Source organism: Rhineura floridana, chromosome 14 (genome assembly GCF_030035675.1).
Source record: "Rhineura floridana isolate rRhiFlo1 chromosome 14, rRhiFlo1.hap2, whole genome shotgun sequence".
Lineage (NCBI taxonomy): Eukaryota > Metazoa > Chordata > Lepidosauria > Squamata > Rhineuridae > Rhineura > Rhineura floridana.
The window spans coordinates 23699379-23771467 of record NC_084493.1 but is presented as its reverse complement, the minus strand read 5'-3'; the positions used below and the strand labels follow the sequence as shown (position 1 = coordinate 23771467).

The window sequence follows — 72089 nt, the reverse complement described above, 5'->3', positions numbered from 1 at the left end:
ATCTACATATTCAATGGATGTTGAAAGAAGGTCTGTACTTGTACAGATGTACATAGGTAGCATTCTTCCACGTCAGAAGAACCTTGACTGGGATGCTCAAGCTCTGAATTGCAGTCATCGTCATATCTGCGTCAAGCAGAGGGTTGAACTAAATGATCTACAAGACACCTGCCCCAAGTCTTACGATTCTATTTTTTCTTTTGCTCCGTAATGGGGGTGGGTGTAGAATTAGGTTCTAAATTATTACTTCTCTAAGGGTGGCCTGCCCAGAAGAATATCCCCGACATCTGCTGTATGTGAAAGACATGTTGTTGCCATGCGCCTGCTCTTTCTTCACACTTCTGTGATTTCTATGAACTTTCTGCTGATGCGCCTTTAGCAGGAAACAGACCTGCGGCACGTAATGTGGCAACAGTGTTGTACCCACAGTTTCCTTCCTGATCGCTTAGTGTGGCCTTTTGCTTAAACCCTTCTAACTTAAGCACAGAAGGCAGGAAGAGCAATGGAACCCAAGGCCTTCATGGTGTATGCAGCCCAATTGAGATGGCTCATGGGCAGCTTTCATGTAGTTCCATAACATGTGTATATGGTTTTTTTAAAAAATGCTGGTAGTTTTGGCATGAGAGTGGCTGCTTTGTTGACCCTAAAAAATATGCGTCTTGGGTATGAAGGCTGTTTTAGAGTCCGTCTGGTATAAGTTGGTCATGTGGACATGCCTTTGTCACTTACACTTAGTAGCAGCTGGTGCTGATGAGATATGTGCAAATGTGTCCATTTTTGTGTCTCTCTATTTCTCACTTTAAGGTTGAAAAAGTTCTCTTCTCCACATTTCCACATCAGTTTGCATTTTTAAAAAAAAGAAAAGTCCTCATACTAATTCATCAGCATTTGAGTGTAAATCTCTCCTAATATACACGTTTTTGTATGCAGTGTTGCCTAATAGATATAAATATAATTAAATAAATAATAGACACGTTTTTGCAAATCCTATTTTGCCCTGATACTTCTATTTTCTGTAGCCTTTTTGCCTAATTTGTCATATGCATTTTATTTACACATTGGATAGCTGTGTTTCAGTTCATATAGCGTTTTGGAAAGTGCAAATCAGATTCACCTTTAAACACAAACTGAATCAAGTTTCTCCTCCAGCCCTAGTGCTGATCCCAACACATTGACTATGAATGCTGGGGCTGGTGGGTTTAGCTTTCAAATTTCCTCCACCTGTTTCTTCTCTTCCTGTACTATAATTAGGTTTCCTGATTGATTGCTATAGTCCTTCAGCTAAAGGCAGCCTTTAATATAGAAATGAATCTCTCTCTCTCTCACGCACTCACATATGTGTATATATATATCTGCTGTTGAAGCCTTTCACTGTTGACATACCTGAGCCTTCTATCCATATAAGCCGCAGACCCCGGAGAGAGGGTGTGGATGAATATTCCTGAAGTACACTGGAAATAAGGGATGTTGCATAATCCAATGCCCAAACCCACACCAGCTTCTGGGGGAAAATACAACAATAAGATACAAATAAAAAAGAAACCATTCCCTAACCTAAATTATATAAACTGCCCATCAGTCATTAGTTTCAAGATTCAAAAATTAGATTTGTTTCTTCCCTGTCCTTCTAAATCAGGAGTGGGAGACATCAGGCCCGAGGGGCAAAGTGGCCCACTGGGTCTATCTATTTGGCCTTGGGACTATCTCCCAGCAATGCCCCCTCCTGAGGCCACATCCCATCACCCCCCCTTTTCGCCCACTCTGCTCCATGCCCTCCTGGAGTGCTTTTGCCTGGCTGGAACTGTCCTTGAACTGTGATATTGCCTCTTGCCTGGCTGGAGAGAGGTGTGTGTAGGAACCACTGACAATTGCACAGCTGGAATGTTGTCTACTGTACATCTGTTGCTTAACCTACTTTTGAAAACCAACATTTGGAAATTAAGATTTACAGTTTCCCCCTTCCCCTTATAAATGCTCGAAATTCTTCCTCCATCCAGCCACTCTCTTGTTTTAAAGGCCCTGTAGCAGACTAGGATTTTGTTTTTGGACAAACAATTGGCACACACCCCAAAAAAGGATGTATGTGTAGCCAATTAAATCATACTCACTGAAATCAACAGAATTAAGTTAGCCAAGCCCATTCATTTTGATGGGCCATTCTGAGTATAATTTAGTTCAGGAGTAGCCAATGTGGTGCCCTCCAGATATTTTGGACTACAACTCCCATAATTCCTGATCATCTGCCATGCTGGCTGGGGCTGATGACAATTGTAGTCCACAATTGTAGTCTGGGCAAAACCTTCCAAAGAACAATGGAGCTGCTTTTTCTGATCCTTGGTGTTTGGTTACTGTTTGACACTCACCTTTATATAAAGAAAATTTCACAATGATCCTGTCATTGGGGTTGGCAGCATTCAAGGGAAAAGTGGTGTTTTCTGAGCCAAAGGAGCTGTTCTCCTTGGTGATGCACATGCTGGTACTTAGGGAACAGCAGAGATGGAATGATGAGTAGCTAGCTGCAGAATGTGGCGTAATGAGGCTTGTCCGGACTGTGAGTGTGAGAAGACCTTTCTTGGCCTGCTAGAAACAAAGAAGCATCATGAGTCATGTTTGCTTAGACCTGATAGTCATGTGTCTGCTATGTTTATAAAGAGAGGAAACAAGCATCAGTTCTTCACATTTCCACATTAGTTTTTGAATTTTTTTAAGTCCTCATAAACATTCCTTTGCATTTTAGTGTGAATTTCTCCCAAAAGACATTTTTGTATGCAATTTCGCCTAATATACACATCTTTGCAATGCTTTTCCCTAACACAATGCATTTTTGTATGCTATGTTCACTAATATATTGTTTGCGTGCCACCCCAATCTCTGAGTGGTGTGAGACTTCTAGGGGTACCTGCGCTTACCAAGGGTTTGGTTTCCTTGGAAAGAAGGTCAGCAGAGACTGTGGTGTCTTATAGGATATATGGTTTTTATTTACACACATTCCAACCTGTGGTTAGGTTGGAGAGGTAACAGCATTAACAGTCCACAAGATCAGGCCTGTAGGGTGGCACCCCCAAAGCCATGGTGCAGAGAGCAGGCTTCTCTGTGTATCTCCCAGTTCCCAGCTTCTCCAGACTAGACTGAAAACACAAGCCTCTCCCTGGCTTCAGGATGGGGGGATGAGGGCCCCTCTCCTGAAAAGAGCTCCAATAGCCACATAATCTCTCTTGGCCACATCCCTTTGGACATGCAGATTTCATTTAATAAGTCCATTAACTCACAAGCTAGCTTAACAAAGGAAACTAGTCTGACCAGTAGAGCAGGTTCTTGCTTGCATATCCCAACTTCAGATATATGATCACAGGCTGGAAGGGGATCCATAGAAATCATCTATCTCAACCCTCAATCCCATAACACTATGCATTTCTATGCACACTTTACCCAAATATGTGCACACATTACTTGGCTGGAGAACTGCAGGGCAAAACTTTGGAGAAATGTGATGACTGTGGTTTTCGATTGTGTACTTTCTTGGAAAGTGCAAATTAGGCAGGTTTGCATTTAAATGTGGCTGAATCACATTTCACCCCCATCCCTAGTGCCAAAATAACTTGGCTGACCTTCTGTACTATGCACCTTGACCTGTGGAGGAGGGATTTGCTGTTCTACCTCATGCAACAAAATATATTTGGCCAGCCCTGAGAAGAGACATTGTGTATGTAGAGGGGCATAACCTTGAATTTCTACAGAGCTTCATAGTGTGTAAGTCCATGCACTGATTCTCCATTCAGTTCCAGGATTTCATCTCCTGTTAATAAAAAAATATTATCCTGTTTGCTATTCCTATTTTGGGTTAATCTCTTTCTCTCTGTCTTTCTCCCTCTCTCACACACACACCAAACAGGATGCAATACACACGAGAAGTTATTTATTTTTATTTCACAGCCACCCACTTGCTAGTTAAAAAAAAATTAAATGTCACAGAATTTAAACCCAGCAGATGGTAACTGATTGAGTCTGCACAAAGCACACTGAAATAAAGAGCATGACTCTCTCTTCCTTCATTGAGGCTGAATGCCAGTGGATTGTGTCAGTTTATGTATACATGCATAACAGACAGTTTTGGGGGGCTTTTTTGTAATAGTGCTCACCAGTATGGAGTACCTACACCTCTTTTTTTGATGCCACTGGCAGCCCTTTTGTGCTGACACCCACAGCACTTTTATCAAGGTATGAGTGCTGGCATTTCATTGTTGACCAAAAACAGCACTGATGTCCTAATATGACACATGTATAGGTGTCCTTTATTATAGTTCTTTATTAGGCCAACCAAAATATCACTAAAAAGTGTGCAATCTCTCCAAAACTTAGTGTTTTTTCTACTCAGTGTTGGTCCTTTGTTCTTTTAGGATTTTATAGTTTTATGACTTTATTGCACATCACCTTGATATGTTTTATGAGTTGGTGGTTTATAAATATATGTGCGTACATGTATAAACACATACACCTGCCTTATACTGAGTTGCACCACTGGTCTATCTAGCCCAGTATTGTCTACACTGACTGGCAGTGGCTCTCCAGGATTTCAAAATACAGTTCCCTGCCAGCCCTATCTGGAGATGCCAGGGGTTGAACCTGGCACCTCCAGCATGCAACGCATGTGCTCTACCACTGAGCTATAGCTCTCCCCCAGATCCAGTCTACACATATAGGGGCAAAGTTCTCCCACCTTCTTGCAGCCTTCCATCTGCAGCAGCAGCTCCGCCAGGAAAGATTGTCTTCACATATATGCCAATGGGGCCATAAATGCTATCTTTACTGCCTACGATGGTGAAACTGAGGCCCTGATGGGAGGAAGCACAGAGCACATTTTTACTTGAATAATCAAGTGCATTTTTTTTAGAGTTTCCCCAACTAAATGAACATAATGCATATTATAAAAGTCTGTGTAATGTGCGCTTTCTGCTCTATGAATGCAAATGGGAGAGAACTTCTAATGTGATCAAACAGACCTACAATTCTGAAGACATACAGCCTGATCCTATACAAGTTTACTCAGAACGAAGCCAGTGCCACTGAGTTCAATGGGATTTACAACCAGGTAAGTGTGTATAGAATTCCAGCCTTACCAAGCCATATTTATAAGGAGAAAAGATGAGGATACTGAAATGGGTTCTTCTTGGGGCTGTTTTGGGGGTCTGTTAAAATCAGAATTATGCTTCTAGTAGTTGATTGCCATAGGCACATAACTAAAAAGATGGCTTTTTATGTTTTTCTAGCATATCAAAAGTGTTTTTTTAGGCGGGGGTATCCGATTCTAGTCCTAATCAGAGTAGACCCACTGAAATGAACATAACTAACTTGAGTCTACTAATTGCAGTGGGTATACTCTAAACAAAACTTAGTTTGATACTACTCTTGCTTTTTAATCATTGTCATAGGTAATTTATACCCCACCTTTCAACCCCACCTTTCCTGGTTAAAATTGGTTCCTACCACTTAATCAACTCAAGCTCTGCTTGATTCATCTATCAATCAAAGCTTGTAGTCCTAACCACTTATTTGCTCCTGTCTTTCCCTGGCAATAAGACTGCCTGAAATAGAGATGACAGAACTGCCTGGGAAAAAGTGTGTGTTTGTTTTTATTTCTATCCTGTGCTTCCACAACAAGATCATAAAGGTGGCTAGTAAACAGTAAACAAACAAACAAAACCTTTTACAGTTTCAACCACAAACTCATAAAAATAGAAGTTGAGAAATTCATTTTAATTCCAGCCCCCTCCTGTAAACATACATATATATATATATACATACACATTTGAATACATGTCGCATGGAATGCAATGCAGTAAGGAAATATGTACTTTCCAATGGGCATTTGACTGCAAATTCTGATGCATTTTCCAATGAGCATTTGACGAGGCATCCAGTTTAAACCCACAGTTCCTGATTTAGTAAGCGCTACCCATAGAGAAATCTGCTTGTGTATGTAGAAAAATGACCTAACTGCACTTGTGAACTTGGCCTTGGATTCAATCAGGGCTGGCAACAGTGGGTGGCTAGGTTGGGCCCAGGCCAAGGGCCCCTGCAGCCCAGAGGGACCCCTGAAGCGACCCTCCTTAGTGTGGGAGGGTAGCACTCCCATTCCATGATCTGCGGCAGTATCAGCTCCTGACCCTGCTGCAGATCACGGAGAGGGAGCTCCCAGGCACCTCCCCCCAATACAGTCAGTGCAAGCTTCAATAAGCATGCACGCATGCCCCACCTACCTCTCCCGTCCCTATGAATGACATGCGCACTGTGCACATCAACCAAGGAGGCAGTGGGGGCTTCCCTAAGGGACTGATGCCCCTGCCGCCATCTTGGTTTATGGCAAGCATGTGCGTGCAGTGCACATGTCATTCACAGGGACAGGAGAGGTAGGTGAGACATGTGGGTGGGCTTATTAGCCCTGCGCCGCCTGTATGGGGGGATTGGGCTACGGTGACATGGGCCCAGTCATGCCTGGCTCCAGCCCTGGATGTTCCTTCTAAGCACACAGTAGTATTGCTTAGCACTGCAGTCTCTTGGAAATCTTTCCTGATCAAGCTATTGTCCTTATTAAACAAGGGAAGACACATGATAAAGATTAGTACCTCACCTTCCCTTGGCCTTTCATTAAAACAATACTGGAGATTACAGAGGCTTGCAAACTACACGATACATGCATCGGTTGGGCAGTATTCTGCGATTGTGAAGACCTGGAAAGGGGCTGCATGTTAAACACAAAGCAATTAGTTAATGCCACTTGAATGGGTAGCAGACCACTGATGCTATGACTATGGATGGGGGAGAAATGGGGTTTGATTCAAATGTTAACGCAAAATGTATATTATTATACATATATAATTCCTATAAAAGAGTCAAGCTCCATGCTATGCTATATTTCTGCACCATAATTTTGTATATACATTAATATATAAGTATTTTTATACAGTTATATGCATTGGAACAGCTGGTATAGCACAGTGGAGAGGAGAGCATGGCTGGGAGTCCAGAGTCTGTGAGTTCAAATCCCCGCTTGTGTCTCCTGGGTGTCAAGGGCCAGCTAAAGATCACCCCCAGAGGGAGTGGTTCAGGGATTAAGTGCCCTACCACCCAGAGCTTGGAAAAGTTACTTTTTTGAACTACAACTCCCATCAGCCCCAGCCATCATGGCCACGTGCACATTGCTGCCATCAACCAAGATGGCAGCAGAGGCTTCAGCCCCTTAGGGAAACCTCGGCCGCCATCTTGTTTGATGGCAAACCTGTGCGCGCAGTGCGCGCAGCCGCAAAATAAGCAGAAAGGTAGGTGAAGCAGGGGGATGGGATGGGACGGGACAGCAGGTGGCTCAGAATCAGCCTAGGGGCCCTCCTCAGCTTAATCCGGCCCTGACCTGCCCACTAGCCATGCTGGCTGAGGCTGATGGAATCGAGAGTCCAACAATATATGGAGAGCCACATGTTCCTCAATGCTGCTTTAGCTCTTTGGAGTTGCCTGGAAGACCTGCGTCACTCTGTGACTGGAAAGCTGTTCAAGCAGTGGCTGGCATTTTACACTCCTCTAGAGACCACTTCTAGAGCACACAATGGAAGAAAACAATGTACTTGGCTCACTGCAATCTTAGTTAATATTCAGCATCCTTTCCTTCTTCCTCTTCTGGCCAACCCTGTGGAAAACTGGCATGTGTGCTCTCTAAAGCACTTTAAGGGAGCAACACACACACACATACACACACAGAGAGGGAGATGAAGTGTATTGCGGCATGGAGCATGCAGCAGCATTGGAATGAGTGAAGGGTTAGAGCACAAGGTCAGTGTCCTGCAATTCTGATACATACCGGGATTGAACTGCGGGTTATGCTCATAAATCTAATGGCAATTAGTACGGGTTTCTGGATTAGAGAGGACAGGAAAAGGAAAGGAGTAGGTTAGAGTGCACGTGCCATCACCCTTCTCTCAAAGAAGTACTGGGCTTGCTCTTGGCTGCAAGTGTGAGAAGCACAAGTAGATTACAAGCCATTGTGTGCTGCATAAAAGAAGTGGATTAGCACTGGTTATGTACTCCCAATACAGCATGCTGAGAAGACCCGAAGCACCCATGCTTGCTTCTGGCAGTATGTAAGTCACCTGCCACATGACCAGCCAAGCCCCTATTGTATAAGCAGGTAAAATGACACGTTACAAAGCCTGCCACGTATTCAGCTCAAAACAGAGGAGAAAACAGGCCATTTCAGTGCTGGCGACTGCTTTTCAACTCAGCAGCCCAGCTAAGAGTGCACAAGCTTTTTGTATCTCAGAAAGGCAGCGAGGTAAGAGGAAGCAACCTGCTAGCAGGAGTTTAGCGCAGGCTGGACTGAAATACGTATGGTAGCGTGAGCCCAGACTCTCCACTGGCACGTGCCATGTGGTAGGGAGGCAAATGAAAGCCTGTCCTGTGTCCGATGAGAGCACTGTGGGATTAAGGAGAACCAGACACCAAGAAGGCTTGCTCACAGAGGAAGGCCAATTACACACAAGCTAAAGTGGCCCAAATCCACTAATGTCACTGTGGGAGAAAAAAATATCAGACTCCCGACCCCAAAAGAAACAAACTAGTTGCCCTTGTGGGAAAAGGCCAGAGACACATCCATCTTCTCTGTGTTTTGCTTTGCATATGTTCGCAGCTCTGTAGACTCAACCTGTGATAAACAAATCTTTAGCTTCTGTGTTGGACCCAGTTACGTGTAAAAGGGTTTGAGGACGTGTAAGGATTGGAAAGATGTGAAGAAGAGGAGATATGGGGAAGGAGGAAGAAGAGAAAGAGGGAACAGATGGCTTTCTACCCAATTCCAAATAAATTAACTGACATGCATGTGTTCTCAGTTCCAAGAGATTGTATTAAACAAATATGCTATTAAACATGTATCGCTTTGACACAAACACACAATCATCTCCAAATTCTCTCTCAAAGAAGAAAGTTACATCAACAAATGTGGGCTGGCTGGGGGTGGGGAGACCATGGATCCCTGTATAAATTTCTGCCTAGTTTGATGATCACCCTGGCATTCTCTCAGTCCTGCCCCTTACCATAGATCTGCGAATCGACAGCCGATTCATGCGCTCCAAAACAAGCAACTCTACACAGCTGAAAAAGAAAAAAATGTCAAGAGGGAAAGTGGAGGTGTGAGGCCAGTTAGCTGAGGTAGATCTGACTGCAGGATGTACACACAAGAACTTGGAGAACCTTTTCGTTTTGAATGCGATGACTGAGAAACTAGAAGACCTCGTCTATCCAAACAGCCACCTTTTCAGGTATCTCAATTTTGTTGCGGTAGTCCCTGCCCCCCACCATCCATATGATTGACAGAGACAGTCGCACTATATGTCATCCTGAGGGTTTATCTTGCAAGAGTCTCCACAATTCCACTGTGCATTATATGCAGGTACTAAGGCTGCCCTCAAGATTACCAAAACAGGAATTTCTGCAATTGTGTGTGTGTGTATATATAATTATTAGAAGTGCTTCAGCAGAAGGGTGTGGATGCTGATTGCAGTTGGGAGGTTAAACACCACTTTTCTCCCCCCTGCCCATTTCTGACCATTGGAGGGGAGGGTGTAATTTTTCACCATGCACAAAGAAGTTTCTTTGAGACAGTTGGCTGAATGCAGTAAACTGAGCTAAGGATAGAAGGCGCAATCCTGCTCCTCACTATACACAATCAATCTATGCAGGAGAAAGTCTGAGAAGGGCTTTCACAGACTTCAAGGCTCACGAATAATTTACCACTAACAAGATGCCCAGACAGGGAGAATGCGTGCTGAAATGTGGCCATAAAGAAGGTGGGAAAGTGACGTATCTAGTTTTCCTTCCTAGTTGGTTTTGTTTCACCTTTCTTTCTCTTGACCTCTGCACCTTCTTCCTCTACTTCCATCCCTTGGGATCTGAGTCTTGGTCCCTGCACATATGAGTTCTGTACTGTCCCTCAGTTGCCTTTTCAGACAACAGCTGTGTCAACTGTTGGTCACCTCTATGTGCCCGCATTTAATCTTGAACCTTTGTTTTCAGGCCTAGTATAGATGGCAGCCTTTCCTTGGTGTGATGTATGATGGTTGCTAATCATGCACATCAGCCTACGATGAGAGTGTGGTCAGTGGAATGGCCGCTAGTATCTCAGGTAGTCATGACTACTTAAAGCTGCAAAAAGCAGCTATATCCCTATGCAATTCTTAGCGGAAAGAGGCACTTGGGGGGTGCCGCCTATATGAAAGGTTTCCCAATTGGTCTATTCTTCCCCACCCTCTCAGCTTTCAGAAGGTACCTCCCTTTCCCATGCAGGCAAAGAAGTTCAAGAGAAATAGGCTGACAGGCTCCCCCTCTTACCTTATGGTTTTACTGACGTCCTGAGCACTCTGCAGAGGGTCAGTGGTGTCTGGACAACGAAGGATACAAGGAGCAAATACAATGGCCAGGGCATTGGGTGACATTCGATTGCTCTCCTCTTGCAGGGCAATCCTGAACAGCATCAAAATTTTACTCTGGTTATAGGTAGCTCCAATTCCCTTTTTTGGGGAAAATGCACAAAGTCATAGATTGGAAATTAAGAAGTTTGGACACAGGCTAAAGAGAAAGACAACTGTATATGCCGGGAAAGTCCTCTAAAAGTCTGCAGAAAAAGTTCTTCCTTAAAACCTGAGGCCAATTAATGTGCTACATCTTCCACTTGTATGCACAGAATTGATGGTATACAGAGATGTCAATGTCTATGATCTGTTGGGCACATCATAAGAGGAACTCCACAGCTGCACTAACTGTAATATGCTAGTTTGCAGTGCTGCTGTAACACTTTCCCGCTAATATGAAGACCAGGAGTAAGTAAGGACTCAGATTTCAATGTTTTCCTTGAGAAGGAAAGTGGTTCATTACTCAAAACAATCCGATTGGTTGCTGCTATGTGTGCCTGGACTGTAGTGCTCCTTGGGAGATCATAATCATTGTGATTTTAAGCAAGGCAATGACATATAGAACTTGATCTCCAAAGCTGCTCTCTTGCCACACGGCATGCCTACAATATACACGCACAAATCTCTGAGCAGGCAGTGGTCCTTTAAAGATAGCAGCTGTCATCACAAGGATGTTGAATGGATGGTAGGATACATATTTGTGTCATATGGTGGGCTCTTTTTGTGTCCATATCAGGTGTTTAGGAGGAGTCTTAGTAAGGAGGGACATAGGTGATGCCATCCCAATTTCAGTGATCATGGGTAGAGGGAGGTTTGGGGAGATGGTGAGCTGCCATAGAAGATGAAGGCAAGGCTATCTACGCCTTGTTTCTCTCTCTCACTCCTCCCATGGACAGGTTCCTCATTGCTCATCTGCTGTGCCTACTGGCCTGTGTGGAATCCACTGGATTCCTCAATGTCCTGGGGGAGTTCCCAGTAGATAAAGCAGGTAACTTTGTTGAAGCCCTTGTCACGCTGTGGAACAGCAAGGCGTGTTGGGCTCTTAACATGGTTGCCCTGAGTGTCCTCTCCTCTCTTGATCAACATTATCTAACAGCTCTTCAATCCACAGCAGTGCTGCCCTAGCGAAAACCGATGCAGCCACCAAAGCCCGAATTGAGAGGGCATTAGCATCATGTGAACGTTTAAGGGCAGTATCTGACCTGCGTTCATTGGGGTCCTTCAGCTGCGCATCTCCATCCCGTGGCAAGAGGTCGCGGGGAAGCAGAGCAGAGATTGGACCATGCACTGCTGGTGTCCGAAGCTGCTCCATGACATCTGCATCCAGAACATAAAACTTATTGGCAATGTTAATACCCTTTCTACACTGTAGCGGGGAATCCCACTCTGCTTTCATTACAGCCTTGAATGGTGCAGGTAATGGAATGCATCTAGCTGATGTCTTAGGGACTGGTAATACCAGAGCACTTTTAGAGAGCGATTCCTGTTGTTGTTGCTGCTGTGTGGGAGACAAATCCAAAGCAGCCAGCACTTTAGCAAACAGGGTGGAAAAATACACTTCCAAGAACAGTCTAGTTGACACTAGGTCATCCATGCCTGAATCATCGCTCCAGTCACCCCCATCCAACATCGCCTCTCCCTCAGCCTTGGGCATTGAATCAACATCATGTGGTGTTTGTAGTCTAGAACTCAATTCTGAAGTTTGTCCCCTGGAAAATGCAAAATAACTGGGGGAGGGCAAATTATCCTGCTGTTGCCCAGTTGAGCCTCTTCAAGAGAGGGGGATCCAGACTTGTTGAGGCGTGTGTGGGAGACCGCACACGCTTTGGGGCACCCCCTGCGGATATTTCTTTAACCAAGTCTCCCATCATAGCCTCCCTTATCTGTTGGAGAACTCCAGGTGAAAAAAGATCAGCCCATAAAACTTGTGGCTGATGCTGTCGCAGCGGGAGCCCTGACATACGCTGGGACTGTGAGACTGGGAGGAGGGGCTAAAGGTACGCAACCCAACTGCCCCTGCCACATGCCATTGCTCCATTTGGCTGCACCGCTCCTGTAGGGAAGCCCCTGTGCTCTCTTCGTCAGAAGATAAAAGCTCAAGTCGCGTAGTGTCATTATGTGTTAGAAAGGGCGGCTCAGAAAAATGCATTTGCCATGTTGCTGACAGGGTGGACATGCATGAGGTTACAGGTGGCAGGGAAGATTGCATTTGCCATGCTGGTGGCAGGGCATGAATGCAGTGTTTCGGGCATTTTGTGAAAAATCAGGCGATGGCGGTCCGCTATTCTGTGAACTGGCGGGGACTGTGTCGCCCCTTTGTGCCGAAATTGCAGGCCTCGCCACCTTGCCCTTATCCAAAATGGCAGGCGCTCCGCTTTCGGCCCCCCAAATGGCAGGCGCTCTCATTCCATCAGCCAAAACCTCAGGGGTTGCAGGAACCACCTCTGTGGCCTCCCTACCTGGGTATACTTCCATACCGGGGCCACATCTACCGCCATAGCTTGGAGAAGTGCCCTCCTCAGGGTCACAAACAATCGAAGGCTTATTTCTGCTCAAAATGGCAGGATGTTGCGAGGACCGGGGTCTGAGCATGGCTGCGGCCGAGTACTGCCCCAATTTCCCCCCCTGCTTTTTCTTGGAAAGCTGAGCCTTAGAGCTGTGCTTCTCCATGACAGATTGACGGATTTGGTACGAGATAATAGAGAAAGAATAAAAAACAGGTGGCAGGGAGACAACTCTGAGGGCTCTGAAGAAGACTGGTAAAACAGCGTTCAGAAAAAGAAAAAGGACAGCAGTAAATGATAAATAGATGGATAGATAGATAAGAGAGATAAGATAGATATATGATAGATAGATGACAGATAGGTAGAGGATAGATACATGATAGATAGATATAGATAATGATAGATAGATATAGATAATGATAGATAGATAGATAGATAGATAGATAGATAGATAGATAGATAGATAGATAGATGATAGATAGATAGATGATAGATAGATAGATAGATAGATAGATAGATAGATAGATAGATATAGATAATGATAGATGATAATGCTAGATGCTAGATGATGCTAGATGGATAGTTAGATGGATGCGCTAGATGGTTGCGCTAGATGGATGCTACATGAGATGGGAGATAGATAGGGGATAGAGGGATAGAAAGAAGACAACGAGAGGTCAGCAGATTGCTGAGAGGAAGGAATGGACTAACTGACAGGTAAGACACAGTGTGAGGTAAATTACTGGAGAAAAACAGTCATAAACATGAAGGGAGGGTAGAAAAGGTTAAAAAATGCTAAAGAGTAGCTCAGAAGAGATATAAAATTCAGTAAGGAGAATAGAGAAAACCATACAAGATGTTCTCCGAGCTGACAGGAAACTAAAACTGAGCCTCAGCAGGAGGGGAGGAGCTTAAGCGTCGGTTGAACAGTTTCCTGTCTCTGAGCTACAGGAGGAGCTACAGTACCTGCTTGGAGACCTCTTGTCATCCATGAGAGAATAGCATTGTATAAATACAGATCAGCTGGCTGCTGATTTTTCTGGCTATAATTTCAAAGAGGGACCACAGTGAACATTTTCATATGCAAGGAGCCACTTTTATATTCAGTATATCATTCGGCCCCAGCCAAACAGAGCAGACAAAGGTCCCTCGAGAAAAAAACCCCACACCCTCTTTTTTAAAAAAGAAAGAAAACAGTGCAGGTGAGAAAAGAATATAGCAGAGCAATAAGAGTAACACTTCATGCTTACATTTACAAACAGAGGCCATGTCCATGATCCATATCAGGGAGGAACAGAATTCACAGTAGGTGGGAATGCTGTACTGAGTGGCCTTAAAAATGTGACCGTTATGTTCTTCTACCTACAAGAAAAATGCAGTTTGACATTCAGCAACAGCGGAAAACAGTTTCCAGTGTTTATTCTTCTGCTAAAAAGCTAAACTAAGCTACATCGAAACATTTCAGGCAGCTGCTATTTCATTGTTTGGGTGGAATGCCAAAAGCGCATTCTTGGCCACACTGACTCCCTGACACTCAGAATGCCCAAGAGCGGTATCTTAATATGTTGAACAATTTAACAACATGTAAAAATATCCTTCTTGATCAGACCCATAAGTCCATCCAGCCGTGTGGGTGTCCCAGAAAGTGGCAACCCCTCAGGAAGTTCACAACTTCAGCCCAAGAATACTGGCAAAGCATTCTAGTCCCTTCTGCTCACACCTGGACTCTCACACTGTATGGCAGAGGTGGAGAACTTCAGGCCTGGGGGCCAAATGCAACCCTCCAAGCCTCTTTATTTGTGGTGAGTGAGTGGTGGCTGGCCAGTTGGCAGCACACTTGGATGAAATGGATTATTTGGATCCATACCAATCGGGTTTCAGGACTGGACATAGTACTGAAACAGCCTTGGTTGCTCTGGTGGATGATATGAGGAGGGCATTAGACGGGGGAGAATCCACCTTTCTTGTCCTCCTGGATCTCTCGGCGGCTTTTGATACCGTCGACCACGGTATCTTGTTGGATCGCCTGGAAGGATTGGGAATAGGAGGCACTGTTTTGCAGTGGTTCCGTTCCTTTCTCTCTGACAGGCATCAACAGGTAGCATTGGGAGATGAGGTTTCAGACCCTTGGCCCCTCACATGCGGAGTGCCACAGGGTTCTATCCTCTCTCCCATGCTATTTAACATCTATGTAAAGCCGCTGGGAGCTATCATCAGGAGTTTTGGGCTGTGATGTCATCAATATGCAGATGACACGCAGCTCTATCTCTCCTTTAAATCTTCACCAGAGATGGCTGTGGAGACCTTGTCCAAGTGCCTGGAATCCGTGAGTGGATGGATGGGAAGGAACAGACTGAAGCTCAATCCTGATAAGACCGAGGTGCTACTTGTGGGTGACAGGGGGAGGTTGGGTGCTGTTGACCTACAGTTTAATGGGGTGAGTTTACCCCTGAAAGATCAGGTCCGCAGCCTCGGGGTGGTTCTTGATTCCAAGCTGTCCATGGAGGCTCAGATTTCGGCAGTGAGCCGGGCAGCTTGGTACCAATTACATCTCATACGGAGGCTGCAACCCTACCTCCCTATTCATCAGCTCCCACTGGTGGTATACGCCCTGGTCACCTCTCGATTAGACTACTGCAATGCGCTCTACATGGGGTTACCCTTGAAAATGGTCCGGAAACTACAACTGGTGCAGAATGCGGCGGCTCGGTTGCTTACAAACAGCCGCCGCCGTGATCACATCACGCCAGTATTATTTCACCTACATTGGCTGCCAGTTGTTTTCCGGGCCCAATTCAAGCTGTTGGTATTAACCTTTAAATCCCTATACGGTCTCGGCCCAGTTTATCTGAAGGAGCGCCTCCAGTACCACAAATTAAGCCGCCCAACCAGATCAGCCACACAGGGCCTTCTCTCAGTCCCACCAACAAAAACAGCTAGGTTGGTAGGGACTAGAGAGAGGGCATTTTCAGTGGCGGCCCCCACTCTCTGGAACTCCCTCCCATTCAATCTTTGCCATGCCCCTTCCCTGGATATATTTTGCCGGGCATTAAAAACTTGGCTTTTTGGACAGGCCTTCAGGAATTCCGGGGAGGGCTAACTTTTTTGGGATATTTTATTATCTATTGATCACCCTAACTGATTTCATGCTGCTGTGATTAATGATCGTACTGATTTTATTGTATTTTATCTGTATTGTATTGTAATTTACTGAATTTTAGTTTGTACGTCGCCTAGAGTGGCTTCGGCCAGATAGGCGACACAAAAATTAAATTTATTATTATTATTATTATTATTATTTGGCCTCAGGGCTCTTCCCAGGCCACACAGCCTCCCACAGTCCATATCCTGGAGTGCTGGAAAGTGTCCATGAACTGTCATGCCTCTTGTTTTGCCTGGATGGATAAGGGTGTATCTCTGTGTTTAGAAACCTCTGACTTTCCAATGGCTGGAATGTAACCTATTCTACAAAGGTAAGTCAAATCCGTTGCTCTGCCTACTTGTGCATCTGGCCTCGCCCACCACTGGTATGCAGCCCCCTGGAAGATTGCCTATGAGGAAATACAGCCACTGGGCTAAAAAAAAAAAAAGGTTCCCCACCTCTGATGTATGGTATGACTTTGACACACACTTCAGAAAGCATAAGGACTTATGCCCTCAGCCTACATTTGCAGATACGTAACTATATGCTTTCTACAGAAAGCGCTAACATTCATGAAAATGCATTAAAGTGAAATTTGTAAGGTAACAAGTGATTTATTTGCCTTACGAGTGAAATTCTTGTGGCTCATTCTATTTTTATTTATTTACAAAATTTATTAATTGTTTTATATTTCAAAAATGTCAAGGAGATGTACAACCGGAGTTTTACAATACAGAAACATGCAAGAACACACAATAAACTGTTATGCTGCTCTTTCATATGGTAAAGCTAGGGTCACCCCTCTGGAAAGGCATACCTGGCATCCTGAAAGTATCTCCAAGATATGCTTGATGCAGATGGCAGCATGCGCATGGTTATTTCATTTCTATACTACTGTTCAATTAAAAAATTCCAAGGTAGTTTACAATAGCTCATAGAGCAGAACAAGCTAGCAATAATCATGTCGGATAAGGTACAGTACTTGAGATAGAGGCCTCCCCTCTAAGCACAACCTTAAAAAATATTGGAAACATGGATTAAGGGGGGGGTTTACACAGGCCTCTGGAGTCCCTACTTTACATGTTCCTTTAAGTGTATGAGGAAGTGAAGGATATGTTCCTACAACACACAAAGCTTGTTACTTTCCAAGGAGGTTGGCCTATGGACAGGGCAGACCGGATCTGAGGGAAGGAACAGAGGACAAAGGATGCAAAAGATGCATGGACTTCTGCTATTTCATACTAGTTTTTGTTCATGGCTTGTGTTTTCAAATAGTGAATTTAAGGCAATCAATTAAGATGGGAGTTCTACAGGGCAAGGATAAATGCTGGAAAGCTCAGTGCCCAAGCAATTTTGTGGTTGACAGATCCATGGCACCTTGAAAGCACTCTGCTTTCAAGGGGAAGTTGAGATTATGTGATTTTGATATCCCCCACGTCACCTCTTAGTTCATGAGAGACCAGGATGGGAGGCCCTAAGGTGTTTTTTTTTATAATCAATAACGATGCTAACACACCTGGACAAGTTCTTGGCCATTCAACAGGGAGACAGTAGTGTAATCATTCACATTACAAACTGATTTGGGTCTGTAATTCATAATAAAAATGGTTGTTTGATAAGCCAGCCATATTTATACATTCAAACACAGCCAAGCTAATGTGAAGAGCGTCAGTCTGTGTTACTAGGTTGACGTAAACTGAACTATGAATCCCATTGTCCATAAAGGCAAGTGTATTTGTTCTAGATGTTTGAGTTATGGCTACCTATGGTTGAACAGCAGTCCATAAACACAGTTATGACATTGTCCTACTGCAGTCTTTGCTAACCTTGTGCCCTCCTGGTGCTTTGCATTACAACTCCCCTCACCTGGGGCTGGAGGGCACTCAGTTGGCAAAGACTCTCCTACAGCCACTGTGAAATTAACTGAAAAACATGGTATGTGAAGATCTGTTCCTGACCTATAGTTCTGAGTTGCTTCACTAGGTGGTGCAACAGTTATAGAGCTGATAGCTTAATTTTTACACTACAAAAACACGTTTTTCCCTTTGTGACCACCAAAATACAACTTTTTGGCTCACACAAGATTATCAGCAATCCTGTGGCTGTTACTTCAAAAGGAGCTTGATGTGACTGCATCCCGACAGTGAAAGGCAAAATAATGCAACAGGCACGCAAGCAAAAGTTACTGGAACTTATGGGTCAATAGTTGTCATGTTTGAGTACATCACATGGGAACAGACCAGAGATGAAGAACTTGGTACCCTCCACATATTGTTCCAGTATAACTCCTATCAGCTCCAGTGAGCAATGCCAATAGTCAGGGATTACGAGAGTTGTAGTCTAGCAACATCTGGGGAGCCACTCCTGGAATAGATCTTCCTATATCCCTAATAATTCTCAGTGCAAAACAATGCACTTAAACTGAACACTAAAATATTTCAACTTACAGCATCTGCTTCCTTCTTCCTTCTCTTTTTTCTTTCTGTTTTGGTAACCTGCAACAGTAAGGAACTAAATTAGAGATTAACAAATTCAGAATCTTTTGAAGTCGTCCCCCCCATCTGTTAAAGAACAATAGAGTGTTAGAAAGACATGGGCATTCAGGTGTACAATTACGGTTTGTAAAAATTATCTTCATCCATGTGCCTTTTCAGAACTATGTGGTCCACAAGCACACAGCTACACCAGATCAAGGAGATGTCCACTTTCAAGTAAGCACTATGCCCTGCAGCAGTGGGGCGTGTATGTGTATGGGGACAGCAAAGTGGATGCTTCCTGGGGGTGATGTGCTGCTGGGACAGGGCAAGGTGGCTGTGAGATCTGGGTTGGCAGTGGCTGACCCGGAGGTATGTGCATACTGCCTCGCCTCATCCCTACCTGGCATGCCCCATTGCTGTTGCTTTTTAATCCTGATTTTATGTTGATTACTGCAAACTAGTCTTTTCTAATTGCATTTGTTATTTAACATGCTAACCTGGGAGACTATAAGAAATATGACAAACTGCAAGGAAAGTGGCTACTGCCAAATGCCTGTATTGCAAAACAAGGCTTTAAGAGGGCAGTAAGGGCACAAGAAGGAGGCCTGAAAGTGCATAAAGAATGTGATTCCTTATTCCAATGGAGTGGAAGACTAATCATTTCATACACTATGCCAGATCAGTTTACCTTTAAGGCAGTATAATTCAAAGGCATGTACTCTGTCATGTATTCATCCAAAAACACCTTGAAGGTATTGACCCAGACCCTGACAGGGGATTCACTCCAGTCTCTCTGTTCAAGCTTCATAGTTTTCTCCAGAATCTGTTCAAACAGGGCATACAAGTCCTTGTACCGGATGCTGTTTCCATCACCCATCTATTAAGCACAGAAAAGTGAAAGTGTATTTCTCTTTATTTACAATATTTTAAATTTATTTTTAGAACAGCAAATATCAAAGTTTAAATTCAAGCTTAACAATAGTACATCTATACTGCAAACACAAATTATAAGTAGCAAATTTATTTAACTATAATTGTTCTTAATATTTTTATCATATAGAGAAACATGCTTAAAGTGATAGGAGAGGGAAAAAGGAGTGAGAGAAGAGTGTTACAGTCATTTCCAGAGATAGCACTACAAACATTATAATATATAATTACATCTATTCCTAAACATTTACATTTCATCCACTTGATTATACGCATCAACTATATCCTGCACCCTTATTCCAAAACAAGATAGAAACTAAACTCATACCATATTCATCTGCTTATTCATACAAGCTATATGTAATATTATTAACCATTCTTCTGCTGTTTTGGGATTATCCTTTTCCCAATTATAATAAATAGCCATTCAAGTTGCTGTCAATAAGTCAGCTCTTATTTCCACATACTGCACAAAAAACAGTCTCCTTAAGACAGGGGTGTCTGCAAGGCCATTTTCTATGAGAGCTAATGGGTGACTGTGGTGTGTAACAATCAGGAAATATTTCAAAGCTTCTGCAGTTCTGCAATTTGGTAGCAACCAAGAGTGTACCATTTGCAATTTTTAATTCAAAGCATAGTAACCTTGCAACTTACTGTCAAAGCTGGAGAGTAGAAACTAAAGATATTTTGCCGGAACTCTTTCAAGGCTTTTTTGAATACAACATCCACCAGAGTATCCTTCTTGCAATCCTCACTATCCAGAGCATTCATCTGTGAAACACAGAATAAAGTTATGCTTCAATATTTATTGACCAAAAGAGAAGGGGGGGGGAGATGATGAGCTCAATTCCATAATGCTTTGTGTGAACTAATTTGTGACAGTCAAAAAGGAGATAACCTGGGGAAGGGAACAGGTTTAGCCCCATGCCAAAGGGGGACTGAGAGAACAGTTCTTAACCATTGCTATGTGGAAGACTAACAAACTGCACTTGGCTATTATAGGGTTGGGAACATGCCCTCCACCCCATTGTCAAAGGTCCTGTGATGAGGACATAAAGACACATCCCCACCTTCACTGAAATATATCAAGGTTCTCCCTCCACAGGCATATCATCTGTCATATAATAGCAAGATGCCCATCATTAAAAGAACAACTGATAAGCATGACTGCTTATTTATAACATAAGAGGAGCCCTGCTAGATCCAGCCATGGGATCAATCTAGCCCAGCATTCTGTTCCTCACAAAGTCCCAGACAGATGCTTTCATGAAACCCACAAAACAGGGCTGCAGGCAATATCACATTCCGCACAGCTTTCGGTGCCCAACTGAAATTCAGTGGCATGTTCTCTCCAAATATGGTGGTCTCACTTAGCTAGAATGGTTAATAGTGGTGACAAAACTATCCTTTGTGAGTTTGGTTACAAATTGGATGAAATACATGACTCTGGGAATGTCCATTTCTAAAAGAAAGTTACCTTTTTCAAGAGGAACTCATCCATGCTTTTCAAGTCACTGACACTGGTTATGATCTGAAGAGCGTCATTCTGCCAGTGCGCAGGCTCCATAGTTTCATTGCTCATTTTGAGGCTGAGTTTTTGTTTCAGTTTGGGAGATGGCTCTTTGTTTTCCTTACATTCCCTTCGATAAATGCCAGACAACTCAGGACTCCTTGGAGGAGTAAGCTCTAAAGGTGCAAAGCAATGTATGTCACATCAAGAACTTCCCCAACAAGGAGCAGCTCTACTTTCTAACTCAGATGTACATTGTAAACATCAGTGCCCCAATCCCAAGGCTCTTTTATGTACCTGGAACCTTGATGTTATCTCGTTGTTGCTTTGAGACTTCTTCTTTTGTATAAAGTGACAAACAAATGTAATAAATACAAATAATAATGATGTGCACACAAAGAGCTCCTGCATGCACAAAGGCTTCTCCATGCATTGCACTGTGAGGATCATTCTGGAGAACTTAAGATTCAAGGCAAATTATGGGTGGATACAGAATACAGCTAGAGAGGTAATTTAGCATAGTGAAATTGCAACCACTGCAATAACCTGGTCATCTGTATGGTTCTTTAAACAGTGAGGAGAATTTTGCCACTCTCTTGCTTTCCTGGATTTCTGTTCAAGTGTAGAACAGTGACAACATTATCCTCACTATTTGGCAAGACAAGAGAGAACCAACTTACCAAGTGATAGGTTATGATTTGGCAAATGCATTTGTCTGCATTCACCCTGTATCAAGTCCTATGCCAAGACTCCTTTTCCCATAAACAGTTTGGAACAAAAATGATTTGTCATAAAATGTACACATATACAGTATACTGTACATGCACTCCCCTTTGCGTCTGTGACTCACCACTTAATATTTTCTCTGTGCCTCATATAAGCAATTCAATTGCTCAACACCTCACTATTAGAATTCTGTATAAAAAATGCCATGGTGCCATTTCTCTGCTTTTACCTTCTTCAAGATGTAGACCTGAAATCATCTCTCTTCCTGGTGCATCTTGATCAGGATACAACTCCAATAGCTCTGACAGGGTCTCAAGCTTCTCCCTGCTGGTTTTTTTCTCCCCCTGCCTCCCTTTCCCCCAAAATCTCATCTTGGCTTTTTGAGGCCTGCTAAAAGACAAACGATGAGAGATATTACCTCAAATCAGGCTGTATGTTTATTCCATGTGTTCTTGTTGCAATGTAAACATCGCCCCCTGCACCTTGACACTTTTCTGTTACTTGGAAAATGGTAAGAATTTTTATTTATTTATTTATTAAATTTGTTAGACGCCCATACATTCCACAAAAAACATAAGCAGAAAAATTAAAACCACCCCTAGAACCACCCCTAGAACCACCCCTAGAACTTAATGTAAGTAAAAATATTCAACCCCATGCATTCAAGTCTGTACAGTATCACACTCTGAGTTTGGTAGAATAAGATTCAAACATGCATAATGTGTGATGTATAGTACACACACAGGGCTTCACCACCTGAGTTTTCAATATGGGATTTATTTGATGGCACGCCATGTCCAAACAACCACATTATCAGGAAGGTTTGCTCTTTTAATGTGGATCACTGCATTCTTCTCACCTCAATTACAGGCATTTGAACTGGCCCTATGATAAAGCCATCAACTCTCAGGAAGATTTGTCAAGCAATCAAGTCAGTTAATGTTGCAGTGCTTAAATTGCTACCTGCTGCTATTAAGTCAGAGTGCCTCTCTTTTATATAGGATCTTGTATTCTGTATCCCCAATAAGATCAGGTTGTTTGAATGCCACTCTTGCATTAAATGCAGTCCATTTAGTATAGATGTAATGCAGGGCCTTCTACTGAGGAAGAGGAAGCTCTCCCCTGCCCTCCCTATCACAGGCTACGTCTCTCTTGGCAGGGCCAAGAGACAGTCTTGCCCTCCCCACCAAATTTCAGCCTATCTTCATCAAACACTATAACCAGAGTCAGCTACACACCTTCTCATTTGTGTTGGCTGACATTGATGGTGACTATAGGGATGTATTTGGTAGCCAATTAAATTCTTCTTTAGCTGAGAACATTGCAAGTAGTGGCGCGAATGACTTGTACTCGTTCCCTTCTTTCTTTACTTGTGTAGAAGGTCTTAAGTTGCCACTCACACAAATTCTCCTCCTTAGAGGTAATCTATGAGTTTTGAGAAAATCTGCAATACAGTGTTGGTTTACGCTATTCACTTTTCTTTGCTGTTATACTGCTGGGTGACACGGATGCAGTCAGGCTCTTGTACTACCAGACTCAAAGTCTCTGCAATGCGATGGGCTGCTTGTTAATTTTTCAAAGCTAAACACTTCCCTTTGATCATAACTGCTTCCTTAATCTGCATGAATTTAACCCCAAGCCGCAAAACAGACCAGCTCCCTGTGAAAACTCATCTGCAAAATAACTCCTCATGTAGAGAAAAATACATCACTTGTGAAAACATCTTGTAAAAAAAAAGTTATTGTAGACAAACGCTTCTGGTCATTTGGATTCAGTTTAAATGAAAGCAGATTGATTTTATGGTACAAATTGTCCTGGGATAAACTGTTTGAAATAAATCTTACAATGTTCTACTTGCCACAGGTTTTAGGCTGATCATTCCACGCATATGCAGTTCTCATGTCAAGAGAACAAACTCTGCAAATGGAGCCAGACATTTAAACATTTTCTTTCTTAATTAATCTCAAATATGCATCAATGCACCTTTCAAATGGATGATTTTTTATGCAAACATGAAGACAGGGTATATAGATGACCAGAACAGCTTTCTGAAATAAGTCCATATAAAGGAAATAAACTGTGCATACTAAGGAAAAAGAAAATCAGAAGCAACTTTATCTTCCCCTTCTTTTTGCTAGACCTTTGATACCTTCCATCTGTAGCTACAGTCTTCTGTGCAGCTGCCAGTTTTCCAATCTCTCCTTGAGACACTGTTTTGTGAAGCTTTGTTTGGCCTTCACTTGATGTGAAACGCTGTAGCATCTGCAACAATTATAAGCACAATAAATATTCAAAACCCACAGTGTCATTGGATAACTGCAAGGTCACAGAATCATCTTACAATGGTTGAGATATTTAAGCTGCTGCAGAGAACACCACTCACTATGAAAAAGATGCTTTCAGGAAGGGGGGCTTGCCTTGACTTCTGCTTGGTTGCCAAAGAATCAGCTATATAACAAAAGCATCTACAGGTCCCTTGTTACAGAAGAATGAAATATGCAGTACATCAGTCTTCCACCACTATTGGCTCAGAAAGTCAATAGCAGAGAAAACAGCGAGCTCCCTATTTTTCTTTTTTGTCTGATGTATTTTTGGAAGCTGCCAGCTGGTGCCTATGGATTTGAGTTATACTTGTGAAAATGTTTCACACCTTCCTCATAAGGTGCTGTTATGGTAGAGGGGCTTGTTATAACAACTTTTCTGGGCAGAGGGAGAGTTGTGGGAAGGAATGTTTATTGGAAATTCAGATATGAGAAAAACACAGAGATTTACTGGAAATGATATTTTTAATTGGGATTGAGTAAGGAGGCTGGAATAGGAGAAATGGGAGGGAGAAGCGATGGAGCCCTCCTTCCCGCCAATCAAAATCAATGGGCTGTGTATTGTCAATTCCAATAGTGACACTGAACCAGTTCTGCTAAAAAAATAAAAATAAAACAAATAATCATAACTCACTCTCCCTTACTCATCCTGTTCCCCACCACTGAGCTAAATGGACCAATGGTCTAATGGTATAAGGATTCTTCCTGAGATCCTATGAATAAAATCAAATTTACTGATCAAGTCTAGTTCTGCAATTTCATGCTGGATTCTTCCTTTACTTTTTTTCAGTTTAAAATTTTCAGATCAGCAGCAGCAGAGGAGTGTTCTCCCTCTAGTTTTTGAAACTTGCTATTTTGATGTAATTTCATGTCCGTTGGGGCCCAATGTTTACATTTGTTCGCTGCACCAAGGAATAAACGATATGCTACATGTATCAGATGAAGTGGACACTAGTCCATAGCAACTTGTATCACAACAAGTCTGTTAGCCTTTAAGATGCCCCAAGATCTTATATACAATATGTCCTTTGGATTCCAGTTAACCGATCAATTACCTTCCATTTTCTAAGGTAATTAATCCCTGAAGGTGGTAGTTCACCTAGTGGATTTTTCATGATAAATCATGCTGAATTTGGAGCAACTGACAAGTGAAAGAGGAACAAGTGTAATTTCACTTAAGGGATATCATTCAAGTAACTGGCAGGATTTGGCTCAATGTTTCAGTTTTCAGTGTAAGTGAACTTTGAGGAAGCACCTAACAATGCAAGACTGTTTAGATTGATATAGTTATATTGAGAGAGCATATGAGAACCTCACCAAAAATCTGGTAAGAGACCAATTAGATAAGAATTGCTAGGATCTGGCTCAATGTTGTGTTAATGCACTTTTGTAAGAAGCATTTATTATTCCATATGGGATACTAAGGCAAGTTTCATTTTAACCTATTACTCAAAACAATAGAATGTATATACTATACAGAAATATTCCATTAATTGCCTTAAAGGCTGTAGAGGAGCTGCTTACTTAAAATTATGCCTGTTTTCTGCAAAGACAAGACAGGATTCCAGAATAGCGCTTCTGGAAGCAGTCAATCAAGGCTCTTTGTTCTCACCTTTTTGCAGCAAAGCTTGAACCTTGTTATTCACCCTTGGAAATCAACCCTCATACCTTTCATGGTGACACTCTAGCTATAATTGTTTTCCTGACTCTTCTGGAAAATAGCAGCCTAGGAAACCCGCTCAATCTCCATGCTTTGTGAGAAGATGAGTGGTAACCTCTGCATACATCTCTAACTGCAACAGATTAGGGAGGATAACTTGTTCAATCTCCCAACTTCTCTACGTACTGAAAATTGTTCTGGAGCTCCATCACTATTAAACTCCATTTATAAGCCACTATATATTCCATCACCATACACCACTTAGAGATGAATATAATTAAGTTGTATATGCAGTGTCGAAATAAATAACATAAAATAAAGATTAAAAAAGACTTTCCTGCCACATAAAAAGTTGGATTTTCTCCTGAATTTGCACTCCCAAGCACACAATCTATTCAAAAAGAATGTAACTTGTGAGGCAAAACTAATAAAAATGGTAAAATAAGGCTTTCTCAATGCTATGCAATGCAGAATACGATCAACTTCATTTTTAAATAATGAGTTAATTTATATTCATGTACTGTATACACTGCTATGCAAAGTTGGTTGCTGCCCAGAAACAGATGTTAAATCCTGTGCAGCAGTGGATTAGGACTGCGGTGGCCCATGCCCTGCCTTGCCATGGCCAGCTGTACTAGTCGGCTATCACTTAATCAGATTTGTTTATTTAAATCAATGCCATGCCTAAGATTGCTTTAATATACTCAAAAGCCAATGATAAATGCACAACTTTGTTGGTTTTGTTCACTAGCAACTAACCGGTGCAGAGGCGATCATCTATTTTGTTTCTCTCATGAAATCAATCAACTCTGCATATAGTTGGATTGTCTGACTTCCCTGCTTCTTGTGCTGAAAGGTCAAGATAAATATCCAACATGCTTGTGTGCTCAGTGAATATACGCCAATGTCCCTTCCTATATCCACTATTGTATTGCAGGTTGCTTTATTACTTGATTAAAAATCAGCCTCTTCAAAGGCTAGCCATTAACATCTGAACACTAATGAACTGCAAGAAAAATGGTCAGTACGACACAGACTATATCCTATTCCAAGCAGGCAGGTTAGAAAGAGAAACTGGCCCTGAGATACAAAGGTAAAAAACTACAATCTTTAGGAAAGCAGTTCTGATTTAGTCCTGAAATACAAAATACACAAGGGGGAAAATAATCACACTTCCCTTCCAGGTTCACCTGTTTATACAGTATTGTTTATACACATGTACCTGCTATCCATATGTACACATTTATACCATTTTCATATGTAGTAACGAGAATGTAATTCAGCATAAGCTAAAAAGCAGAGCTTGAGTGTGCAAGCAGCTAATCCAAAGTAGGTGTGACAAAGGACCAGTGAAAAAGCTGGTGGAGCACCAAGGGTAGCATAGGAAGAAAGAGAAAGTCAAATGGGATGAGGTCTAGGACTATATGCATGCAAATCACACCTGTTAACAGTGGGATCATAATCAGATGCACATTTTGAAAAGTGGCAGGAATGAGGCTCCTTCTGAGCATGGAGCTCTCCAAGCAAATAGTAAGCCCAGCACCCTTTGCACAGCAGTGATTCCCAGCGTGAAAGGCTTTACTGATAGTGGAACTAGTGCTTTGTAACAGGTAAGCCTCCAAGAACATAGCACATTTCCTGTGTGTGCAAGGGAGAAAGCTTAAAGCTACTTCACTACCCTCAGCTACCTTTAACCACTCATCATTTGTGTGTGGCAATTACAAGAACAACTGGATCAATGAAGATGTTAACCACCTGCTCTGGTACCAGTTATGTGATACCACTGCATTCCCAAAGTTACCTCCATTATTAGCCCTATAATAAGGAATATGTAGAGATAGAATAGCATGGTCACCTCCCTCTGATAAACAAGATGGGAAAATGAGGCTGAGAGAACACTTACAAGGCCACACATATTCACTCACACGTTGAATACGCCTGGGATAGTGTTGATGTTTTCAAGGAAGTGTTTGTTTCATCCAGGGCTGAGCGAGACCAACTCTGCCTCCCTTCTGAACAATACTATGAAAGATCTTGCTACCTGCAATTGTGCAGATGCACTGGGTGAAGGAACCCCTTCCCAAAGAGACTATATCATCTGGCAGTGAGTGGTGCTCAGCAGCCATTTCTGACATTTTGAATTAAGAGTATTATGAGTTTGAACTGAACTGTATTAACTGTAGCTAAAGCTGGTTTTCCTTTATATACTTTGATATTATTATAGTGACAGAAATGTTTGCTAGTGTTTAATGCTATTATTATTCTGAGCTGCCTTGAGCTCAATGTTATATAAATATTAAAATATTTGGTACCAACCCTCCTTAGCCAAGCGCTAGGAATTGCTAGAGGAAGGCAAACCCATTCGCTCACACTGGGGTATGTATGTATTTAGTGTGTCAGAAAAAACAGTTAAGATAGGGGCAATCTTCCTCCACAGTCCATCTAATTTCTTTGTATCACTCTTGAGGTCCATCAACAGCCTCTCAAGCATCCTTCCCCAGACTAGTATCCTCCAGATGCTTTGGAATGGAATTCCCACTGGCCTCAGTCAGCATGGCCAATGACCAGAGATGATGCAGTTGCAGGGCAAAACATTGGGGGCACCTGGTTGGTGATGGTTTAAAGACTACAGGTTTAGCTGGCTACCCAGAACACTTGGGCAGGTAATGCTTAATTTCTGGGGGTTTTATGACAACAACATAATGCTACCTGCAGGAAGTGCATAAACCAAAATCTGTGCAAAATTATTTTAGGTAAGGAACTGCTTGAGTTCTGTGAAGTGCACAATGCAGAAGTAGTATAAAACCAATTTCTGACTCAGGCCTTCCAGCTTGTCTTTCTCAGGATTGCCTCAATCTATGGCAAGACATTCTTCCCTTAAAATTACTGGATCAAACTACAAGACTACACAAGATTTTAGATTGGCCAAACTGTGTTTACTTGAACAGTCTGTCAAAAACCACCCTTATTTGGGGATTCCTGGTTGCATCTGTAATTGACTGCATGCATCATTATGGATTTTGAAGGGGATTTGCTACAAATGAAGCTTTGGCACTGGAAGCTCAAACAAGTAAGCTTGATGCCACATACCTGGACATAGCCCAAGCTCCCATGGCTTCAAGTACTTAAAAGCACTCTCTGCTGTGAAGGCTAGTAAATGAATCTGAACCTCAGGAAATTAAGAAAGACTTTCCATGGCTATGGCATAAAGACAGTTCCACCACCACTTCCAGAGGTACACTATGCCCCTTTCAGTTCCAGTTTCTCTATTTGAAGAACAGGCAAGGTAAAGAACTTTCCTCTCATTTAGTGTTCTCTAAACTTGGAGGGCAAACCCCACTCTAGCATCATCTGTCTTATTTTATTTGAGTTTGTCATCTGCTGAAAATATTGATTTCACCAAGTATTTTAGAGAATTAATTTGATTCAATGTTAGTCATTTGCTCTGTATTTTATGATTTTACAGTGGTTTAATGATTTCATTGTATTCCATCATGATAATTTTTATGAGTTGGCAGTTTGTAAATAAAATAAAATAAATGTGTCCGGGATGGAAAGCAGGTTTTGCCCCAATCGGAAGGGCGCTCCCAAGAGCAAAAGAGCTTTGCCCCCTAAGATAATCATGTTTCGCAGTCAAGGATGCCACTGGTGTGGCTAACCCTGTTCCTTGCACCTGAAAATTCCCATATCTGGGTTCTACTTCATGCTCATGCTAAATCAAGATGCAATGCTGGTAACTGGCAGAGAAATGGCAATAGTCTAACTCAAAATGGCTACCTTGTATTTCAGAAGCTACCTTTACCAAGTCCATCCTAAGATGTCCTCAGAACTTTTGCTGTTCTCTTTTCAGCACTTGTTTAAAACATTTTTGTTTAGGCTAGCCTATCCAGACATGAAGGAATTGAGATTAAAACATGTCTTTTAGTCTACTGTTGATTTGAATTATATTTTGAATGTTTGTAAAAACCTGTTTTTAACTGTCTATTACTGATACTTTTCATGTTTTATTTTAATTTTTATTGTTTGTAAATCACTTAGAGGTTTTATGACAATCAAGAGGCATATAAATTTTGTTAGATAAAAAAAATAAGAAAGCATGCTCGTGACTATGTTCTTGGAGGCTACCCACTAACTATTACAAGAAGGGAGAAACAGGAGTGGAAGGCGTCAGTACAGCGACTGGTTAGCCAAAAGATGCTCCCACACAGCTGCTTGTTGGATGAATTACCATTTCAGAGTCACTGTGACAGGGCTGCCCAAGTCTGGCTGCAAAGCCGGGCTCAGGGTGAGGAGGTTGGTCAAGGGAGAGAAGGAATTCAAAACTGTCATCGCAATCCTCTTCCTCTGTATCCCCCTCTCAATCAGCAAAAGCACCTCCAGTCAAGAAATCAGAGCGTGTCCGTGCCATGCGGGCTTTCTTTTCATGGCCTGGCCTGGAGACCTGCTTGATACCAAACGATAAAACAAACAATGTGAAAATGTTTTAAACAAACAAAAAAGACAACAGGTGATTCTGCTAGTTTTTAAGTCAAACAAAAGGGAACATGCAACTGTAAGGATTAAAATAAAATGCCAATTCCAAAGTGCAACAGTTATTAGGAAAAAAAGTTAGCAAGTTGGCAACGAATGACACAAACGAAGGACAGCACAAAGAAAATGTAGTGGAAGCTGATAAAAATAATGTAAAACCCCCCAGAAAAAGCACAATTGCCTTTGGTGCAGCTTATCTAAAGGGTCAACATAGGGAAGATCATGGACCCAGTTCTCACTGGGATGGTAGAACTGTGGCTGGGCTACACTTCAAACTCCTCCTCCATATAAAATATTCCCTCCATATAGAAAACTATGTGTCAGAGAGAAGGATCTTTGCTCAGCTTTTTCCTGAACATGCTAGTTTTCTATATACACAGATTTGTTCGTTGAAAGACCGTTCACTTAATGTGATCCTCCACCTGCAGTCTTAAGTAGTACAGCTCAGAAACAGCCTTACCATCTCAGTGAAAACCAAGCAAATGGTTCACCTTTGTACTGCTGTGTATAGAGTGCTCTTAAATCCTTCAACTCCCCTACTGATAAAATCTTGTGCCCCTGCCCTCACCAGTACCCACTCTTTACAGTTTTGGAAGGTAGCCAGCAGAATAAAAAACTCTTATCAAGGAGAAAATGTTGTTGCTTACCTCTTCCCTGCCTTGTCCAGGAACCTTTAATGGCTTTCTGTGCTCTTCTTTTGGAAGAAGCTGACGTGCTGAAGATTCTTTGGTGAAACGAGAAAACAAAATTATTTTAAATTCATCCAAAACAGATCCTATAAATATTTAAGGATGCATAGCTTGGGAAAGGCACCATCAAGTCACTAACTGTAATTCTGGACTCATGTCCAGATAGCGGTGTGCAACATTTGCTGATCACAAGCAAATGCATTAAATAGACAGCTTCCAACACAGAGTGTCAAGTTGTGATCCTTGAAGCACAAGGGCAATCTCATGTACCTTCATTGCTATTCTGCTCAAACATATAAAAAAGAGAACCACCATGCAGTCTTGCCACCTAGATTGGGTGCACAACAAACAAAAGAGGAGAGGATGCAGGTAAGTTGTTTGGGGCACAGAATTCAACATCCTGAAAATACTATTTTAGCAAGCTTCTAGGGTTGTAGTCAATGTCAGTCCTACTCAGAGTAGGCCCTAAAATTAATGGACATGACTAACAGGTTCATTAGTTTTAATAGGTCTATTCTGAGTAGGACTTAGTTGGATACGACCTCTAATCTTTAGCGCTGGAAAGATAGGCTAGAGAGTGATGATACTAACCAGATATCAATGTTCAAAGTGCTTCACATACATTATTGTAATCCCGAAATGGAAACAAACGGCCTTCCAGTTGCTGCTAGACTACAACTCCCATCAGCCCCAGCCAGCATGGACAATCATCAGGGAATAAGGGAGCTGTAGTCCAATATCTGGAGGGCCACATGTTCTGTAAGTCTGTTGCAATCCTTACAATAGCCATTTAAGGTAGATCAGTATGATTATTTCCATATTGTGGGAGAGGTTAGTTTCAGAAACTAACAAGGACCAAATAAGAGGACAGACATTTCAGCACTCTGAATAGGTTCTTAATCCTCACTATATATAGAAGAAACCTAGATTATGAAAAACAGAATATATGGAAAACCACTCAGACTGAGTATTTCAATTAGGTTGAAGAATTTGGGGGGCAGAACATTGATTTGTCAAGTCCAGAGTATAACATCCCCCACCCCTAGCATCAACAGGTATATAGACAGCCCTTCTCTTCATTAATACTGGGTTGGAGGTAGGTTACATATGCTCCTATGTAAGAAAGGATAAGGGAAAAGCCAATATGCATACAAATGGAAAAGAAAAGAGAACATACAATGTATACTAAAAATATAACCTATTTTTAAAAAACACAAATAGAACAATAGAAGTATGAAACTAGTACATTAACAATCCATCTCCCAGGATCAATTAGCTGTAGTATGCCATTTTGATGTTGACAGCTTGTATGCATATTGGCATTTTCCTTGTATGTTGCTGACAGAGGACACAGAGCAATCACAGGCCGTATTAACAGATGAGCAAGCAGCATGCAATGAGCAGCCAAACTACTCACAACAGCAGGGTGGACCTTGATGGACTATCATCCAGGAGAAATTGCCTTCAAGTAAGGACCAAGTCCTCTTCTCCCTGGATGACAGGCCATCAAATGGGATGTACTCAAGCAGTACTAAGCGGTCTAAATAGGGTGGGACATAAGGCTCAGCTGCACCCTCAGGGAATAACATGTTGAAGCACATGTCGACCAAAGGCCACCTCAGCCAAGGCATAATCATCAACCTTGTAATGGTGAATGAACGGGTTGGGCAAAGACCAAGTTGCAGCCCTGCAAAGGAGCATTAACAGAAAAGGCTGCTGTACCTGCTTCCAATTTCATGGAATGGCCAATGACCCCCGAGGGAACACGTAAGTGCAAGCATTCGTAAACTAATTTAATACAGGCTCATAGCCAACATGAAAGAGTAGAATTGGAAGCTTTCTTTCCCAAAGAACATGGATAAAAAGACAAATAAGGATTCAGTTAATCTGATGTCCCTTGTGCAGTTGATATACACCTTTAACACCCTCCGAATGTCAAGCGAGTGCTAAGCCTTCTCCAGAGGATGGACAGGATCCTTGCAAAAGGCAGGCAGAATGAGTTCTTACTCTTGATGAAACATGGAGTTCACTTTAAGGGCAAAGGACGGAATCGGACGTAACACCACCCTATCCATATGGAAGACACAAAGATGTTTTGCCACAGACAATGCATTCAGCTCAGAAATATGTTGGGCAGACATAATTGCCAGAAAAAAATAGGACTTTAAAAGACAAAATCCACAACATACCAAACGGAGAGGTTCAAAGGGTGGATACTGAAGAGCAACCAACACCTTGTGGAGATTCCACAAAGGAAATCTGTGCATCACTGGAGGGCATCCCTTTCAGAAAACACTTGATCCATGGATTAAAAGCAAATGACTGTGAGGAACTCAGCAAGAGGACCAAAGTCATGGCCAACATTTGTCCATGCAACATATTTAGTCTGAGGCCCAAATTAAGATTGTCCTGAAGAAAGCGCAGAATTTGTGGCACAGAAGCTTCAAGGGGCATAATGAGATTACATGAACACCAAATTACAAATGTGTGCCATGTAGAGCTATAGATCCACTTGGCAGAAGGATGGCAGGATGCCACAATTGTGTCAATGACATCCTGAGACAACCCAGCTTCACTTAGGTAGCACCGCTCAATCATCAAGCTGTCAATCTCAGCCACAATGGGTCTGGATGAGATACCAGTCCTTGGGTCAGAAGATTCTGGTGAACAGAAAGAATCCAATGGTCCCGTCAACAGCCGGAGCATCTCGGAAAACCTGCGGTGGTGAGGCCAAAACAGAGCTATCAGGACAACTTCCACCTGTTCCTCCCATACTTTCCTCAGAATGCAAGCAATGAGGGGGATTGGCAGAAAGGTGTAGAGAAGTCACGGGCCAAGAAACCGCCAAGGCATCCACTCCTGCCTCCCGGGATGATGGATAACATGAGAAAAACCTGCACATCCGATGACTGGACAAGGAGGCAAAAAGATCTGTGTGAAAAGAACTGTAACACCTCTGGGGTTTGATAAACACTGAGTGGATGTATTATTCACTCCCCTGATTTGACCTGCTGTTGACTGAGCCAGTCCACAGTTGAATTCAGCCCTCCACTGAGGTGTTCAGACAGAACAGACTTGGTGTGGGTCTCTGCCCAAGACATTAGCTGGGCAGCCTTGGCCTGGAGGCGCCAAGACCACCCCTCCCACTGATTGACGTGGGCTTTCACAGCATTATTGTCCATGCAGAGGAGAACATGGCAGATATTGAAGCTCCGGATGAAGTACTGAATAGCCAATCTAGCAGTGCGGAGTTCCAGTCCATTGATGCTGTGAAGACTTTCCTCTGGCATCCACTGACCCTGAATGAACTCAAAATGATAGTGTGCTCCCCATCCGGACACAGTAATCACTGTGTGGTGGAGATCTGAAAGGGAGTCTCCCATTGTAGATTGGGTAATGATGCCCACCACCGGAAGGACTCTCGGAGGACTGGTGGCTGCATGCGATGCCTGGTGTACATGATGTCTTGCTGGTAGGGGGAGAAGGAACCATTGAAGCTGCCACATATGATGATGGGCCCAAGGCATAATTTGTATCACCAAAATGAACAGGCCAAGAACTTTGGCTAGAAACATCAGGTCTGCCAAGGGCGCTGTCAGGAGGGTCTCAGCAGTCTCACAGATTGTAGTCACACATTCCAGGAAGAGCAGGATCAGGGCAGCTAGAGTATCCAGAACCATCCCCAGATGTTAAATCCTTTGTGTAGGCACCAGATGACTTTTGGGTTTGTTGACTAGGAATCCATGAGCAAACAAGAAGTGCAAGGTGAGGCAAACATCCCTTTCCGTGTGAGCAGCACTTCAGAACAAATCAACAGGTCATCAAGATATGGATAAAGATGGACACCCCGGAGCCGGAGGTTGGCCACTAGGGTGACCATCACTTTCATGAAGACCTGAGGGGCGGAGGACAGTCTGAAGGGCATTGCCTGATATTGATATTGGCAAGCCCTTTATGCAAAGCTGGGTTATTTCCTGTGTTGTGGGTGAATGGAACATGAAGATAGACCAGAGCTTGCAGGGCCTCTCTGCTGGAGACGAGGGACTGCATCCTGAATCTTCTGTAATGGACAAACTGATTTAGAAATTTAAATCTAAGATAGCTCTCCACACGATCGCTCCCATGTGCCCCCTCCTATGTAGAGCTCATACAGCTCCATGGTATACCGTGGAGCTGAGAGTGATGAAGCAAGAAAGGAGGAGGCTTGAGTGCAGATGGAGGCGAACTCCTGACGAATGCAATTATGCCTTGGTGACTGCCTCTTCTAAGCGGTATATAGTAGCGGTGAGGGCAGCAAAAAAGAGATATTTTGCTGCCACAATTAAGGCATCTCTCTCCCGCCCGGCGGAGCTTTTTAAAATCGTACGAGGGCTTTTACATTCTGGCCATCGGGACATCATAGATTCATCTGTAGCCCGCTGTGATGAGTTTGCGAGGCACTTCCAGGATAAGATCGCATGCATTCGCCGGGACTTAGACTCCAACATTATGGCAGTGGGATCTAATGAAGCATCCAGAACACGGTCTTGTCCTTGTTTATTGGATGAGTTTCAGTCTGTACAGCTTGAGGATGTTGACAAGATCCTTGGACTGGTGCGGGCGACCACATCTGTGCTGGACCCTTGCTCCTCTTGGCTGGTGAAAGCTGGCAGGACCGGAACCGCTGGCTGGGCCAAGGAGATAATAAATGCCTCTCTGAGAGAGGGAGTGGTCCCTGACTGCCTAAAAGAGGCGGTTGTGAGACCGCTCCTGAAGAAACCCTCTTTGGACCCAGATAACCTGAACAATTATAGACCTGTGGCAAATGTTCAGTTCCTGGGCAAGGTGCTAGAACGGGTGGTTGCCGGCCAGCTCCAGGGGCTCTTGGATGACACTGATTATCTTGATCCATTTCAATCCGGTTTCAGGCCCGGTTTTGGCACCGAAACAGCCTTGGTCGCCCTGTATGATGACCTTTGTCGGGAGAGGGACAGGGGGAGTGTGACTCTGTTGATTCTCTTTGATCTCTCAGCTGCTTTTGATACCATCGACCATGGTATCCTTCTGGGGAGGCTCACGGAGTTGGGAGTCGGGGGTACTGCTTGGCAGTGGCTCCGCTCCTACTTGGTGGGTCGCCACCAGAAGGTAGTGCTTGGGGAACACTGCTCGACGCCCTGGACTCTCCATTGTGGAGTCCCGCAGGGATCGGTACTGTCCCCCATGCTTTCCAACATCTACATGAAGCCGCTGGGTGCGGTCATCAGGAGTTTTGGGGTGCGTTGCCATCAGTACGCTGATGACACGCAGCTCTATTTCTCCTTTTCATCCTCTTCAGGTGAGGCTGTTAACGTGCTAAACCGTTGCCTGGCCACGATAATGGACTGGATGGGAGCTAACAGACTGAAGCTCAATCCAGACAAGACCGAGACGCTGTTGGTGAGTGCCTTCTCTGCCCAGATGGAGGATGTTCATCCTGTTCTTGATGGGGTTACACTCCCCTTGAAGGAACAGGTGCGTAGCTTGGGGGTTCTTTTTGATCCTTCCTTGTCACTTGAGGCCCAGGTGGCCTCGGTGGCACGGAATGCTTTCTACCATCTTCGCCTGGTAGCCCAGCTACGTCCCTATCTGGACAGTGACGACCTCGCCTCAGTTGTTCATGCTCTGGTAACTTCTAGACTGGACTACTGCAATGCGCTCTATGTTTGGCTGCCCTTGAAGACTGTTCGGAAACTACAACTAGTCCAGAATGCAGCGGCCAGATTGCTGACGCGGACCAGAAGGTCCAGTCATATAACACCTGTTCTGGCCCGTCTGCACTGGCTTCCTGTTTGTTTCCGGGCTAGATTCAAAGTGCTGGTTTTGACCTATAAAGCCCTACACGGCATGGGACCGCAATACCTGGTGGACTGCCTCTCCCAATATGAACCTACCCGGACACTGCGCTCAACATCTAAGGCCCTCCTCCGAGTGCCATCCCATCGAGAAGCTCGGAGGGTGGTGACTAGAACCAGGGCCTTTTCTGTGGTGGCCCCCGAACTGTGGAACAGCCTCCCTGATGAGGTGCACCTGGCGCCGACGCTACTATCTTTTCGGCGCCAGGTGAAAACCTTTTTATACTCCCAGGCATTTTAAAGTGTGTTTTAATGGTATTTTTATCATTATTTGTATTTTTGGATGTTGTTTGGTTCTTTTATTGTTGTTTGTTTTGTTTTTGATTTATTGTATTTATTGTATTTATATATTGCTTGTTTTTTATCTTTTTGTACACCGCCCAGAGAGCCTTCGGGCTTAGGGCGGTATATAAATTAAATTAAATAAATAAATAATAAATAATAAAAATTTGTCTCGTTTGGGCATGACAAAGAAAATGGAGTAAACTCCTAAGAATGATTTGTTGGGATGCACTTCCTTGATGGTTGGATCAACAGATGGTGTTGAATAGCTTCCTCCGCTGCCCAGCACTTCTGGAGGCAACTGGAGATGGGGATGAGGGAAGGAAACAGTTGGGAGGAAAACTTTGAAGCTCTATCTTGTAACCTTCCTGAATCACTTCGAACACCCATTTGAGATGATATGGCGCCATGACTGGGGGGAAAGTAGCAGGCATCCCTCCATTGAAGGGGTGTCACTGTCAGTATTGACAAGACTGCTGCTGCAATCTACCACCTTTGGCTCCTGAGGCACCAGATAATCACCCTCCAGACTGTGCGTTGGAGCATCAGAAACAGTTCTGGCCCTGGGCCTGTCTGCCAGAGCTGAGATCTCCTGCGAGGTGAAGCCATTTTGTGCTTTGATTTTTTAAGTGCCTTCCTGGGAGGCAAATCCGTAAGTGGAGGGACCGATGGGGAAAGGGAAACAAGCTGCTGTGTTGGAGGAGTAGTGCGGGCAGAGCCCGAAGCTACTGCCTCAGAATGCTAGCCCATGGCAGTGGCCATTGAAGCAGTCTGGCTTTCAGCAATAGAGAGGTTCAACTTGTGTACATGGGTTGTGGAGAAGAAAATGGTGAAGCCAGCTGTAACATTAAAAAGAAGGCCCCGAGCACAAACGCCAGCAGCAGGCACTGATTCAGTCCATAAATACTGAGTCCTGCTCCAATGTATCAGGAAGGTGACAGGAGAAAAGGCAGATAAACAGGAGAAGGGATGGTTGTTGTTTTTTAAAACGCAAGTGGAAAAGGAAAAGGTAAGTGAAGTTGGTGTGGAATGAAAGCTGAGGAAACCACTGCCTCCCAAAAGAGAGGAGGGAAGGGGTGCCAAGGGTAGTAACCAGGAGTGGAGGAAGACTCACCATTCACGAGGTTAGGCAAGAAAGGGAGATCCAGGGGCATATAAAAGTCACAATAAATTAGAAAAACAGAAGACTGAAGGAGCTTAAAGAGCAACTGTCTGGACGCAAGGCAGAAAATTAACTGGGGGTCACATGACAAGGGCAACCTAATCCCCTTGCAATTCCTGCCTGGAGGCACTATATACCTACTTGATAGACTATCATCCAGGGAGCAAAAGGCATGAGCAACTGATCCCCTGGGGAAAATAATATAACAGCCTGGACAGAAGACAGTATCTTTTGAGATAAGAACTCCACACCCTCCTAGAACAGCATAACACATCTGGCACCACAGCCCCCACTCCTCCTTCCTCCTTGTCATTCTGAACTACTAGACTGATGTGGACAAGGTGCTCTTGACGATGCAGCCAGCAACATATCTTGACGCTTGCACTTTTGGCTTATTAAAGCTTGCTAAGGGGGTATGACTAAGTCAATCCAGGGGGTGGTCAATGCATCCTTGCAGGAGAGAGTGGTCCTGGCTCCCGGAAAGAGGTGGTGATCTGGCTGCTCTTGAAAAAGCCCACCCTGGATTAGGGATGGATTCTCTTAATAGAATGCATTTTGTAAGTTTATTTTCATGAATACATTGTTTTTTATGCACACTTTATCTTAATAAGCGCATTCTTGTAAACATTGGTTGGAGAAATTCAGATAAATATGAATTTCGAAGGATGGCTTGTTTTGGTTCTCATATTATTTCGAAAATCATAAAGTGACAGATTCAGCTTTAAACATGAACTGGTTTGTGACAACTACCACCCGGTCACCTAGTTCCTTTTTAAGGAAGGTGATCGAGACAGTTGTGTAACAATTGGAAGCACTCTCGGATGAAACAGATGGTCTTGAAACATTTCATTCTCTGTTCAGATCTGGGATCAAATCAGCGTTGAATCAAGAGGAGGCCAGAGGAAGTGTGACCCTGTTATCTTTATTCAGTCTCTCAGTGGCTTTTGATCCCATTGACCATGGTATCCTTCTGAGCAGACTTGGCGAGATGGGTATCAGAGGCACTGTTTTACAGTGGTTCTGATCCCATCTCCAGGGCTGATTTCAGAGAACATGATTGGGTGATTGTCTTTCAGCCCCCTGGCAGTTGTGCTGTGGGGTGCTGAGGGTACCATCTTGTACCCAATGCTGTTTAACATCTATATGAAGCCTTTGGGAGAGGTCATTGGGAGATTTGGAGGGAGATGTCAGAACTATGCTGATGATACTCAGCTCTATTTCTCAGCAACATCTGAATCGGAAGAGGCTGTGCAAATCCTGGACTAGTGCCTGGACTCAATAGTGGGCTGGATGAGGGCCAACAAACTGACTCGGAATCCTAGAAAGATGGAAGCACTGAGGGTAGGTGGTTCCCACGTCTGGATAGCTGGTCAACTGCCTCTTTGATTGGGGTTGTACTCCCCCTGAAAAATCAGGCCCGTACTCTGGGGTTGTTCCTGAATCCATCTTTGTTGTTAGAGGCCCAGGTGATCTCAGTGGCTAGGACAGCCTTTTACCAGCTTCAGCTGATACGACAGTCATTTCCGTTTGTGGACCATGCTAGCCTAACCAATGTTGTCCATGTGCTGGTAACCTCAAGGCTGGATTACTGCAGTGCATTCTTTGTGGGGCTGTCCCTAAGACTCATCTGGAAGCTGCAGCTGGTGCAAAATGGAGCAGGACATCACCAACATGTTACCCCACTGCTAAAAGAAGTGCACTGGCTGCCAATTAGTGACCGCACTAAGTTCAAAGTGCTCGTTTGGGTGTATAAAGCCATATTCAGTTTGGGACCAGGAAACCTGAAACATCATCTCACCCCTTATATACTCAGTTGATCCTTGCACTCTGCAGGTGAATGCCTCCCGCAGATACCATCTCAACCATTCCGCACAACATAGGAAGCGGACCTTCAGAGGTTTGGCACCTACACTTTGGAATTCACTTCCCTTAAATATTAGACCTCTCTCTTTCAACAAGCCTTCTAAGTAGACATTATCCCAGTCTGCCTCTGCTGGATTTGTTTAACATGATTTATCACTCGTACTTTGCTGCCCTGAGCTCATCTTGGAAGGAAAGATGGGATATAAATTTAACAAATAAACAGATAGGTAGACTCGCCATCTAGCAGTCAGGGCACCTATCCCTGGTCATTATACCTCTACAGGGTATGTTTTAATGTGTGAGAAAGTGTGTGTTTATGTTAAGGTAATGCAGTGTTGTGCCTCCCCCACCCCCATATAATCCCAGCCAGCTGAACAAGGGGAAGGCCCAGGGCACTACCATCACCACAAGTCTTATAATGCACCTGCACAGACAGAACCACCCCTTTTGCTCAGGGAAGAGTCAGAGAAGTCAGTCAAGAAGGGCAAGAGGGGTGCAGGGCAGGTGTTGAGCCTCAGCTAAACCAGAATGGACAGGGAAGGGGGAGGCATGAGTTTCAGGCACCTCCACCGCCAGAGGAAGCAGAGTTGGGAATTGTTGAGTCTGGACATGACCTTGCGGGTGGGGGTCAGCCTGCACACCAGCCAATTCCCACGGTTACCGCACTCTCAGAGGAACAGAGAGCGTCGCCCCCAGCTGATGCAGAAGACTTGTTGGGGGAAGCTCCAGAGACAGTGCCAGCTCCTCCCTTGCCAAGCAGTTCCCAGGAGGATTCCAGTGTGGCACAGCCCCCTGATCTTGAGCCTGTTGCTCAGGAGCAGGTGTCTTCCGATGAGCCATTGGAAGCACGCCCTCTGTCCCCGCGCTCCCGCCGCCGCAAGAAACGGACAGGACAAAGACAGGAATTACGTAGGAGTCAGAGATTACGTTCGAAAACATTCCCTTCATAAGCTTGCCGCTTAAAGTGGGGAGTCGTTGAGTCAACTTCCTTCACACGCTGCAGAGCATGTCTAGAGTATAGTTAGGGATTCTAGTGAGTTAGCGCAGGGTTTCCTATGAAGCGCAATGCTTTTGATGTATCCATTACTCTAATAAAACGAGATTTACTTGCACCCACACTTCAGCCTCATTCTTTCAGCTCTGGACGGAACAGCAGGACAAGAATGAAATTCCCCTTAGCTGAACTATGGAAGATTTGGGTGGAGGAATGATGGGTCCATGAGGTGGAAGTTTCCAATGCCCATACCAGCCTACTCTCCAAATCAAAACACTTTGCTTGCTGCTCTGGATGTAGTATCTTTTGAGGGCACCTACCTAATGCCACTGAATTAGTGTCTACAGGGAGAACAGCAAATCCCATTCTAGTCCCCATCTACCACACAAATCAACTTTAAAAGGTGTCTAGCCCAAAAACTATTTTTTTTGGAGGGGGAATCATATTTTTAGAAGTTTCCCAGCACAAAAACCCTCAAAACGTTTTCCTCTAATTTGGCAAGTAGTACACACTCTGGAGACGCTATTACATCTGTGGTTTTCACCCACATCTGTCAAAGTGGGAAAGTTATAGGCATTCTGATGTCCTTATAATAGTCAGTGGGGAAGGAACACGGTTTCATTTTTTTAAAAAACAGACTGGCCCAACTGAATCTTGTGGGAGGTGCAACCCCCCCGTTTCTATTCTTCAAGTGATCACCCACCCTTATTTCTTCTGTAACCAAGCAGGTCCAAATAGTTCCCAAGGTCTTCTTTCATGTACACCAGAGTTCACTGATCTTTTGATGAGCTTATAAAGTTGTCAGCAACCCCAACCCAAATTCTTAGGAATGAAAATGAAATAAAACAAAAAAGAAAAATCAATATACAACATTTATTCGCTTTGGGCTCCTTTGGGAGGAAGAATGCGATATTAATAATAAAAATAATTATTATTTATTAATACTCAAATCGCCATTACTAGGAATAATAAAATGTAAGAAATAAGGAAGTAAAGAGAAAATAATGATACCATACTTTTGGCCAATCTGACTGGCTAATCAGCAATCTTAACAAAAAAAAGGGGAGCAACTAGTTGCAAAATTTTGACATTGAGGGTCACAGCCTGTTGGACTTTTCTATAACAGTGATAGGGATGCCAACAGATCCAGCAGCATTGACTAAAAGGGAGAACTTTTGCCGCCCTGGGCTCCTGCTGGGAGGAAGGGCGGGATACAAAATAGATAAATAAATAAATAATGTACTCTCTGGACACATTGGCACCACATGGCCTGAACCTGGAGGACAGTACCAGCATTACTTAGCTTCTGCAAGTGAAGCCCCTCTGAGCATTCCATCCTCAAAGCTCTATAACTGCCACCTTGGTAACAGCATTTTTGTATGGTAGCAGCTGATGAAGGCGGAAGCTGAAACGTTTTGTTAATACAATAAAAACCTCTGTTTTGTTAATCACAATTACATTCATATATTTTTAGGTGATGAACAGAATCCTTATAGGGATCCAGAGCAAGCTTGAGTGAAATATAAATCATGTCTGGCCAACTATCAGTAGATTTGTTCAAAGGTACTTTTCAGGCAAGCAGTAGATCAGCATATATTTCAGTAGACCTGGCAATATTGGAATAGGTTTAGGGCACAAACATAGATCTCCCTGTCTTTCCCTTTGTCTGGCGGCCTTGTTGTGCTGCTTCAGCCTTCATAGTGCAGCCTGTTGGGCCTCGTCTCTGTTAGTTGAGGAGTCTCTGAGCTTGTGATGCTGCAGCTGCTATAAACTGAGAGGTTTGAGAAGGAAGGATGAGAAACCTTCCCATCCTGAACAAAGAGTTTGGGCTTGTCCTGTGATGTTTGTCTAAACAGGGCACTAACAATTAATTATTGCTGTAAAAGCTTAGCAGAAGCAGGATTCATTTCTCTGAAGGGCTGAGGAAGGTGAGTTTCCAGACTTTCACAGTTTCCAAATTGTGTCAAGTACTAGTTCCCTTCTATTCAGCACTGGTTGGGCCTCCTCTTGAGTAATGTGTCCTGTTCTGGACACCACATTTTAAGAAGAATGCAGACAAACTGGTACAGGTTTAGAGGAGGGTGAGGATGATCAGGGGACTGGAAACAAGGCCCTATGAGGAGAGACTGAAAGAACTGGTCATATTTAGACTTGACAAGAGAAGACTGAGGGGAGATACGATCACACTCTTCAAGTACTTGAAAGGTTATCACACAGAGGAGGGCCAGGATCTCTTCTGGATTGTCCCAGACTGCAGGACATGGAATAATGGGCTCAAGTTAGGCAGATTTCGGCTGAACATCAGGAAAAACCTAATGACAATGGAACCAATTACCTAGGGAGGTGGTGGGTTCTGTAACACTGGAGGCATTCAAGAGGCAGCTGGACAGCCAACAGTCGATTATGATTTAAGCTGGATTCCTGTATTGAGCAGGGGGTTGGACTCGATGGCCTTTTAGGCTCCTTTTGACTCTTACTGTTCTAAGGGCAGAGGAGAATTGTACTTGCTGCTAGAGACAGTTTGGGCATTCCTTGCTGGCTAAGATAAGCCCAAGCCATGGTCGGTATCTGACTCTGTGCAGGGAGGTTTTTACTTAAGAATGGGGAGACCTGCTTTCCTGTTTTTTTTAGCCATATGTATGCCCCTCACCCCTGAACCCACAAATACACAAGCAACAATACCTTATGGTGTCAGTACTGCAGGCCTTTTTGACTGCAGTGTAAAATGGCCTATGGCCTAGTTCAGAGCTTGGAAGATTACTTTTAAAAAGTAATAAATTAGTTAGTTACATGGTCCAAAAAAGCAGCAATTACCGTTACAATTACAATTGCTCTGAAAGTAACTGATTACTTTACTTTTCCTCCAAAGTAATCACTACAATTACATTTCAGTTACTTTAAAAAAAAAACGCCTACAAGGTGCTGGCCTTGGCTGCTGCACATCTAAGTAGCCTAAAACAACATTAAAAATAAACACACACATACAGAGGTAGTAGAATAATTATTTTTATTCATAAGATATCAGTGGTGGTCTCTCCGCTGGTAAGGGGGGGCTGAGGACACTACTCAGATCTTTGCACGTCAAACCAAGTGCCACCACCCCCACTCAGCCAGCCAGCATAATCTCTCTCACTTAACCACCTCCCAGACCCTGCCCTGCCACCAACTAAGGGACACTCACTCAAGCAAACATTTTCCCCTGAGATGCAAAAAAGTTAAAATACTGCAAATGCAGCACAGTAGCCAGAGAGGGTGGTAGAGGCCACATTGTGTGCCAAGTGCCAACACAGTATTCTCTCTCTCTCTCTCTCTCTCTCTCTCTCTCTCACACACACACACACACACACACATGTTGTCATCTTTCACCTCCACAGTTCTTTATCTCCATTCTGCTGCTGCCTCCTCCTCCTTTATCCATGTTCTTAACCTCTGGATCCTTTTCCCCTCCACTCCATTCTTCACCACCACTATCCATTTTTTAAAATAATTGTTTTCTCCACTCCACCCCGTCTCACTCTCTGGCTCCTCCCTCGTCGCCTCCTCCCCATCCACAGAACATGAGGAAAGAGCAACACTGCACAGAAGCCCAGTTTGAGGCACATGATTTTCATCCACAAATCAGAGGAGCAGAAGACTTCCCCTGCCCCCCCCAAGTAATGCCCAGAAGTAATTCTGGAAACGCTACAATTACTCCACAAAAGTAGTGAAATTACTCCTAGTTCTATTACAATCAAAATGTAAAGGAATTACCCACTCGTTACTCAAAAAGTAATGAATTACAAGTAATTCGTTACTTGTAACTAGTTACTTCCAAGCTCTGGCCTAGTTTCAAGCCACCAGCTGTTTATCAGGCAATCTTGGTGGAAATGGGAGAAGCCCAGTGTTGGAGAGGTACCAGTTTTGGCAGCACAGGTTTCATGAGCCAACAGCAATGGACAGGCAACTTTCAGGATGATCCAATGGCCCTTGCACTGGCGTGTCACAGAGTTGGGATTTATATCTATACAGGAGCTATTGGATTCTTGTGTTAGTGAACTAAGGCAAATTCATAAATGAATTGTTGCTGTATAGTAGATAAGAACTACTGTCTCCTATTGAGAAACTGCCAAACCCTGCTTGTGTGTGTTGGTGTGGGGTGTCCAATGGGGAATTTGTTCAGTTGGAAAATCTGCTTTAAAAAACTCTGATGGTGGATGGTTTGGGCCTCTCCAGTCCTATGCTTTGCAGGGAGCCCAACTGTACCATATGCAAAGTAAAGAGATTTGTTTTTTTCATTTTAAAAAGGAGGGAAGGGCAGGAGATCTAAAGTCCACCACAAACAACCTGGGGCTCAGGTCCCCTAGGCCACACCCTACTTGAGACCCTCCTTGCTTGGCTGAAGCCTCCATTGAGGCTTTTGGAACAGGAGGTAAGGCTGCAAGTCCAGTGGTCATTCTGGAAAGGTTTCTGATGGCCATTTAACATCCATGTGCCTCCTGGAGTGTTTTGGAGATACCCTTTGCTTTTTAAACCTGGATGTCAGGAAAGTCATGTCACACATCAGTAACATCCAATCAAGTTACCTGGATGACCTGTTGGGATTTGACGCACGGATCCATTTGTTTCATGGCACTTACCATTTTACATAGACTACAATGGCAAGCGCTGCTGGAACAGACTGTGCACTTCATGCACTTAGACCTGTCTGATTTATTTGTCCAGGAGTGAGACCCTGTCAGCATATAACACCTCTGTTCAAGGATCTGCACTGGTTACCAATTTGTTACCAGGCCAAGCTCAAGTTCTTACTATTGGTATATAATACCCTTAACACCTTGGGACCAGAATACTTGTGGGACTGCCTTACCTCCTATGTGGCCATTCGACTGCTTCGATCTGCTGAACAGGCACGGTTACAGGTGCCACATAGTACTGTACTCATTCCGTACTTGTAAGGTTTTTTTTCTTTCAGTATGGTAGCACCTACTTTTCAGAACTCTCTGCCTATTGACATCAGGCAGGCACATTTGCTCCATTCCTTTAAGCACCTGCTTAGAACTTTTTTCTTCAGGCAAGCCTATCCAGACACATACATGTTGATAGGTTTTAATCTTTTTAGTCTGTTGCTGTTTTGTATCAAAATGTTTTTAATTACTTGTTCTTTACTGTCTTCTTGTTAGTTTTAATGTCTTTTGTAAATTGCTGATGTGGAAGCCAAAATAAACACCAGAAATGATTTCAAACTTTATTCAAACGACATGTTGGGATAGTTCACATGGACACCAAAGTGCACACAGAACTCCGCCCAATTATAATGGCTGCAAAATACTTATTGTCATAACTGAGTTTGTTTTTAACACATGACTAATAGCTGCTGTAACAGTCTTTAGAACAATGGAGAAAATACAAACTGCGTACATCTCACTCCTTATTTTCCACTCTCTCTCTCCTTCCTCTTTCTCACCTACCGTATAACTTGGCTTATTGAGGATTCTGCAGAAAAACCCATTTAACCATATCAATTCCCCCCTTTGGAAATACAATTTCCACAATCATTTACATCAGTTTGCATAATCTCATAGATCTCCTGATCCCTACATTCTTTAACCTTTTCCATTTCCAACACCATTTGCCTTACTTCTTTGCTTAACTTCTCCATCACCTTTTCACTATTCTTTAGCACTGGCTAATATAACACTCTATAAGTTTAAAGCATACATATAAAGCAACTATGCAGCATAAAATAATAAATGCAAACTTTAGGGTGTTTTTTAATAATTTGCCTACCCAACCCCCTATCTTTATGCACATTTTGTCCACACCTGCTCCCTTCAGCAATGTGGGAGCCTCCTGTGCCTTTAAACCCTATCCTGGGAAGCCAAGGCAATGTCCTCCAGGTGTCCTTGGACTACTACTCGTAGACCATTGGCCTGGATGGCAGGGCTGACATAGCTTTTAGGGGCTGATGCAACTTTGCCAAGGGATACTATCTCAGAGGCTGGGCTCAGGGTAGGGATGGAATAATCACTATCTTTTGGTTCTCACCGTCTCTCATTTTTCTAATCATAAATTCAGTTCTCCACATTTCTGCAGCAATTTGTGGTGGTTGTGGTTTAAAAAATCCTCATGAAAATTCTTCAGCATTTTAGTGCAAACTTACATTTTTGTATGCACTTTTGACTAACGTACACATTTTCTTCAAACAGGTTATCCTAATATGATGCATTTTGTATGTTATTTTCACCAATATATTCATTATGGGGGTGGAGGGTTGTTCACTGTTGAAGAGGTGCATATTCCATGTGTATTTTTGCTATACATATTCATTTGTATACTTGAACTGTCTCTGAAATTTAGCGCTGAACAGTTCCTGATTTCTCTCAGCAGTTCAAGAGACCAAACATCACTCCTGAGGGCTATAAGTTGGTTAGTTTTAGCAGATAATGATCTCTTGCACCGTTTGATGAAATCAAACCTGTGGCTTATTTATATTACTAATTAATGGAAAGGGTAGGTCTACACTAATTCTAACATTAATATTACGGGTCTGAAAGTCTGTACGTGGAATATTAATGGTATGGGCAATCCAGTTAAGAGAAGAGTATGCTTTGCATTAAAAAAGAAGCTCCAGACATTATAATAGTACCAGAAACTGCCCCCCCAAAATCCACAGATTTAAAACCTTTGATCCCTTGCACACATGGTGAATGGCATATGGCCCCAAGCACCTCCAAGGCTAGATGTGTGGCAATTTCCCTACAAAGCCATAAAGTTCTAGCTTACGAGTTAGTGGCTGCTGCCCCTTTAATGCATTCTTCTCTAAAAGGAAGGGGCAGAAAATAGGAGGGCTGATATGGCCCCATAAAGCCACCTGGTCCCTTGCTCTATCCTGCCTCCCTGCGGGCTTCTTCTCAAGCTCAAGACTGGAAAATGAGCCTCTCTGTTCAGTCTTTCCTGTCCGTTCTCTCTATTTCTTGTACATGAAAAAGGAAGAACTCCTCCGGGGTGAGTTGCTGAAAGGGGAAAAAAGTCAGGGAAGCTTTGGTTGAGAACGGGGTGCTCCCAGATCCCAGGAGAGCAAACGATCCAGAATGGACATTTTCCTGGGTTTGGGAGGGGGAGAGGCAAACTCCTGCACCAAGAGCTTTTGTACCCGGCCTTCACTTCTGCTCCTGAAGATACTAACCTCAGGCGAGGGGACAGATTTATCCACCTGCGGTTCTGCAATGGAAGAGATCAAGGAGCAGAAGAGTCAAGTCGGTACCCCACAGATTCAGGAGGGCTGCTCCAGCCCCAACCTCAGGGACTGACTTCACTTGAAATAGGAATTTCCCTTCGAAGTCCCTGCAAATTTCTCCCCTCTGCTAGTCCCACAAGGGTCCCTTCCACAGAACTTGACCCCCATCCCATCCCCAAGCCTCCTCCTGCCCATCTCCCCATTGGATTGCTCACCCTGCCTGCATCTCACTCCACAATGGCCTGAGCTGGTGAGACTTTGTCATAGGGAAGGGTATCCTGGCCCCTCACCCAGGTGTCTCCGCAGGTGGAGGAGACACAAAAGAGGAAGAACTCCTCCAGGGTGAGTTGCTAAAAGGAGAAAAAAATCAGGGAAGAACGCTCTGGTTGAGAACGGGGTGCTCCCTGATCCCAGGAGAGCAAACATCCAGAATGGACATTTTCCTGGGTTTGGGAGGGGGAGAGGCAAACTCCTGCACCAAGAGCTTTTGTACCCGGCCTTCACTTCTGCTCCTGAAGATACTAACCTCAGGCAAAGGGACAGATTTATCCACCTGCGGTTCTGCAATGGAAAGAAAGGAAAAGATGTGAAGGTTCATTCCTCACATGCGTTATTCTGACCTCTTCGCGTTGATCTTCCCGCTTCTTCCCTTAAGTCTGTCCCCAACCCTTTCAAACCTCTCCATGGCTTCCATCCCTCACTCATTATGCTTCTCCTCAGACCCTTCCCTGTGCAGGGCCTCGCTATCTTTTAACTGAGCTCCAGATGGTCCCCTCTGCCCCCTGCCTGCCTGGTGGCCTCCATCCTTCCCCTCACATCTCCCCCTCGTGGAGGGCTTTCATTGGGCCAGGCATCCAACTCCTATTCCTCTCTTTCACATGTGGCACCTTCTCCTCCCCCTCCTCCTCACCTTTCCTTTCTTTATTCTGCATTGTAAGGCGGGAGGTGTGAAAAATGGTGCATGGAGTGGACCGGAAGAGCTTTTTCTCCCCCTCTCGTGATGCGAGAGCCCAGTGGGCACTTCCAGTGAAGCGGAAGGATGGGAGATTCACGACACGAGAAGAGGAAGGGCTCCTTCCTCACACAGCACTGCATCGCTCAAGGATGGAACTCCCTACCACTAGATGTGGTGATGGTGGCTGCTGGAGAAAATAACTACAGAAATTCATGGAGGAGTAGGCAATTGATAGACTGTGATGCAATTACAATACTTTCACAAATATTTAAGAAAGATTTAAATTTAAATTTTAAGAGGTCCTGCTCATAATAAAAACTTTGGCACTATTAATCAGGTCATTGCTCAGCTCTCAAGAACGGGATAGGGGAGTGCTGGATGTCTAGAAGAGCTTGTAGGTTGCCTGCATGTTGTTTAGTGTATTCCAGTGTCCTGCAATCTACATCGTCCTGATTTAAGATACGCCCCGACTCTTGAGACTCTTCAAATAGTAAATCTGTGTAGACTTGGATTACACACAAACGTTTTCTAAATGGATTTACAACTTTCCATCTTCCAGCTTCGCCCCCACTGAAAGGTAGACCAAAAGGGGGTTTGGCAATTTTGATTTCCACTTCCCTGGATATGCATGTAATCTGCCTTCATCACCTGAACACCTGCGCGATGGCAGTTCTAATTGAATTTGGTGACTTCTCTCTACTCCTTATCAATGTATACTTGTCTCCCTTGGCGACACGTAACTCTATAGAAAATCGCTGGGCCGAGTTAGACCTCTACATTCTAGATCTGAAATATGCCTATCCTCATTCACAACTGGTAATCATGGGTGATTTTAACACAAGGATCGGTCCCAATAACGCCTCCCTGTCTGCGTCGAAATTATGGCGCGGAGAGGATTACGATTATTTCCCCTACCCTCTCTCTAGAAAATTGAAAGATCTCAAGATTAACAGTGGGGGAATCTGTCTAACTCGCTTTGTAGCTAGCCACCATCTGATTATTCTGAATGGGCTCAAACATCTTGATGACTGTGCAGAATATACATTTATATCTAAGATAGGAAGTAGTGTAATCGATTACGTGTTATTATCCACTAAGTTATTTAATTTGATAGAAAAATTTGCTATTGGCACCAAGTTTAATAGTGATCACCTTCCTCTTACCTTCTCATGTCACTTGCCCTTGAGTCCGCGTTTTTCCTCTAACCATAATTACATAGTTAATCTCTCTCATTCCCATTACAAAAGACCCACTTGGACCTTTTCCTTAGCTTCCAAGATAGAAGTTTTCCTGTCCTCACCAGATGCTCTGGCCTTTCGAACACACTTAATTGAATCTGATTCTCTGACCCATGTAGCCGGTCATGCTCTCGACCTTGTGTTTGTCCTGGGAGAGGAGAAAAGTGCTCTGAAGTTGGGAGTGGTTCTTTCCACTCCTGTGTCATGGTCAGATCACCATCTGGTAAACATGGACTTCACGCTGCCACACCCTCTCCGCAGGGGTGATGGACCTATTAGAATGGTCCGCCCCAGGCGCCTGATGGATCCTGATGGATTCCTGACTGCGCTAGGGGAACTGGAACCTGCTGAAGGTTGCCCGGTTGAAACCCTGGTGATAGAGTGGAATGGAAAGATCACCGGGGCGTTAGACCGGGTGGCTCCGAAACGTCCTCTCCCCCTGAATAGAACTCAGTTAGCACCGTGGTATACACCACGGCTGCGTATTCTGAGACAGGAGGTGAGACGACTAGAACGCCGGTGGCGGAAATCCCGCTCCGAAGGTGTCCGGACACAAGTTAGAGCAGCAGTAACTGCCTACCAAGTGGCAATAAGGACAGAAAAGAAGGCTTTCTTTACTGCCTCTATAGCGTCTGCAGAGTGCTGTCCCAGGAGGTTGTTCCAAGTGGTCCGAAGCCTGGTCGGTCCAGTTGCTCAGGAACCCTTGGAACAGTCAAAAGCCTCCTGTGACACTTTGGCTAAGCACTTTGCTGATAAAATCGAACACATACAGAGCTCGATCCCGTGCACCGTGGATACAGTGAATGAATCGGAGTTGACCAGTTGCATGCCGGTATGCTGGGATCATTTTCAGCCTCTCTCTTCTGAGGATGTGGACAAGGTGCTCTCGACTGTAAGGCCTACCACCTGTCTAACTGACCCTTGCCCATCGTGGCTCATCATGAGATGCAGAGAGAAGTTGGGTGAGGGGATCAAGGCGGTGGTAAACACATCCTTGAAAGAGGGTGTGATGCCATCAGCCCTCAAGGAGGCAATTGTAAAGCCCATCTTAAAGAAGCCCTCCTTGGATCCCCAAGTTTTTAATAACTTTCGCCCAATTTCGAATTTACCATTCTTGGGCAAGGTCATTGAGCGAGTGGTGGCCAATCAGTTGTCGACACACTTGGATGAAACGGATTACTTAGATCCATACCAATCGGGCTTCAGGACTGGTCACGGAACTGAAACAGCCTTGGTCGCTCTGGTAGATGATATGAGGAGGGCATTAGATAGGGGAGAATTTACCTTCCTTGTCCTCCTCGATCTCTCAGCGGCTTTTGATACTGTCGACCACAGTATCCTTTTATATCGCCTAGAGGGATTGGGAATAGGAGGCACTGTATTACGGTGCTTCCGCTCCTTTCTCTCTGATAGGTACCAACAGGTGGCATTGGTTTCAGACCCTTGGCCTCTCAATTGTGGTGTGCCACAGGGTTCTATCCTCTCTCCCATGCTATTTAACATCTATATGAAGCCGCTGGGGGCAATCATCAGGAGATTTGGGCTGCAGTGTCACCAATATGCGGATGACACTCAGCTCTATCTCTCATTTAAATCTTCACCAGAGTTGGCTGTGGAGACCGTGTCCAAGTGCCTGGAGTCCGTGAGTGGATGGATGGGAAGGAATAGGCTGAAACTGAACCCCGACAGGACTGAGGTGCTGCTCGTGGGGGACAAGAGAAGGTTGGGAACCGTTGACCTGAAGTTCAATGGGGTGAGTTTACCCCTAAAGGACCAGGTCCGCAGCCTCGGGGTTGTACTTGATTCCAATCTGTCCATGGAGGCTCAGATTTCGGCTGTGAGCCGGGCAGCTTGGTACCAACTACACCTTATACGTAGGCTGCAGCCCTACCTTCCTGTTCATCAGCTCCCACTGGTAGTACATGCCCTGGTCACCTCTCGATTAGATTACTGTAATGCGCTCTATGTGGGGTTACCCTTGAAAACGGTCCGGAAACTACAACTTATTCAAAATGCGGCGGCTCAATTACTCACAAACAGTCGTCGCCGGGACCACATCACGCCAGTGTTGTTCGATCTACACTGGCTTCCAGTTGTTTTCCGGGCCCAATTCAAGGTGATGGTTTTAACCTTTAAATCCCTACACGGTCTCGGCCCAGTTTATCTAAAGGAGCGCCTACAACGCCACCAATCATGCCGCCTGACAAGATCAGCCACACAAGGCCTTCTCTCAGTCCCGCCAACCAAAGCAGCTAGGTTGGCGGGCACTAGAGCGAAGGCCTTTTCAGTGGCGGCCCCCACCCTCTGGAACTCCCTCCCACAAGATCTTCGGCACATCTCTTCCCTGAATATGTTCCGCAAGGCCTTAAAGACCTGGCTTTTTCAGCAGGCTTTCGGGACTTCTGGGGAGGCTTAATATTCTTCTGTTTTAAATGCCTCCTATTATGTATTGTTTGCTCTTATAATTTATATATTTCACTGTATTTTTATATTGTATTCTGCCATATTTATTGTATGTACGTCGCCTAGAGTGGCCACTGGCCAGATAGGTGACACATAAATTAAATTTATTATTATTATTTATTATGGATGCTCTCCTTAGAGTATACGATTCCCTTATGGCCAATATTAAGAGCATATTATTTCCTGCGCCATTTAGCTCCAAGGTATGTAAATCCATTGGTCCCAAATGGTTTGATAAAGAATGTCAACTGCTTAAACGTCAGTTAAGGTCCATCTATCTAAACTATCGTCAGAGCCAACTGAATCATCTTCCCCATATATACTATCTAACGAAAAGGAAATACAAGGCAATTCTTGTTTCTAAAAAGAACTTAGCAAAACAGGATGAATGGAAGAGTCTTATTCATGCATCAAGGACCAAGGACTCTAAAAGTTTTTGGTCTATTATTTCGAAAGCTTTTAGACCTTCATGTCCGATTATGTGTAACATCCCCCCCCAAACTTGGGAACGATATTTCAGGTCTATGTACAAATCTGAAAATCTGGAGGACCCCAATGCATATGTTCCCCCGGATCTTAACTCCCTATCCTCATGGCCCCCCGTCAACCAATGGAGATAAGAAATTTGATCGATGGTCTAAAATCAGGCAAAGCGCCGGGCTCCGACAATATCCCCCCTGAACTCTTAAAAAATTTTCAGGAATGGTGGGCCCCCTTTCTAGCAAGGTTTTTTACCGAACTTAACAAATCTGGCCGCTTTCCGATAGCGTGGCGAGAAGCAATAATCATTCCCATATACAAAAAAGGAGATAGAGACGAGCCTTCCAATTACCGCCCTATCAGCCTCCTATCTGTCATTGGGAAACTTTATGCTTCGTATTTGAAAACAAAACTCCAGACTTAGATGGAGGAACAAGATATTCTTAGTAAGGAACAAGCAGGTTTTAGAAAAGGGACCTCTATCCTGGAGCATTGCCTTCTTTTATACCATCTTGCAGAAAAGTATGGCAAGCATAAGGGTAATGGCCTATATGTAGCCTTTATTGACCTAAAGGCTGCATTTGATTCTATTCCTCGCGATATCCTGTGGTCCAAGCTATCCAAAACCTCCATAGATAAACGGCTCTTAGCCTTGATATACCACTTGCATCAACACACATCTCTTCGGGTACGCTGTGGAAAGGACGGTGGGTTAACCAAATCTATCCCCACGTTCACAGGGGTGAGACAGGGCTGTATATTAGCCCCTCTCCTTTTTAACTTATTCATCAATGACCTGAATGAATGTTGCCTTTCCCACGACCACCACTCTCCCAAGCTTGCGGATCTAAGTTGCCCCTTATTGCTCTACGCGGACGATGCGGTGCTACTCTCATTATCGAAGGTGGGTCTTAAACGTACTCTATGGGTGTTTATGGCTTACTGCCTAGAGAACCATTTATCAATAAATTTCGACAAAACTAAAATCTTAGTTTTTTCCAAACGAATAATTACACCAGTTTGGACAATCAACGGTCATTCAAACGAACAAGTTTCCCAATATAAGTATCTCGGTATTACATTCCATTCTTCGCTGAAATGGACCTCCCATAAAAGATCGGCGATAACGAGCGCTAGATTCTCTATAAAGAACTTGCTCCGTTATTTCTATTATAAAGGAGGACAATATATTCTGGCTATTACCCAGATATTTAAGAATAAAATTATCCCTCAAATTCTATTTGGAGTTCCAATTTGGATTCATGCAATAGACGCATCAGTTGAAGCCGTTCTCTCCCTTTTTTTATGCCGCTTGCTAGGAGTGCCTAGGTGTGTTCCCTCAGCGGCGCTTAGACTGGAATGTGGACTCACCTCGATGGAATGTCAGGCTTGGTTAACAACTGTTAATTTCTGGGTTAAAATATCGACCAATACCTCTTCCGGATTAATATCTCTACTCTGGAAAGATAATTGGACCTCCAGTTGGAACAACAAACTGGAATTGAAATTGTTGCAAATGGGTCTCTCTAGGGCATATTTGGCATCGCAATCCCCAAGCGATGCCTTAGCTATTATCCGCTCTAGATTCAAGGACATTGATCATCAGACCTCAATCAGTAGGGCTTCTAGTATATGCTCCCCTTTGCACTTGAAGCTACACTTTACATTCGGAAAACCCAATTCATATTTAGATTTCCTTACAATCCCTAATCTACGCCTAGCTTTCTCCAAAGCCAGGTTTAACTCCCTAAATTCTGCGGTAATGGAAGGGAGGTTTAGGGGGGTACCATACGAACTGCGTGTTTGCCCCTGTGGTGTCGATAGCATCGAAACCCTTCAGCATATTTTTCTTTATTGCCCATTGTATTTTCGGATTCGTATGAAATTTTTGAACCCAATATTGATGAAATTACGTTATAAATCGCCTGAAGCTATTATTATTCACCTGCTCTCTGGATCTGATAAAGAAATTTCTATCCAAGTAGCCAAATTTGTATATGTGACCCAGCAGATGCGTACCCTTATCGCTACTCCTTCATAATGGTACAGTCAGATCTGAGCTTTCCTGTATTCAAGCACTACTAATTGTATATAACACATTGTATACTGTTCTTTTGATTTATATTCTGTACTCTCCCTGTTTTCCTTGCGGGTCTATGACTGTAAACAAATAAACTGAATAGTAAATCTGTGTCCTTTAGGCGACGGATGCTGAAGTGCAACAAGAACTTCTCTTATCCCACCTTGTCCCACATTTGTTGTTATCTCTAGAGATCTATCCATCTTTGTAACAAAAGACAAATATTGAACTAACATGAGAATGCCATGGGCTCTCTCCAACAGCTTGCCGTTAGTTGAATTCGCAAATATCCCATCTTTGTCGAGTAAACTGCTATGGCTGGACAATTTGCTCTGCCGGACACCCATCCTGCTGTTCCAACCAACTCCATACACATCACTGCATTGTGGGAAACAAGTACACTTTATTGTTTAGCTTTCACAAACAATATATCAGGTATAAAAAAAGAGAACTATATTTTTCAAAAGTCATTATTTCATATGTAAAGTTCTTTCTCCAGCAGTTTCACTTATCACACAATCTCCGCCATGCCCCTTCTATGATGAGCTTCCGCCGGGCCTTGAAGACCTGGCTCTTCAGGCAGGCTTTTGGGGTGGGTTAGGTTTTTACTGTTATGGCTTTAAATTTTAACGTTTTAATGTATTGTTTTTATCTTGTACATCGCCCAGAGTGGCTGGACAACCAGCCAGATGGGCGACTAATAAATTTAATAAATAAATAACTTACCGCTGGCTCTTCTCACTGATAGTGTTAACTCCCTGCAGATCTGAAAGGGGTGTTCTTGGACGTTTCCGGGCAATACCTGTGGCAGCATATCAACAAAAATGTTAACATTCTATTTAGAATGAAATCAAATCTCTGCATCAAGGAGAAAAAAAAGATCAGACTGCAACATGTGCTGAAAATGGTACATGCTGGGAATTTCCGGGGAAGGGGGAGGACTGTAAAGAAGGAGCTGTGGCTGGAAGATGGTATAGTTGACTTGTGCTCTTAAAATAAAGAAATAATGTTGGTCTGCCACAGAATCTACTTGCAAGCCTGCATATGAACCATATTTTCAATTATTTCTTGAAAAATGCACATCTCTATATCCAAGACACAAAACAAAGGGAAAGCTTATCGGTCACGCTTGGTTGGCATTAAAAGCACTGACCTCCACAGGTAAGCATTTACAAGAAAAAATAGAACTACTGAAGAGCCACACCAATTACCTGTAAAGCATTCTTTTCTGTGTCAGCTGCTCTCTTGACAAATGCAAACCATATGAACACCACAAATTCTTGCAAAATTAAGCCTTTGGATTCTACTAATAGCTTAGCAGTAGCAAATTAACTGGAAAATCATCCTTATACACTGTGTTGGCACAACCCCCATATGACCTAGAAGCAGAATTACAAGAAGCATAATTCACTATTTTGGTCTGGCCATTTTTTAAAATAAAGCCCATCTCTATGGAGCCTTGTCTTACCAGCAAATGATGTTGCAATATATTTTACTGAATATAAGATACACTCACTTTAGCTGTTCCATATTAAGAGCTACTGCCTCTGGTGCAAATCAAACTATGCAGTATTTAACATAAACATGCTTTTCCTTCAGGACAAAGACTGAAGATCTCACTACCTGAAAACACAAGGCTATGGGGAAGGGGTCCTAACTTATACTACCAGTCTTAAAATTGGTTTAATAGCTATTTCGTCTTTCCATAAATTCTGGGAACTGCAGCTCAGTAACGGGAGGGGGGCTAGGAATCTTTAAGAAAGAATTCAGAGATGGTGTAGCACAGTAGCAAAGAGATTCAGCTATGAGATTCAGGCAAACACTAGTTCTAATCTCACCTCTCCATCATGCCACAACCTCTCAGCTGCAGTTCTGACCTAGTTTACAGGGTTATTCTAAGGATTAGATGATAATGTATAAGAAGCACTTTGAGCACTCAGTATCCTCAAACTGGATTCATATGGGAGTCAACTGGCATAAAACAAATATAAGCTTGCAGTTTCACATGTATTTCATTGCCTTCTTTAGAAAGTAAGAAAATAATCAAAGCTAGGCTCTAAAGAATGTTGAAGAGGGGTAAACGTAAAGCTTAAATAGAAATGGAATCCTTAGATCCAATCACCTGGTATGAAATGACACAACATTTTAGGTAATCAGATTTACAAAACAAGTTTACTGGTTTGATTCCTTTTAATATAATGTTCTGAAAATGAGTACTCCCCCAAAGGGATAGAAGCAATCAGCGAAGAACATTATTAATGGAGAGAAGCAAGCAATGGCATACCCAGGGATCTCTACTGGGACCAATGCTGCTTAAGTTACTCATAAGGGCCTGAAGTCATGAGTAAGCAGTGAGGCAGCCAAGTTTGCAGAGGATATCACACTGTTGAGGATGGAAGAAACTCAAGCAGACCATGGATGAATACAAAAGATAATTTGCCAAACAGTAAGTTATCACAGTGTACATCTAACTATCTGGTAACCTGTTGTCTGTAAAATCATACAGAAATCTAATGAACAAAGGGTTTAAGTTTCTCCTCACCATTTGACAGGACACAGATGACTAGCTTACCAAGTGGCTACATATAAACTGTGGTAAAGTTGAAAGCTGGTAAACAGGCATCTGAAAAGCTTCAAAGCAGACAAAGTGGGCAACAAAATGGCAGCTGAGATATTGATAAAGACAACCAATATCATAACACCCTTATATAAAATCTAGTGTGCAACTATATTTGAAACATTTGGGTGTGGTTCTTAAAAAAGAATAATGTAGAGATCAAAATAGTTTTTTTTTTAGAAAAGGCAACTAAAGTAATTAAGGAGTTGAAGCACTTTCCCTAAGGGGAAAGGCTGAAGCATTGAGACTTTTTGAATTTGAAGGAAGGTGGAAGAAGGGCCCAGCAAAGACTTTTAAAATTATAAATGGTGTGGAAAGTGAAAAGAATTTTTCTTCTTCCCTCAACACCATAACTCAAGCTCACCCAATGAACTTGGTTAGCGGAAGATTCAGGACAAGCAAGAGTATATTTTTACACACAGCATAAAACAGTTTATGGATTTCATTAGCACAAGGTGAAGATTACTGACTTTTAATGGTTTTTCTAAAAATGAGAAATGCACTGAAAACACACCTAATCAACAGCTATTGCCCTTGACTAGATGGAACCACCATATTGTGAGGCAGTATCTCTCTGAATGTCGTCTTGTTCATTCTATATTATGCATTCTTACATTCAGACACTGTGTGAAACTCTAGGGGGAAAACCATGTTATGCAAGACCCATGCAACTCCTCACTCAATTCACATAACACGGTCGTGACTTATTACTATGGTTTTGGCTACCCATTTATTTTATTGCATTTATATGCCACCTTTCTTCCATGATGGAACCCAAGGTAGCATATATGGTTCCCAGGCAGTCACCCATCCAGGGCACTCATTAGACCCAGACCTGCTTAGCTTCAACAAGGTGGTGGTCTCTTGCGCCTTCATACCATATTCTGGGAACTAGCAACTACTGGCTGGATCGAGGGCTGTATCAGCAGAACACAAGAATTCCTTCATAGCTCCAACCAATCATGGAAGTACTATCAGTAACTGTCAGAGAGGAGCCAGAAATTGCACCAGAGATGTACAGCTGACCCAAACAGGTGTTAGAGCTAAGAAACAAGCCAAAACGCACCATAACCAGAAATATAGTTGCTGCTTAAGCAGAGACTCCATCTGCACTATGCATTTAAAGCAGCATCCTGCAGTCACAGCTTCCCCCTAAGAATCCTGGGAGCTGTAGTTGGTTAAGAATGCCAAGGGTTGTTAGGAGACCCCTATTCCCTTCACAGAGCTACCATCCCCAGAGCGGTTTAACAGTCAATCTCCATCCTAGGGAATTCTGGAAGTGGTTGCTCTGTGAGGGGAATGGGGGTCTCCTTAATAATAATAATAATAAATTTAATTTCTTCGTCGCCTATCTGGCCAATGGCCACTCTAGGCAACTTACAAAATTGTTAAAATACAATTGATAAAATACAGGAATACAATATAAAAACAATACATCTGCAGCAACAATATTAAAATTGGGCAGGAGGCATTACAGTTATAACAATTAACCCTCCCCGGATACCCCGAAGGCCTGCTGAAAGAGCCAGGTCTTTAAGGCTTTCCGAAACACATTTAGGGAAGAGGCGTGCCGGAGATCTTGTGGGAGGGAATTCCAAAGAATGGGGGCCGCCACTGAGAATGCCCTCTCTCTTGTACCCGCCAATCTGGCTGTTTTTGTTGGCGGGATTGAGAGAAGGCCCTGTGTGGCCGATCTTGTCGGGCGGCATAATTGGTGGCGTTGAAGGCGCTCCGTGAGATAAACTGGGCTGGAACCGTGTAGGGATTTAAAGGTCAATACCAACACCTTGAATTGGGCTCGGAAAACAACTGGTAGCCAGTGTAGGTCGAACGACACTGGTGTGATGTGATCTCGGTGGCGACTATTCATAAGTAGTCGAGCCGCCGCATTTTGTATCAGTTGTAATTTCCGGACCGTTTTCAAGGGTAACCCCACGTAGAGCGCATTACAGTAGTCCAAACGAGAGGTGACCAGGGCGTGTACCACTAGTGGGAGCTGGTGAACAGGAAGGTAGGGTTGCAGCCTTCGTATGAGGTGTAGTTGGTACCAGGCTGCCCGGCTCACTACCGAAATCTGAGCCTCCATGGACAGCCTGGAATCAGGCAACTCTCAGTACCCACACACTGTAGCAATCCAGCCTCAAGGTTACCAATGCATGGACTACAATGGTCAGGCTATCCTTAAAAGACAGAGCAAAATCACCCCACAGCGCCAATATCAGACAGAGAGAGAGTGTGCACCAATGAGACACATTCTGGCAAGAGGTGATCACCATGATATTGGTGCAGGCTGAACAGGAAAGGCACCAAGGACATCATTGGCCCAGATAAGAGCGACGTGTAACTAAGCCCAAGTATGCACAACTAAAATAACTGCAAATTCTTCCCGTTTACTCCTGCCTGCATTTCCCTCTCCTTCCTCTGTTGTCTCACTTGCGTCTATTTTTAGATTGTAAACCCCTTGAAATGGGGACTTGTCCTCTCATTCTTTATGAAGTGCAATGCTCACACATGAGAATAATTTTTTAAAATCTGGCCATCAGAAAGTGGTACCAGTTCAGCAATCTGAATTGGCGGCTGTGCCAGAAGGCACCTGCCTGGCACTTCCTGTATGCAACACACACACACACACCCTATCTACCTACCTACCTATCTGTTCCTCAACCTACTTTGGGTCAGCAGGTGGAGCAGAAGTGCACAGGAATTTCAACGTATAGGTTAAAGTTACGTGTGGCGACAGACCTGGCATCCCAGCAACAAATAGGCCTCATGCCAGGTCTACCAGAACAGACAGTCCCAGCCTCTGAAAGTCCCTATCCTTTTCAGCAGGGTGACCTGGAGTCCGTAAATCTCACTACGCCAGCCTTTGGCCTGACTATCTGGTTGATCCTGCCAGTAGCATATGCTTGTCCCAAAGAAACCGAGTTATGATCTCCTCTCTGTAGGGCAGGAACTCTATAAAGGCACACCCTGAGAGCTGGTACACCAATTACAAGCTGCAGGTAGAAAATGCAAAACACACAGAAAGAGATTTGTATAACACCTTATCGTAGTCTGCATCTGTACCAGAATTGTTTTCTAAATGTTTTTTAAAAAATGTTTTGCTTTTAAAGATGTATGGGATGGCTCCTTGCCTCCTTCATGCTCCTTGCCTCCTTCATATGGAATCTGTGGCACAACATGTTTCTTACTACATCTGCATCATAAGGAAAGCCACTAGTACAGCTATTGTTAGGTACCTCTGTCAGTAGGTGTATGGCCTTTCTAAGCAACACTGAGGGTCCATGTGGTAGCAGCACAGCCCCTTGTGTTGGCTTTCTCCCCCCCCCCCATATAATTGCAGTGTCCATATGGATGATGTCCCTTCTCTTCTTCCTTTCCAGGTGCATATAGGCAGCTAATCAGCAACACTCCTAGGCCACCTCTGCACTATCCATTTAAAGCACTATGATACTACTTTAGACAGTCATGGCTTCCCCTGCAAAGAATCCTGGGAACTGTAGTTTGTTAAAGGTGCTGAGAGGTGATAGGAAACCCCTGTTCCCCTCACAGAGCTACAACCCGCAGAGTTCACAGGGAAGAGGGACCGTTGTTAAACCACTCTGGGAACTGCAGTCCCAAGAGGACGCAATGCTTTTGCCTCCGTCTGCTGGCCCTATGAGCTATCTTCTGCAAAGTTAATCAGAGAAGATGGAAGGGAAAGGCGGCCAAATGCATGCATGCACACACGCACACCCTGCACTGCACTCCATAACAGAAGCAGGGTTTCGTTGCTGACCTGCGAGGAGCAGGGCTGGAGAAGGAGGAAGCATCAGTCATGTTGCTACTGTGGAACAAGTCGGCAAATCAGAACAAGGCATGCAGTCTTGGAGCAGTGAGCTGTCCAATGTACCAGGGGAGCTCTTACCCATGGAAAGGGCTGGTTTGCCCTTGCAGCTACAGGCTCCAGTTGTTATGCGCCTCCAAGTCGATTACGACTTATGGTGACCCTATGAATCAGCAACCTCCAATAGCATCTGTTATAAACCACCCTGTTCAGATCTTGTAAGTTCAGCTCTGTGGCTTCCTTTATGCAATCAATCCATCTCTTGTTTGGTTTTCTTTTTCTACTCCCTTCTGTTTTTCCCAGCATTATTGTCTTTTCCAGTGAATCATGTCTTCTCATGAAATGTCCAAAGTATGATAATCTCAGTTTCATCATTTTAACTTCTAGTGATAGTTCTGGTTTAATTTGTTCCAACACCTAATTATTTGTCTTTTCCGCAGTCCATGGTATGTGCAAAGCTCTCCTGCAACACCACATTTCAAATGAGTTGATTTTTCTCCCAGGGAATATTAAAGGGGTGTGAAAAGAGAACACAGAAACAGAATGATCAAGGGGGTGAATTTGGACTTTCTGAACACAGAACACATAAGCCTAGCAACAGACTGGGGCTGATGGGAGTTGGAGTCCAACAACATCTGTCAGCCACAAATTCCTCCCTCTGGTTCTACAGGCAGCAGGATGGGCTTCCACAGCTGGCAAAACAAATTGCCCCACCCTGTGACTCACGGAAGCCAAACACATTCTCCAAATGCTTCATTAATGTAGACAGCTGCGACAGATCACACAGCATTCAACCTATTTTTTATATACATACAGCACAAATGCTCATATCTACTGGATGGCATAGTTGCCGCCCTGGGCTCCTGCTGGGAGGAAGGGCGGGATATAAATCAAATAATAAATAAATAATTCTAGAAGGTCTCTATAGTTCTACTGAGAGTGTCTCCACGATAACACAGACCCAACATGCGCTCCTGTTCAGTCAGGCATCCCCCCCGCCAAGTTGTCTAAATCAACTTCAGCAGCATGTGCAACACACAAATGATTCCAGATGCATCTTTAGTATATAAAGGGGTTGTAGTTCGTATTTTTCTGGCTGAACTCAACCTGGGGTTTTCTCAGGGTTCTTTGAACTAGACAGTGGTGGAAAGGGAGCACGTTCAGGATGAGCCACATTTGACTAATCGAAACATGTTCTGAGTGGCACTAGGAAAACTCACTGAGCTGTCCCGTGTCAAAGGTTGCCCACAGCCACTATAAAGAGCTGCTGTCGGTTTTCATAACACCGTCAGGAGGTGTATCCCTACACTGCCACTCTCACGCAAGACAAGAACATCGGCAGCTGCCTTACACCAAGTCAGACCATCTAGCTCAGTAGACTGGCAGTAGACTACACTGACTGGCAGTCGCTCTCCAGGATTTGGGACAGGAGCCTCTCCCAGGATTGAACCTGGGACTTGCTGCATGCCAAGCTGATGCTCTATCGCTGACGCGCTCTGTAAGCCTACAGTGATGTCTAGGTGCTTTAAAACAGGGGTGGGGAACCTTTTTCTACGTTCCCTTCTGGGCAAACTTCTGAGGGCCACGTACGAGGGTCAAAAGTGGGCAGAGTAATGAATGTAAAGTTCACCTTTGGACACTAGATGCTACACACGTTTGCACACCCCTCTGCATCCTCCATCTCGACAAGCAACAGGCATGATTGGTGTTCACGGACGCAACCCAGCCATGCAAAAACATACATGCAAGATGAGTGAGGCAGGTGGACTGGGGGGAGTTCTGAAGGACAGCCAAAGAGGCCTGAAGGGAGGTGCATTTAGCCCCCACCCCAGGCCTGATGTTCCCCACCCATGCTTTAAAGTTATGACAATGACCTCTGATGATGCCTAGGCCTTTGAAAATGCAGGATGCAATATGGATTTTTAAAAAAAACTCCAGACCATGGGACTGACGGGATCCCAGGGGAAGGGCCGTAGCTCAGTGGTAGAGCATCTGCCTTGCATGCAGAAAATCCCAGGTTCAACCCCTGGCATCTCCGGGGAGGGCCGGGAGAGACTCCCCGTCTGAAACCTTGGCGAAGCTGCTTCCAGTCAGTGTAGACGATACTGAACTAGATGGACCAGTGGGTCTGCTTCAGTGCAAAGCAGGTTCTCCTGTTCCTATGCTTCCCTCAGTGCCTACCTAGCCAATGAAAGGCCAAAGCCCATCCAAAGATCAACTGTAGCTGGGGCCACTCTCCCTTGACCTACACTGAGATTTCCAAGCCTCAATGGCCTCCAGTCAACCCTCACTGCAACATACAAGCTGGGACAGAGTGGATGAAATCTTTACCGACCTCCACAAGCCATTACCAGCCACGCTCATCGGGTAGCCTATTAACAATGCATTTTTGGCCAGTTCTATAAGGGTTAGGACCCTTGGATGAAGCTCACAGAATCACAGAGCTAGAAAGGAACCTTGGAAATCATTCAGGCTGTGCACAGACCATACATTCAAAGCACATTTTTTTTAATCCTCAAAGAATCCTGGGAACTGTCGTTTACCCCTCACGGAGCTACATTTCCCAGCATCCTTAAACTGCAGGATTCTCAGGGGAGGGAGGGAGGTGCTTTAAATGTATGGTATGTTTGCACCCCATAGCTGATATAGCACAGTGGGGAGAAGAGCCTGGCTGGGAGTCCAGAGTCTGTGAGTTCAAATCCCCACTCGTGTCTCCTGGGTGTTAAGGGCCAGCTAAAGATCACCCCCACAGGGAGTGGCTCAGAGGTTACGTGCCCTCCCCCCTGTGCAGCCGTGGGCAAGCTGCAGAGTCCCAAGGAGCCCAGTTGCCCCCCAGCTGGCAGTTGCGGACAAGGAAGGGGCCGGCTTGTGCTGCTGTGGCAAGCTGAGCAGGCCCTAGCCAGCTGGGGAGGACTAGCCTCAGAGGGAGGCAATGGTCAACCCACTCTGAATACTGCTTACTATGAAAACCCTAATCATAGGGTAACCATAAGTCGGGATCGACTTGAAGGCAGTCCATATCCATTTTTCCATGTATGCAGCCCTAATCCAATGCCCTGCTCAAGGCAGGTTATTAAGATACAAACCCCACGGAGCAGGAGTGAGGAATCTGTGTCCCTCCAGATGTTGTTGGAGTACAACCCGAACATCCCTGACCAATGGCCATGCTGGCTGGAACTGATGGGAATTGGAGGCCAGCAACATCGGGCAGGGGAGCACACAGGTTCCGCATCCCTGCCATGGAGGCACCGGAAATGAGCAAACACCCCCAGGGTCCAATCTGAGCAGAAATGCCAGCCCCCAGAACAGTTTCCAGAACAAATTAAACCAGAACTATTACTAGAAGCTAAAATGATGAAACTGAGGTTATCATCCTGTGGTCACATAACGAGAAGACGTGATTCGCTAGAAAAGACAATAATGCTGGGAAAAACAGAAGGGAGTAGAAAAAGAGGAAGGCCAAACAAGAGATGGATTGATTGCATAAAGGAAGCCACAGATCCAAACTTACAAGATCTGAACAGGGTAGATCATGACAGATGATATTGGAGGTCACTGATTCACAGGGTCGCAGTAAGTCGTAATTGACTTGAAGGCACATAACAACAACAACAACGAAAAACTGGAATAATGAAAACAGCACTCCTGAGCATGAACAGTGAGCATAAGCATGCCCATTGGGACTGGTAGGGCAGAAGGCAGGGAAGCCAACAGTAGGCAGAGGCAGAGCCAATGGGAATTCTCATTTTTTTCTCCCCATTCACCTGAGGGAGACTTGAGAAGGAAGCTGACACACAGACGGTGCCACTCTCTGGTCTGGTTGTAAGCAAGAAGGCTGGCAGGTGGAGGGCGGACTGAGATTGGTGGGGCGGTGTCGCATGCGCCCTAATGGACCAGCCTCAGCTGTAGACAGGTGCCATTGAAACACTGTGCTGAAACCGCACCAGAACACCTCTGCTTCTTCCCCTCTCCAACAAATCTTTAAGTATCCTGGTGCCAGCTTTGCTCGTGGGCAGCTCACGGGCACGGATCGACTCAGAGGGTCTCTCATTTCATTCTCCAGATGGGGGTGGGAACTGAAAGCGCTCCCTGGAAAAGGGAAATCGGGGCTGTCTTTACAAAGCAGAGCAATTTACAGAGCGGGGGGGGGGAGGAGGAGAGAGAAACAGCCCTTTTCCCCTGCCAGCGACGGGGCGGGATGAAAACCAGCCTTTGGACGGCGCATCAAGAGAATGAATCAGGGCACCCGCAGCGCGCGAGTTCTGCAATCCTGCCTTCGCACCCACTCTCCCCCGGGGGGGGGGAGAAAGAGGGTCGTCCCACGGCTTGGGAGGGGGTCGGGCAGGCCCCTCCCCCAGTCCCCTAAAGCCCCACCTTTTGTAATCCGAGAAGATCCCTCCACTGGCCGGATCGTGCCCGTATTCGGGCTCCCCCAGGCTGGAGGAGCCGCCTTCATCCTCGTTGTACGCTAGGCCGGCGGACATGGCCACGAGGAAGGAGGCCGGTTGGGCTCGAGCCCCTTATCGCGGCGAGGAGTTGAGAGGCGGACGATGCAGCCCCAACAGCGGGTCCTGGATGCGGCCGCGGCTGATGTCAGTGTCATGTGGGAGCTGATTGGGCACGCCTCCCCCGGCCCTTAAAGACAGAGGCCCCCGCCGCCTTTCCCCGCTCCAAGCGACTGCGGGGTGTGTGTGTTATTGTGGGCCTGACTGGTGCGGAGGAAGAGCTGCTGCAAAGGTGGAGTCGGGATCCCCCTTCAGTTCTGGGCACGGCCAACGTTTGCGTAAAGACGCGTCGATTTTCATTCATTCATTTGTTTTATTTAAAAAATAGCAATGCATTTTATACCGCCTTTTGGCCCTGATAAGGGGCCCCAAGACGTGTTATGAAACAGTAAAATACCAAAAGCACCCAGTTTACACAGTAACAGAACCAACGCTAACTATTAAAACCCCACGCCATTTATTTTTAAAGCATGCCGCTTTCCCCAAAGAATCCTGGGAAGTGTAGTTTGTCAAGGCTGCTGAGAATTGTGGTTCTGGGAGGGGTAGACTGTAATTCCCAGGATTCTTTGGGGGGGAGCCATGCGCTTTAAATGTATGGTGTGGATGTGAATCTCAAATGAAAAAAAAAGTTAATAGCCAAGTGGAAGAAAAAATGGGCTCGCTCCCTGCCTAAATGCCGTCAGGGATAGGGCTAGTCCAGTTATGGGAAACCTTTGGTCGGCCAGATGTTATTGAACTACAATTCCCATCGGCCCCAGCAATCATAGCCAATGGAGTTGTAGTCCAACAACATCAGGCAGGTTCCCCACACCTGAGCTAAAGGGAATTCTATAACCAGTGCTCGGAAAAGACCCTGTTGTTCCACATTGCAACTAACTGAGCCTCTCTAACTGAGAACATGCAACAGGGCTCCATAGATGCCTGATCTGCAAGAGTCCCTGCCTGGTCCTTCTTTCCTGCTCAGAGTAAGGATCCAAGGCAGAAGCTTGAGGAAGTGTTTTCTTTCTGGCAAGGTGATTTAAGGGGTTGTCTAGCAATCCAGGATTTAAGCTTACTCCAACCTACACTCAAGCACTCAAAAGACTGCCCCTGTCAGCTGTGGCTGTGTTGCACTGTTGTTGTTGTTCCTCCAAGGAGTGTAAGGTGGTGTTGCCTGCTTCTCTCCTTTGCCATCTTATCCTCACAACAACCTTGCGAGGTAGGTTAGGCTGACAGGCAGGACCTGGCCCAAGGCCACCCAGTGAGCTTTGTGGCTGAGTGGGGATTTGAACTCTGGTCTCCCTGGTCCTAGTCCAACACTCTAACCGCTAAACCATACTGGCTGTAACAACTACACTGTCCTTATGTACTATGTGCATACCCTCCCTACATTTAAAGCACATGACTGCCCCCAAAGAATCCTGAGAATGGTAGTTTATTAAAGGTGCTGGGACTTGTAGCTCTGCGAGGAGTAAGTTGCAGTTTCCAGGATTCTTTGAGAAAAATAATGTGCTTTAAATGTATGGTGTGTACACAGCCAAGGTACTGGGGTGTGTGCATGTAGAGGGGTCCCTTTGCGGCTCTGCACCAGAAAAATATCTTGGGCCTGCCCCGGAAAATGTACACACACTAATTGTAGCATTGCTACACTTTGCAGATAAAGTCGCTCAGATTCGCTCCGACTTGGATGCTAAAATTGATACAGTCTCAGGGGATGTCACTTTGGCTCCTGCTTGTCCAATAGTAATGGATTCCTTTCAATTTGTACAGCCCGAGGATGTGGACAAGATCCTTGGAGAGGTGAGAGCCACCACATTTCTGCTGGATCCTTGCCCTTCCTGGCTCATTAAAAGTGCCAGAGGGGGACTGGCTGAGTGGGTGAAGGGAGTAGTTAATGGCTCTTTACAACAAGGCAGAACTCCATTGTGCCTAAAAGAGGCAGTTGTACGGCCTTTGTTGAAAAAGCCCTGGATCCCTCCATAATGGGAAATTATCGGCCAGTCTCCAACATTCCATTTTTGGGCAAGGTAATAGAGCGTGTGGTGGCCGCGCAGCTCCAGAGATTCTTGGATGAAATGGATTATCTGGATCCATTTCAGTCTGGTTTCAGGCCTGGTTACAGGACAGAGACAGCTTTGGTCGCCTTGGTGGATGACCTTCGCAGAGAGCTGGACAGGGAGAGTGTGTCCCTGTTAGTTCTACTGGACCTCTCAGCGGCTTTCGATACCATCGACCATGGTATCCTTCTGGACCACCTTGCTGGGATGGGACTTGGGGGCACCGTGTTACGATGGCTCCATTCCTTTCTGGAGGGACGAACTCAGAAGGTGGTGCTGGGGGACTCCTGTTCGACCCCTTGGCCGTTGACCTATGGGGTCCCTCAGGGTTCAGTTTTGTCCCCCATGTTATTTAACATCTATATGAAACCGCTGGGAGAGATTGTCCGGGGGTTTGGGGTTCGGTGCCATCAGTATGCGGATGACACCCAACTCTATTTCTCCTTTCCACCTAAAGCCAAGGAAGCTATCCTGGTCCTGAACCAGTGCCTGGCATCAGTGATGGACTGGATGAGAGCGAACAAATTGAAACTAAATCCAGACAAGACGGAGGTGCTCCTGGTCAGTCGAAGGGCAGATCAGGGAATAGGGATTCAGCCTGTGCTCGATGGGGTTACACTCCCCCTGAGGACACAGGTTCGCAGTTTGGGTGTGCTCCTGGACTCGTGGCCAGGAGTGCCTTTGCCCATTTAAGACTAGTGCACCAGCTGCGCCTGTTCCTGGAAATGCCTGATTTGACTATGGTGATGCATGCCTTAGTTACATCCTGTCTAGACTACTGTAACGCGCTCTACGTGGGGCTGCCTTTGAAGACTGTTCGGAAACTTAAACTGGTACAAAGAGCTGCAGCCAGAGTATTAACAGGGGCTGGTTACAGGGACCATACAACTCCCTTGTTACAACAGCTCCACTGGCTGCCAGTTTGTTTCCGGTCACAATTCAAAGTGCTGGTTTTGACCTTTAAAGCCCTAGACGGCCCAGGTCCAGGCTATCTGTCAGACCGTATCTCACTATACGAGCCTGCCCGGGCCCTGAGATTTCAGGAGAGGCCCTTCTCTCAGTCCCAACACCCTCGCAAGTGTGATTGGTCGGGACGTGAGACAGGGCCTTCTCGGTGGCTGCTCCTAGGTTCTGGAACTCCCTTCCTAGGGAGGCACGAATGGCCCCCTCCTTGCCATCCTTCCATCAGCAAGTAAAGACTTTTTTATTCCGACAGGCTTTTGGGATAGAAGGTGTTTAGGATTGGGCTTTACAAGGCTTGTTTTATTGTTTTATATTATTATCTGTATTATTTTAAATTGTTTTTAGATTTTTAAGTGCCTTTTACGGTTTTAAGGTTGTGCATAGTTTAATTGTATTTTAATTGTATGTTTTTCTATGTTTTTAACTACATGTAGTTTTATTTGTAAGCCGCCCTGAGTTCCAGTTTGTGAAAAGGGCGGGGTAAAAATAAAGTTTCAATTCAATTCAATTCAATTGCTAGTTTGGGGTGTATCTTGTCATAGAACAGCTTCTGTGTGCAATGTTACGGAGACCGAGAAAACCAGTTTCACTAGAGACCATTGTAGACCAAACAAAAAAACCCATTTATCCAGCAGACACTGACAGTGCTAGAATATCACCAGCAATACTCTTTGAAAACCCATTTCCAGGATAAGGGCTTTAGAGAAGCAGCAACATGCCTGGTCTCGCTCTCACTCTACCCATGAAGTGAGAGTTCCGAGGGCCAGGTAGAGAAGCCGAGGGGCCTCATTCGGCCCTCAGACCTGAGGCTTTCCAGCCATTCTCTAAGGCACTCTGGCCGTCTTCCAAGGCATCATTATTGCAAAGGCAACACACATCCTTCCACAAAGAAAAACAACCATAATGTGGCACTGGGGCCTTGGCGTTCTTTATGGTAATTACCGTCACAAGCAGCAGAGGGTGGTGTGCGCTGCTGGTTCCACATTGGCTGATTAGTTTCCATTTCAAGGGGCGCTTCACTACTTAGTATAGTTAGTGCCACTTGCAAATTTGCCACTGCCTAGGAAAACAGTACTTTGACGGCTGCCAAGCTCTGCCCTGGAGAAGAGGAGGATGAAGGCTTAAACCTGTTTCTAGACTCTATTCAATTTTTTTTAAAAAAAATTATTCCATTTACAGCCTACCTTCTCAACAAGGAACTCAAGGTGGCTCCCCATTTTATCCTCACAACAACCCTGTAAGGTAGGCTGAGAGATAGTGACTGGCACTTCCCCAGTGAGTTTAATGGCTGAGTGGGGATTTGAATGCTAGTCTCCCAGACAGTGGTGGAGGGGAAGCAGACGAGTCCAGTTCCATAACATTTTTTTCAGAGTAGAACCAATGGCATCATCTGCTGGAGAGTGAGGGTAACTGAAGGACTTTCCTTGCTCTGGCAAGTAAATGAGGTTATAACAAGGCTTTCAAGTTCATTTGTGACAAATTAGCCAGAGAATGAGAAAGATAGTTAAGTGGAAGTTGGACACATGATCATCGTTCCTTTTCTTTTATGCAGGGCTCCTTTTTTACATTAGCAGTTTAAAAGGTAACACTTCTCTACAAGATTGTTTGCATTTCTAATTAAAACCAAAGGCTGCATTTCAGCAGTCTGGAGATTTTTTTGTTAAAGAAGCTCAGTGTTGAACCTGTGAGGTCAGCAGTTAGAGTTCAATGGAACTTCCTCGCAGGATTGCAGCCATCCTGATCCTAATCAATTGGGCATCATCCTGAGTACTTCTGCTCTTTGATGTGTGTCTGTAATAATGGACACAGCTGGGTTTCCCCCCAAATTTCTCATTTTTTTCCCCGGGCCTTCACATCTCTAGGCACAGCTAAACTTCTCTTCTCCTCTTACCAAAATGTATTCTCAAACTCATAAGAACATAGCAAGCTCCCTTGTACTTACCAGGCCATTGGTCTGTCTTGCCTGTCTGCATTGACCACGGCTGGCTGGTTTCAGGCAGGGGCCACTCTCAGGCCTACCTCGAGATGCTTAGGATTAAAGCTGGAGCCTTCTGCATGTCTAGCAGATGCTCTGCCACTAGAGTTGCCAGATTCAAGGCCTGAGACTGATCCTGTATCTTTAGGAGAAGAGAAAGTCAGCCAAGTGCAGATGTTCTTGCAACGGTGTAATGGGAAAAACCACAAGGTGGAATTCTCCCTTCCCCCTGCACAACTTTTAAAGATACAGAAGACCTCTTGGTTGCCAGGCCCAGCCTCCAGGCAGCCTTCATCTGGCTGGCCTCCCAGCTGATTGCTGAACAAATGAGCTATAATCATTGTTGGGAGAATTTTCCTCCCCCTGTACAATATGTGGGGAAGTGGTCTCCCCAATTCCACTACTTCCAAATATGATGGAAGTTTCTGGTTTATCATTTAAAGCTCTGCATCATACCTGACTAGGGTTGCCAGATTCAATCCCTGAGACTGATCCTGTATCTTTAGGAGAAGAGAAAGTCAGCCAAGTGCAGGTGTTCTTGCAACACTATAATGAAAAAAACCACAAGGTGGAATTCTCCCTTCCCCCTGCACAACTTTTAAAGATACAGAAGACCACTTGGTT

General features: G+C 44.4%; 1 pseudogene; it reads right to left on the bottom strand.

The window, feature by feature from the left end:
- Nucleotides 1-18535: 18535 nt before the first annotated feature.
- On the bottom strand, nt 18536-66470 carry LOC133370002 (unconventional myosin-IXa-like; annotated as a pseudogene).
- Nucleotides 66471-72089: the final 5619 nt, after the last annotated feature.